The following is a 60948-nucleotide window of genomic DNA, read 5'->3' as shown; positions in this document are numbered from 1 at the left end:
AGGTACCCACAGGGTAATAATATGAACCCGAACAAGTTCACACAAGAGTCATTCATGCTCACCGGACTTGCTTTGGGACTTCACACAAACATTTTTTTTACCCAAAACACGTCTACTTATTTGACACAAATAATGCTTATAAACTAGTCTGATGAACTTGGCATCCTCATGAGGATTTACTTTGTTAAAGCAAACAAAGACTCATATACTAGCCTAATAGACATCGCATAATCGAAGGGTCCATTACACTCGAGCACACTGTAAAAACATTTGTAACAATATGAATTTCCTTAAGCAAGATATTAATCATTTTAGATACACAACCCTTACGGTTTTGTTCTTAGGCTTTTCAAACCAAAAGACCTACTACAGTTTTACTAATGGGAAGTGAGTCTTTACAACGATGTTGGATTTTGAAACCCCATCCTTACCTTATTCATCATAACCACTCTATACTGTGCCTCAGAAAGATTAGTTAGTAACCAGCATGTCGACATCAATAGATCATACTAGCATTAGAAATAAAGTATGCACGGGAAAGAAACATCAGCATAAGTTAAGGTCATTTTGGTTTTAGTTTCCAAAGCTCAGCCAATCAACATTGTTAAAAAATGGTTGACTTTAATGTTCTTTGACCTTCTCTGGTTTTCTGAACATTACAAAAGATCAAATTTTTAACTGCCTCACCTAAATCTTTAAAAAACCCAAAAAGAGAAAAATATTTCATGCACAACTAATACCAGTTTTCGCGTTCACAAATCTAGTTCACAACTGTCTATAAAACGAATATGATGTTATCTATCAAACATATATTCAATCCAAAATAGAATGGAAACTAAATGAATATATAAAATAAGTCAAAAATTCTTTACCTTAATAAAAAATCCGAGCTTTAACAGGTTTGATATTTTGTTATTTTTGTTTCTCGGTTATCTCTGTAAAACAAGGTATTGCTGCTGGTGCTTGGCTGATGAGGAAGCAACCGGCGTCGAAGTAAGGAATAACAACAGGCAAGGAAAGAGAAGCGAAGAAAAACAAATGGCACAGACGAAGAATAGAAGAAAAACAAATGACGCAGATGAAGGAGAAGAGAAGAAAAAAATTCTAGCGCTTAAAAATGAAGCGTATTAAGTCCATGTAGTATGGACGGCCGTCCATATTGCATGGACTGCCATCCATATTTACATTATATTTTAAAAAAAAAAATTAAATAATTATAATTTCACAAACTGGGGACGGCAGTCCATCTAGTATGGACGACCGTCCCTACAAGATGGACGGCCGTCCATAACAGATGGACTGCCGTCCTGTTATATTTTAAAATTTTTTATAAAAAAATTCCAAAATTTTAGGGACGGGCGTCCAATTAAAATGGACGGCCGTCCCTATAGGATGGACGACCGTCCACAGATGATGGATTGACGTCCATCTTTATGGACGGGCGTCCAATTAAAATGGATGGCCGTCCCTATAGGGTGGACGACCGTCCACATATGATGGATTGGCGTCCATCTTTATGGATGGTCGTCCATCCTATAAGGACGGTTGTCCATTTTAGTTGACCCTTGTCCCTAAAATTTGGACGGGCGTCCATCATTTTTTTTTTTAATCTAAACAACTTTTTATGGACGGTCGTCCATTCCACTATGAACGATCGTCTGGGATGTATGGACGGTCGTCCATTCCACTATGAACGATCGTCTGGGATGTATGGACGGCCTTCCGAAAACGTTGGATGGCCATCCATTTATGTTAGTATTCGATCGTCCAACGTGGCGGCCTCCACGTGTTTCGGTGTAATTTTTCGGTGCAATTCTTCGGTGGATATAGCATTTTTGTTTAAATAATGGATGGACATTCATCTAATAGGAACGTTCGTCCATTGAGTAGGGACAACTATCCATAATATATGAATGGGCGTCTATGATTTTTGTTTTCAATTTTTTTAATTTAAAGTATGGACAGACGTCAATTCTAAGTGGATGCCCGTCCATATAATATGGATAAGAGTCTATTGTTATTTTCTTATGGATGTGAGTCCATTTAAAATGAACGGCCTTCCAAGCGGATGCCCATCCATATTGATGGACGGTTATTCATTCGCGGAATATTTAATAATATACTATGTGACTGCATCTACTTAGTTGACATGTCATTCAGTGCAAATCTTCGTGTCCATAACATTATGGGTTGTTTTTAACATATTTCTGATTGAGCCTAACCTCAGGAGGTGTATGGTAATTGACTATTATTTCAAATAAGCAATTTTTTTTTTTTTCAAAATTAAGTTTTCAATCAATTTATATGGGGCAGTTTATTAAAAGACCATCTGAAGTTTACATTTAATTAAAAGGCTATCAAGTTTTAAAGTGTTAACTAAATAGCCATATTATTGATTAAGGGTAATTAGTGCTTAATTATGATTAATGAAGTATTATGTAATCTTTTCAAAATTATACTATATTCCCACAAACCTGAAATTCTTGCAAACAAACCCAAACACCTTCTTCTTCGTCCTGCCATTAACGCATCTCTACCTCTGCATCTTCTTCTCTTCTTCTTAGCTTCATCTACATCTTCTTCTCTTCTTCTTAGCTTCGTCTACATCTTTTTCTTCCTCTTNTTACATAATACTGCTTTAATCCTAATTAAGCACTAATCAAGTTTAATTACCCTTAATCAATAATATGGCTATTTAGTTAAAACTTTAAAACTTGATAGCCTTTTAATTAAATTCAAACTTGAGAGGTTGTTTTAATAAACTGCCCCGAAGAAGAGTAGTAGATGAGGTCCTTTTGTTTTTTAAAACTTTTTTGGGACCAAAATGTTTAGACCTAATTTTTTTTTTTTTTTAAATCCTCGAAAGGCAATGGACGAACGTCTATCTAATAGGGATGCCCGTTCATTAAATATGGTGCTATTATGGACAGATGTCTATGATTATTGTGCAAATTTTTTTTATTTAAATAACAATAATGCTACGGACATCGGTGTTTTTACACCGAAATTTCATACCGGCTTACGTGTGTGCTGACTTAGACCATTCAACGCATTTTAGCATTATTAAATTTTTTCTAATGAACGGCCGTTCACTAATATGGACTCCCATCCATATTATATGGACGACAGTCCATTTACTACGGACGGGCATCCTCATTTAGAGGACGCCCGTCCATTGCTAAATGAAATAAAAAATTATAAAAAAAATTAGGGACGGCCGTTCATAGGTTATGAACGGCCATCTATACATATAGGATGGGCGTTCATATGTTAATGGACGCTCGTCCCTTAATTTTGGATGGGTGCCCGCAAATAAGGGACGCCCGTCCTTTTTTTAAAATATAAAAATTTTAAAAAAATCTGGGACGCCCGTCCATACTTTGGTTTAAAAATATTTTAAAAAATATTTGGACGCCCATCCATAAATTATGGACGGGCGTCCCTTAAGTATGGACGGACATCCATAAGGAATGGATGCCCGTCCATTACGTATGGATGGCCGTCCATATAGAATGGACGGGCATTCTTTCCATATGGACGGCCGTCCATAATTAAGGGACACCCATCCATTCCTTATGGACGACCATCCTTTATTTTTGGACGGGCGTCCCTACTCAAATTAAAAACAAAAATTTCAATTACAAAGCTTTTAGGTTAAAAACTTTTGGGGAAAGTGTTTAAAACAAAAATCGACAGCGGTCTTCCTCTTCTTCTTCCATCTGCGCTCTGGTTCATCATGTTCTTCATGTCATCTGCACTCTGGTTCATCGTCTTCTTCATCTCAAAAAACAAATCAGCCGCGGTAATTAGACAGTTTCGTTTTTCAATTTTATTTTATTTTATTTTTTATGTTGGATGAATGTGTTGGATTTACATTTGTGTTGAATGGAGTTGATTTGATAAAGAGAAATCCAGTCAATTTGGTAGGACTAGTTTGTGTGATTGACAAATAGAAGTGTTCTGTTTTGGGTGTTTTTGGCTTGGAAAAAGATAGCATTTTTGTTGGTTGTGTTGTTCTCTGTTGATTATGTCTAAAATTTGTAGTCAACCATTGCATTGCTAGGCAAAAATTAGTGTGTCCAGTGGACAAGGTTAGATGATCGGGGTTGTGTAGTTCCTGCCTTATATAATGTCCCTTTATCTTGAGACCAAACTCATTCCATCCAAACATCAATGTTCTTCCTAGTGGTAAACAAAAAGTTAAATGTACAATAATGTGAAATGAAATGTGACAAAAATAAAAGAATACAATGTTCTTTAAGTTGATTTATAATTTTGTAGAACTGTAGAATAAAGAATATTTGTGGGTTTTGGCTATTATACTGCATTGTTTAAGTGTATTTATAAGTTTTATGTATTTTGTTTGTAACTTTCAGGTTATGAATTTATTCTAATAAAACCTAGATTTGGGGGTTAGGGACAATTATTATGTGATTTTGTGGCTACAAGAATTTAGCCAAACTATATTTTGTGGAATTTATTGGTAAGTAAACATGATTACAATTTCATTAAGGCTGAGTTTGCAATTGTTGCACCTTCTCCCATAATTACTTATTTCACAATTTATAATCCAAAAAGTGTTCAGTAAACTAATATATTAAATTCATGGTTGAGTTGATAATAATATTGACTGAAGTAACAATTCCAGAAAACTGAATTTTATTGACTGAAGGACTTAATCACTTACAAAAACAAAGTTACAGAGTAAAATGAGCAGGCACCACTTGCCGTCCACAGATGATGGACTGGAGTCCATCTTCCTAGTGGTAAACAAAAAGTTAAATGGGCAGTGTACTCATAAAGCAGAGAGTCCAAGTAACTGTCTGCAACTTAGGTGTTAAAGTCTTGGGCAGTGGTTCATGGTGTGTTTTGTTTGTTTTTTTAAAGTAAAATGACCAGGTATGCTGTTAGGCTCTCCAGTTTTAGTTTATGTCTGTCATACTCCTATAGAACCATTCAATGTAGAAAAAACCAACTAAATCCAGGGAAACAGGGTAAAATGGGGGACTTGTTTTTGGTTGGCAGAAGGTGTTCCAAAAAAGGCTTATACTTGCATGAAGTTTCAATGTTAACTTATTGTACATTTGAATGCAAAATATTGCATTTTCTTGAATCAGTGTTTGCTTCTACTAGTGTTGGTTTTGGGCAGATATGTTGGTATTTGGTTTTGATGAAATACTTTGTTGTTTTATCTTATGTTGCAATTGTTATAATGGGATATATATCATTCCTATTCAATATATTTAGAATTGTTTTAATAAGATTTCATTTTTTTGGAGCATTATATCAATACCTTTTTAATTAGATATGTACCTAGTTTTCCAATAGGGTTTACAGAAATTTAAAGAATGTAACTCCATATGAACGTGTGACATTCTATGGCAAAGCTTTGATTATCCTACCGACACACTTCTTCCAAACCAACTTTTCACAAAGAGCACACAGTTGATTTCCAGATTAGGTAAAGGAAATTATGCTTTTGGGTATTTTATGTGTTATTTTGATAATGATAATGATAATGTGTTGAGATTAATGCATGATGGACTCACTTTTCTTGTCGATTGTTTTAAAATCTACATTTTGCTTGACATATTGAGCTTAGTTATCAACACAAATTCTAGGAAGTTTAATGAACTGATAGTGTTCTAAACCAAATTGAGCTGGTTCTAAACTTGTATGGATATTGTCATCAAAGAGACTTTGTTTTTATTGGGAGGAAAGGTTCAACAACAAAAAATGACTATATTCTTTAACATTTTGATTAATTTCTCTTTCGATTGTCTGCAANTTTTTTATGTTGGATGAATGTGTTGGATTTACATTTGTGTTGAATGGAGTTGAGTTGATAAAGAGAAATCCAGTCAATTTTGTGGGATTGGTTTGTGTGATTGACAAATAGAAGTATTCTGTTTTGGGTGTTTTTGGCTTGAAAAAAGATAACATTTTTGTTGGTTGCGTTGTTCTCTGTTGATTATGTCTAAAATTTGTAGTCAACCATTGCATTGCTAGGCAAAAATTAGTGTGTCCAGTGGACAAGGTTAGATGATAGGGGTTGTGCAGTTCCTGCCTTATATAATTCAGTCTTCTTTGTTTGCCAAGATGTTGGCTATCAGATTTACCATTTTGTTGGTTGTGTTGTTCTCATAAATGTATGTTAAAGCTTACTTTCAGGTTGGAACTCTTGCTCCATCTTCGTAAAGATTCTTGTTCTAGTATCAGTGTTAGCTTTCTTTGACTCAAAATGTGTAATAATTCAGTGTAACAAATTGTCTAAAAGGATTTAAAAGACAATTTTCAATGTTTGTGTAAAACTGTGCAGTGCTTCTGCAGATTCATTGCCCGAAACCATGAGTAAAAAATGAGGTCCCATAGTAAAATCACAAAATCTTGAAAATGAGAAGTTTACTTGAAGCATATCCCCATTCTGGAATACCAAGAAAAAAAAAAAAAAAAAATGATGAAGACTTTATGCAACCTTCTATAACCAGCCAACCAACCTCCCAAATTCACTCTTAACTTTGGCATCCTCATGCAATTCCTTCGCTTCAATAAATATGTACACTTACAATCTGTCTTTTCTTTCCTTTTTTCAAGAAAATACAATAAAACATACTAAAGGAAGGTATCAAGAGAAACAAATAAAAAGAAAAATCTGAGTGCTGTGGAAATTGATAAATATGGCCATTTTTTAGGGGTTAATTCACCAAATTAACTGCTTCTTAAATGTGCTCTCTATATTTGACCACCAAATTAGATTGATGGTCAAAATAGCCTCACCTCCTCTCTTATTTTTCATTTGCAATTATCCTGTAACTTTAACAGAAATGTGGTGGGATAGATCTCATCTCTTAAAGATTAGTACTGATTATTCATTTCTTTTTTATTGTATTTAATGGATTGTAGGTAGCAAATATACATTTCATAGTTTAGGAAACCTAAAGTTCTTAGATTTGGTGCAATGTTGTTGGGATTTTAGATTGTGAAATACATGAAAAATAACATATTTGGTTGTCGATGTGGTTTTGTACCTAGCATGATGACATATAGTGCATATTTAGTTAAAAATGTAGGTTCTAAATCATAACAGAAACAATTCTATACCTAGTCGAAAGAAAAGATTTTCACCACCTTTTATCAATCTTTATTTTATTTTATTTTTTCATTTTTGTGTTTCCCTTGATTTTTTTTGAATTATTTGTTCTGTCTTTTTTTAATTATTGTAATAAATTGTTAGTATAGAAATTTCCTGGTTAGGCAATAGTAGAACTTTGGAGAATCACACAAGAAAAGAACTCTGTTAAGTGAAAAAAGATTCAACAAGATGTGTGGATTTCACAACCTCCATTGTTTTATGGGACAGAATATGGTTATCGGAATGGTTGTATGAGAGAGCCTTTATATAGTGTTTAGGATGGTAATAAATCAGTTGATAATCCAAGAAACGAAACAAATAAATTGTGATAATATTTGTTGGATAGATATTTTATTACCAGGATATGCCGCTCATCAGTTTCCTTTGCATGTCCTGGTTTTACATGATCCTACTCATTGTTGGTATATATATTCTATGCAAACCATTCATATGAATATTAATAATTGGGCACATTGGACGCTTATTTTGCACTTGAGCCTTATACTTTGGAGGATTACAGTATTTTCATCCACTGTTTCCAAATGTTAATTAACACTTATGGTTTGACAAAGAGTTCAAACGATACAATTACTTAATGTTATGTTTTAGTTCTATCTCACTATGGATATGTTTTTTTCAGGGTGAAAGCAGAAAATGGTAAGAGCAAAAAACACAATCACTCTGGGTGGAGGCTCATCGTCATCTGGAGTCCAATTTCGAGACGTGCAACATAAAAAGCAATACAAAAAGATGGCGAAAAGAGAGATTTGTCTTGGAAGAAGTTTGGATTTAGGATTTATAACTAGTTTGGGTTTAGGATTTATAACTAGTTTGGGTTTAAGTGAAGAGATTAATGGTTGGATTCGTAATTTGAAATGGGAGCAGTTGGCGAGTATTAGATATGATGGATATAAGCATTTGATTTATGAGTTTTTTAATAGTTTGGAAGTTGTGGAGACAAGTACTGATGATTTACCGTCGTATACAATGTTTTTTAGATTAAAGAATCAGAATTGTGTAGTGAGGCCACAGGACTTAGCAAACTTGATAGGGATTGATTTTGAAGTTTGGATAGTGTACCCAGAACCAAGCTTGGACAGATGTTTCTGGAATAGGGGTTTATCATCCACATAGCTGTAAATCTACGAAGTTAAGAAATCCTGCTATAAGAGTTTTTCACAGATTTTTGACATTCACATTTAATGGTAGGAAAGAGACAAATGGAAATGTGACAGTGAAGGATTTATTGTTGATGGAAGCAGCAGTAACAGGGAAGCAAGTAAATTCAGCTAGGTTATTGATTAAAAAGTTGAGAGAGATTAAAGTAGAAAAAGGTGACATTTATTGGGGGATGGTTGTTACGCTAATATGTCAGAAGTTGGGTTTTGAGATCACCCCTTCAGATGAAGCCAATAAGATAACATTTTCTGCAAATAATTTGTTGGGGGATGTCACATTATCTAAAATGGGTTTGATTAAAAAGAATGTGTCAGGAGAATGGTTGCTGATTAGGGATGAAATAGAGGAAGAGGCAAGGTGCAGGAAGGTGTCCCTGTTACAGAAGGGGAAAATGAAGGACGAGTCTATGTGCGGAAAAGAAGAAGAACGAGTATGGAACCTGGATCTTCTTAGAATGTAGAAGAAATGTCTTCTGATACCTTAGACGAAATAGTAAGCAGAATTGATCGGATCGAAAGGTTTCAAGAAGAGAGTTTTCCACGTATTGAGAGAGGAAAATGCAAGAACAACAAGATTAGTTGCAAAGTGATTTCAACTCGTTCGCATCAAGAATAGAAGAAACGGTTGACATCCTTGGGAAACGCATGACAGAAATATCCAACATGATGAAGAAATTGTCACCAGCCTTGTCCTCCTCCAGTCAGCCTCCACCCCCTACACTAGGATGAAGAACTACTGAACAACCTCCACCTTGTCAACATCTGTGTAGTTAATTGGGGAACAGACTATGAATGTTAATTGTAATTATGTGTAGTTCAAATACTGAACTGTATGTAAGGAAATATGTTAATTAATAAAGTTTGATTTCACAATATGTTCTCAATTAGCTGAACTTCTCCAATATCATATGACTGTTAATTCTTAGTGTAAATGTTATGTACAAAGATTATATTTGCCACAGTAGAATCTGAAATGAAATGTGACGATAATATCTACTGAAAACATCCAGAATAAGGATAATATATACATTTACGTTAGGGATCGATGAATTCAACACCCTACAACCAATAGTGTACTCTTACCCAACCAGCAACAAAAATAATAAAAACAAAACAACTGATTCAGCATATAGTTCAACTGCATTCGTTAGAAATTAACCACAACGCAAATAATTTCTACCGAATACAAATGCAACAATGCTCCAACTGGTTAACGATATCAACTCTCTACGAAACATGTTCATCATTTACATCCTCCTGTCCAGTACATAAATTACTATTTGCTGTAAAATTTTGAATCGGACCAGTGGACAACTGTCAATGTTTAATAACCACAATTTAGCACATGTTATAGAAAACTTAAGGTTTTTACAATTTTACAACATACATAACACATACCTAAGTAGCAACAATATCATTTGACAACACTTGAGTTCTCGATACACTTTCAGCAATGTTATCTCGCTCTGCTGATGATTCTTTCCCTATAAAGTAGCATAACACATTAATAATCAAGTAAATATTATTATAAACTTCAAATAAGTAAATAATGTTTAAAAAACAAATATCATGTCAAAATGGGTGTATAACTCATACCAAGTCTTTGTTTTTGCAATTTTTTATTTTTAGCCCTACGTACAATTTCGTCAACCTTCGATTGTTTTCTTTTGCATGGAGGACGACCTTTGCTGCGAGCTACCCGTGGACTAGTAATCAGACTATTCCCCTCTTTCGGAGGATTGTCCCCCTCTTTACTACCAAACCCTTCCTCACTTTCCTTCTGCTCCAACTTATTTTTCACTTCAGCCATCAATTCCATCAACATGTTACAGTCTTCATCATTGTTTGATGCCATATCAGCTACTGTCAGCATTAGATTAGACAACTTCTCAAAACGCTGTCCTTTAACGTTTGTGCTCCACCTATTATAACTTACCTTGATTTTCGTATGATATCTTTTTATGTTTTTCCTCCAACGTCGTAGAATGTACTTATCTGGAATGTGTTAAACCCTTTTATGAATCAACACAATAATGACATGTCTGCATAAAATCCCTTTGAACGCAAACAAATGACAATTGCAGCGAAATATCACATGAAATTTCTTCAAAGTATACCAGAAAGGGAACACGCCGATTACTATCTCCAAACCAAACATCTTCTAAAACTTGATACTCTTCATACGAATTGGACTTTTTCAGAAAAGATAATTCACAATAAATCTTCCCCGCAATCTCTTCTTGAAACTCTTTAAATTTTGCAGTTGTGTATGCATTTTGAAATTGTTTCTCAATTGGGTAATTAGTTATGCACGGTATCCAAGACTTGAAAGATCTTAAATCAGCCTCCCTTTCCTTTTCCACTTTATCTCGCAATGCATTATCATATTGTTCCACAAATTGTTTCAATGTTGTTTTAGAATTTACATATCTATCGAAAAATGCATGCATACTTTCACTACGTTGGGTAGTAGACATACCTGCCCAAAAAGTATCTTTAAGAAATGCAAGCACCCAACGTACTCTTTCTTTATACAATCCAGATAACCATTCATTCTCATGAAGGTTATACACATCAATAAATTTGTTCCACCGTTCTTCGAACTCTTCACGTGTCAACGAATCATACACAATATTTTATAACATAAACTTTATAGTTTCATATTCGTTATACCCTCTTAACTTCTCAGGCAGTTTCTTCATTATATGCCACAAACACCACCTATGTCTTGTACCGGGGAAAACAATCTCAATTGCATTTTGCATGGCCTTATCTTGATCAGTGATAATTCCATTAGGAGAAACATCCATGCATTCAAGCCAAGAATGAAATAGCCATACAAATGTCTCTGTGTCCTCATGTGAAATTAACCCACAACCTAACAATGTTGAATTTCCATGATGATCAACCCCCACAAAAGCCGCAAATGGCATATTATACTTGTTCGTCAGATACGTTGTGTCGAAGGTCACAACATCATCGAAATCTTTATATGCGGCCCTACATCTAGCATCAACCCATAGCACATTCTTCAATCGACTCTCTTCATCTACATCAATCATGTACCAGAAATTTGAATTCTCCTTTTGCATTTTCATAAAACATTCTAGCACTGCCGAAACATCTCCAACTCCAAGTCGTAGCCTTCTAACTTTTTCAATGTAATTCCTACAATCTTTTTGTAGAAATGACAAATTCTCTACACCTCCTGCCTCAACTGAACATGACTGAAAATTTTTACACGATCTAATCCCAGCCTGATCATTAACTTCAAGCCTCCTTTTCACAAAAGGCTGTATCGTTCGGTTTACCTTGAAATATCTCATTTTTGTCGGACTTGTAAGATCATGGTTATGTTCAAGCACAACTGACTTAATTTCCCATTTGTATTCACCATTCAAAGTTGCACTAATCCGACTCTTACAATCTGTTTTTGCAACAGGTTGTTTTTTCAAGGTATTTCTACATTTACTTCTCTCTTTCCCAGCACAAGAACACGCCACTGTCACGTATCTCATAACTCCATCATCTCCTTTCTTTGACGTACGTATCATTGCTTCAAAACCCATTTTATTCCCATACCTTCTGTAATACTTCACCAAACTATCAACTGAATTAAACACCATTCCAATATGAGGATCCACTTCTTCCTTTGCACATCCTGTATCTTCTAATTCATCACATTCATTTTCCTGATTCAATGGTTTTATAATAAAGAAAATTAGAATGTGAACACATCATAATAAACAATACAATACACCATATTTAAAAACGTTTCAAACACAATTTACCTCAATATCATTGAAACAAGGCAAACTGGACTCTTCCATATTCAGTTATTTCATGCACAGTTAATACCAGTTTTCGCGTTCACAAATCTAGTTCACAACTGTCTATAAAACGAATATGAATGTTATCTATCAAACATATATTCAATCCAAAATAGAATGGAAACTAAATGAATATATAAAATAAGAAAAAAATTCTTTACCTTAACAAAAATCCGAGCTTTAACAGGTTTGATATTTTGTTATTTTTGTTTCTCGGTTATCTCTGTAAAACAAGGTATTGCTGCTCGTGCTTCGCTGATGAGAAAGCAATCGGAGTCGAAGCAAGGAATGACAACACGCAACGAAGGAGAAGCGAAGAAAAACAAATGGTGTAGACAAAGAACATAAGAAAAAGAAATGACGAAGACGAAGGAGAAGAGGAGAAACCAATTCTGGCGCTTAAAAATGAAGCGTATTAGACAAGCCATTCAATAATATTAATTAACAAAAAAAAAAAAATTTATAATGTAAATATGGACGGCAGTCCATGTAGTATGGACAACCGTCCTTACTACATGGACTGCCATTCATCTAGTATGGACGACCGTCCAAACTACATGGATGGCAGTCCATATTTTCACAAAGTGGGGACGGCAGTCCATCTATTATGGACGGTCATCCCAACAAGATGGACGGCCGTCCACAACAGATGGACTAGTGTCCATGTAGTATGGACGGCCGTCCAAACTACATGGATGATTGTCCATACTACATGGACTGCCGTCCATATTTACATTAAATTTTTAAAAAAATTTTAAATAATTATAATTTCACAAACTGGGGATGGCAGTCCATCTAGTATGGACGGCTGTCCCAACAAGATGGACGGTCATCCACAACAGATGGACTGGCGTTCCGTTATATTTTAAAACTTTTTTTATAAAAAAATTTCCAAAATTTTAGGGACGGGCGTCCAGTTAAAATGGATGGTCATCCCTATACGATGTACGACCGTCCATAGATGATGGACTGGCGTCTATCTTTATGGATGGACGTCCATAATTTAGGGACAGTCATCCATCCTATAGGGCCGGCCGGCCATTTTAACTGGACGCCCATCCCTAAAATTTGGACGGCCGTCCATTGTTTTTTTTTTTTTTTTTTTTAAATCTATATAACTTTTTATGGACGGTCGTCCATTCCATTATGAACGACCGTCCGGGATGTATGGACGGCCGTCCGAAAATGTTAGACGCCCGTCCATTTATGTCAGTTTTCAATCGTTCAATGTGGCGGCCTCCACGTGTTTCGGTGCAACTCTTCGGTGGATATAACATTTTTGTACTTTCTTTGGCTGCTTTTTTGGAATTACATTACTAAAAGAGTAATGCTACAGCCACCGACAGTAGTGCACCGAATGATGTGGCAAAATCCTGACCGTTGATTAATATTAAGTTAAAATTAATCAACGGTCAGGATTTTATCACGTCATTCGGTGCACAAATTCGGTGCACTACCGTCGGTGGCTGTATTATTTTCCTTACTAAAATGCTCCTAGTAATGTATGATTATAGTAAGTTATCTTATATACATGCATTGCTCATGTATGATTGCAGTCAAATATTGAATACTTTTCTGCTTATACTTTTTATATGTTCTCCATTACACATTGTTCAATAGGTCTATATCACGAGTTTGACTAATCGATCTTATAATAGGTCCATAATGATGTCATTGTTTTTGCACCATTGTTGTTCTTGTGTCTATGTTTCATCTCCATTTGGTTTTCTTGACTTGTTCTTTTCAAAGCCTAAGAATATGGTTAGATTGCTGTTGTTGAAGATTCAAGATTATGAGAAATTTGAATTTGACACAGTTCAAATTTCTTTATTCAAAATTAAACCAAACAAACCACTTTTGAATTTTTCTATCTAAAGTCGAGTAATAAATGATTAAAAACAATTTCAAGACTAAGAAAACCTTAAATTAGAAAGTTTCTTACCAATGAATCGCGAGACATCAATATCAAAATAAAGAAAGCCAAATCCATTCCCTCTTTCAATCAATTAAAAATAATGAACGAGAAAGTCATGATTGGGTCGATTGCATAGACATTATCGGTACCCTGCGTGTATTCATAAACATACGAAGAGTCAAAGACAAAGCAATCATTTTCCATCAAGTAACAAGCAAGAGTCTTTAAGTTCCTTGATATCTAGTCTATTCTGTGCTTATTCTATTGTAAGATTAACTCCTTCAAGTATACCCAAACAAACGATACTCTTGAATAAGTCTAATATGGAAGTATAATTTTCCATTCCTTCTTTCAATCAATAAAAAATAACGAACGAGAAAGTCATGATTGGGCCAATTACATAGACATTATCGGTACCCTACGAGTATTCATAATCACTGTATAAAGTGATAAACATCATGGCTCTAAAACCTGGCCTGGCCCGACCAGTTGAACCGGTTCGACCGGAAACATGTGGCTAGATCGAGTTGGTTCATGTTAAAAACCGGAAATAGCAATTGACTCGCTTCCACCCGCAGTTATACCTAGGGCTATTAACTTGCCGAGCTGAGTCGAGTTTTTGGCTTAACGAGCTCGGCTTGTGAAAAGGAAGAAGAATTTGAGCCGAATACGAGTGGAGCCGAGGCTTTAATTTCCTGACTCGACTCGACTTGTAAAGAGAGAAAAAGATTTAGAGCCTGGCTAGCGAGCCAGCTTAACGAGCCGAGTTAGAGCTGGCTCGCGAGCCAGTAAAAAACATGCAATTTTTTTTTTTCAAAATTTGGTGCTGATTTTCTCTCTCTCATTTATTACTCTTTCTCTTTCACTTCTTTTCCTCTCTAATTTATTATTGATTTTCTTTCTCTTCTTTTCTCTCTCTCCCAACTCCAATGGCTCCCCTTTTTTTTTTCCCCTTTCTTTCTCCTTGTTTCCCGTGCTCTCTCCAGTCTCCATCAACTCTAAAGTTATTCTCTTCCTCTTCTCTTTTGTTACTTATCACTGTTTGCTTTCTCTTCTTTTCTCTCTCTCTAATGACGCATGTTTCTCCTATTTTCTCTTTCTTTCATTATTTCTTCTTTTTTCCTATTTTCTCTTTCTCTTTCCTTGTTTCCCCTGCACTCTCCACCAATTCTGATTTCTTTCCTTCTTTCTCCTTGTTTCCCTGCACTTTCCACCAAATCTGATGCTGACAACTTGCCTAAAATGGTTTGGTTTGGTTTGGTTTTAGGGGAAAGGATTTTCAGTCGCATTTTTAGGGATTTTAACATCAGGGTGTTCTTTGTCATTTTTACAAACTTTTTTTTTTTCAATTTTAGTTTAATCCTCTATACTTAATAAAACCCCTAAAACGCCCTTAATAATTCGAGCCTGGCTCGGCTTACGAGCCTAACGAGCTAAGCCGAGGCAGGCTCGAACTTGGCTCGTACTCTCTCACAAATCGAGTGAGCTGAGCCGAGTCGGCTTGTGAGCGGCTCGTCTCGTTGAACAACCCTAGTTATATCGGTTGGATCGATTTTTTTCCAGCGAACCACCGATCCAACCAGTATGTCCTGGGATTGTTACAATAAAATATTAAAAATAATAAAATTAAAAGTAACCCTTTTCAGCTTTTCACTTCTTCCTTCCCCATTTTTATTCGACAAAACCAACACTAGTAGAGAAGAAAAAAAAAAAAAAAAACCATTAAAAATTAAAATCTGTATTTTTTTTAATATTTCTATTTTTTGCATGATATCTGATGATGTCACGGTCCGACCCGTCAGTTGGACCTTTCTATCCATAAAACCCATGACCTTGTGGCTTGTCCGGGTTGCCCCCAGGTTGGGTTTTAAAACCTTGATAAACATATGAAGAGTCAAAGACAAAGCAATCCACAGCACCAGTCATCGGTGTACCTTCAGTAATTTCCCAAATTTAGAGGTTGAAAAGGTTATTTCACAATTCGATGCAAGCATTAACAGTCAATAATAATGGCCACCATGTGATAGTCACAATTATCTTGAGATCTTCATATTCCACCATCACTCTTTCCATCTTCGTCATTCACTTTATTTCTCTTTCACCCCTTCAAATGGTTGAACCAGAGGAGCTGATTGACGATTATTGGCCTTTCGAATCAAGAAAATCCACTGTGAAAAACATGGGGGATGCGTCGAAAGATGTCAATACCTCCATGATGGGAGTTTCGGGCATGGGTGGAGTGGGGAAGAATACATTTGTGAAGGAAGTTGGTAGGAAAGCCATGAAGATCTCTTCTTTGAGAGGTGGTTGTCGCAGAGGTAACAGAAACTCCAGACATATTTTTTGAATTGAAAAATCGTTTTCGACTGTGAAGGTTTAGGGTTTGACTTTGTGAGTTGATATTAGAAACAAACCCCAAATGTGTTATGAGATTATTCTCTCTTGCTCCCAATTTCAATCCGATAGTTTTGTTTTTAGAATTGTTTTTTTACCAAAGAACTTTTTGTTTCATCTCTCTGTTTGATGCTTCGTATGTTTGGCTGTGCAGGGATGATGATTATCTCTCAAATCTTCTTCTGTTAGATAACACCATGCGTGTGTTAGCATCTCGACTCACCACTGTAATTTCTTTCCCTCACTGTGCTTCACTTATTATTATCTTCCAATTCTTCATTTTAATTTCTTATTTTGTCTAATTTTGTGCAGTATCTGTGTAGAAGAAGACCCGGGCATGTTCAACCCCGTAACTTCTCATCGCACAATGTCAAAGGTGGATTTTTTTATTTTTCTGTTTTTCTGGGTAATAATTTGATTCGCTAATGCTCTCTTTGGTTGCAAAGAAATTAAAAGAAAATTTTTAACTTGATTGACTTGTAGACGAACTCCCTCTTATTGAGCAAGAAAGGATATATTCTGAAATAATGTGCGGGGGTTTTTGATTGCTAGGATTGCAACTTATTTTGGTTATCTACATTTTGGTTTACCTTTCATGGGTATGAGAATTGTTTTTCTACTAGCTTATGTTATTGAAAGTTGCTGCCTATGAAGGGTTCTTAACTTAATCTTATGATTTGCTAAAATTAGGAGATGATTAGAATATGTGACACGCTGTGTCACTTTTGAAATCCAATTATATTGAAATCCAATTATAAACAAACCGGAGCTCATATATTAGCCCGTTATGCAATAGATGGTAAAGATTTGTTCTTTCTTCTTTAATGACATTATTGTTAAGATTGGAGATTGTTTATGGACTGCATCTGATATTTTAATTTTGGCTTGGAGTGGCAGATTTCTCCTTATGAAGCATTAGTATCCAAGAATTCATGACAAGCCAAGTATCTGGCTATCCGACCTTGGTCCAGTATGGCATTCCTTGTTTGAGCTCGAACTCAAGTACAGGAAGGCATACTCGGACTGGAGCTCGAGCTTGTGTTATCAAACTTGAGCTAATTGAATTCGAGTATTGCTGGATTAGCTTCAAAATTCCGGTTCTAAATTATACTCAACTCTCATTCTCTGCATCCATTTCTCACTCACAAAATCCAAACCTGCATTACAAAAAGCCGTTAAAACCGCCAAAAAACTATATTCATCCAGGACAAAACTTCTCGCATCAAATAAACGAAAAAGCTCAAGTACTGAATTTTTATCTTCTTGTCGTGCATAACTAGCTATCATAGCATTCCACACAACGATATTTAATTCGCTCAAATTCTCATAAAAAGCCCTTCTTGCATCAAACACAAGCCCAGCTTTTCCATATCCATCAATCAAGGCGGTTCCCACAATCACATTTTTGTCCAAACCCGCAACAACAGAATGCCCATGAACCACCCTGCACTGCTTCATCACCGCTAGCTCAGCCGCTGTGCAAAGCTCTAGACACGCTGTGCATTGTGGACCGCAGATCACAGCTCCTCATATCAGCAAACACTGATAAAGAATCCAACAACGAGAGTTCTGCGTGAAACACACGATCATTGCCGTGTAAAGACCTTGTCTCTGTTTTGAATTTCATCGAACCCCTGTTGGCATTGTCAGGGGAGCAAAAGTGAGAGTAGAAGTTTACAAGAGCGGTGCCGCAGAAGGGTTTGTTTTGGAGGGAGAGTTTGAGAGAGAGAGTGGAGGGAAAGGCCAAAGGAGAAAGCGTGAGAGAGAGGTGCAGGTTTTGAACAGGGAGGCTAAGGTGCGCTGATTGTTGATTAGGAGGTCAGGTTCAATGGTTTGGTGAAGCTACTCAAAATCAAAAGTCAAAAAAGTGTAAGTGTGCATACTGTTTGCTTCTTGCTTTATGAAAAGGTGGAGAAAGATTAGACATTGGAATAGTGGTGTTAACAGTCCTAATTTGTATTATTAGTATGATGTTATAGGTAGCCTTGGATATCCAGATTGCACTGTCTGGATTTGGATTTGTTGTATTTGTGATAGTGTTATTTGGATTTCAGATTTTATTTTGTTATTGGGTTTATAATTTTCAATTTTTTTCAGGTCTGATCAGCATGATGTCATCATGCTGAGGTCAACATGATGACGTCACTGGTTCGATGCACCGGTCGGACGGCTCAATCGCTCGACCTGGGACTCAGCCCCTTGGCTGGGTTACACCTAGGGTCGGGTTTCAGAACATTGATAAAGTGTTACAATTGTATCAATTATAAAGAATATTAAAAACGAATATAAATATTTTAGTGCATGGTATAACCAGTATACTGTTGTGATAATTATATTGTCATGAACCCCTGTATTAAATTCCTGGATTTGTTCCTAAATTTAGGCCTTGACAGAATGAAAAAAATTGAATGAATCATGGCTATGTCCCTAAATTTACTCCACATACTTTGTAAAAACTTTATATTTTTGGTAGCTTTTAAGTTATGATTTTGCATTCCTGTGCAGGTAATGTTATTGAATCACTTGGTTTGAAATTACTACATGATGTATGCTGGGAATGTGGAGGTTTGCCCATTGCCATTGCTACTGTAGCGAGAGCATTGAGGAACAAGACAAATCAGTTTGAATGAGAAGATGCTTTGCGAGAACTGAGAATGCCTTCCCAAACCAGGTTCATACGTGGTTAGAAAATGGATATTCAAATGTTTTGTTGAGTTACAATTACTTAACAGGTGATGGAACTCAAGAAAAATTTTTAAATTTCTACTCTAATGGAAAATGATACTTCTATGTCGGACTTCTTCAAACATATCATTGGTTTCGATATACTTGAAGGAGGTTAACCTTACGATGGAATATGCACAAAATAGACTAGATAAAGTGGTTGGTGAACTCATAGATTCTTGTTTGTTACCTGACGAAATAGACTAGATAAAGTGGTCGGTGAACTCAAAAGACTCCTTTTTGTTACTTGACAAAATAAATTGGATAAAGTGGTTGGTGAACTCAAAGACTTTTGTTTGTTATTTGACGAAATAGACTAGATAAAGTGGTTGGTGAACTCTAAGACTCTTTTTCTGTTATTTGATGAAATAAACTAGACAAAATGGTTTGTAAGCTCAAAGACTCTTGTTTGTTACTTAGTGGTTCTTTCAGTAAACGATTGTGATGTTGCCTTAACGATTAGCTTTTGGCCTAATGTTTTAGACTGTTCAGACCTTGAGTTTTTGTGAGTATGGAGGTTCTTTAAAAATCCTGGATAGTTTTTTCCAAGGTGTGGCTACCGTTATTGCAGTCCTTGATTGGTCTCTTGATAAACCTTCAAACATTGTGTTCATGTTTGGATTATAGCAGGATTTAAAATGTTGCTATCATCTGAGAACTGAAGATACTCAAAGTCCTTGTCCTTAGCCTGTGAGATTCTTGTTATATAAGAGTTGAGTAATAGGCCAATTGACGCCACTAATCTTGTTAGATTCAAGCAATTGGGAGCAACTAGAAGTTGTTGCCGAAAATGTAATATCAAGCTTATTTCGATTAAGTGTATAAGGGAGTGCTCTGTTGAATGGAAATGTAATATCAAATGTTGAATGCTCTGCTAGATTTAGATTTTTGTTTATGCACATTCTCAATTTTTAACATGTAGAAGTGTTATTGATTTTGTTCCTCTCTTTGCATCTATTGTTTTCTTGTGATAAATTTTTTTTTATCGGAATTTCATTTTGTAATGGTTTGTGTTTCCATCTCTGTTCAATATTATTTTGTTATACAAGGTGTGATTAAGAAGAAAAACAATGAACAAAAAACTGAAAGGATAATATGAAATCCAGAATCATCAGGGAAATATAAAGGTTTTAACCGTTGTGTAAAACTGCAGAAAGTAAAAAATACTATGAAAGAATGCAGTAAACAGAGTATTGATTGCTAATTTTCATTCACTACATCTACAAGATGCATGACTTTAAGAAGCTTCCCATGAAGACAACGGCGGAGTTTCAGAGTTTTTGTAAGTAGCATGGCTATACATATCTCTATCGCCCTTTACGGAATCCGCCGAAGCAATGGATTCAAGTTCAGCCATATCTTCAGGAGTTAGTTTCACAGACAACGCTTTAATATTTTGATTGAAGTTCTCAACCTTGGTGGTTCCAGGAATTGGACAAACATCATCTCCTTGGTGATGAACCCAGGCTAGCGCAAGCTGTGCTGTGGTGCATCCTTTCCTTTCAGCTATTTCATTAACACGCTCAAACAACTTTTTGTTATGCTCCAGATTTTCAGGTTGCAACCTGGGTAAGTTCTGCAAAAAGATGAAATTAAAAAAAAGTTAGGACGCCATTTTGTGCATCGGAATAGAGTGATTCCGGTGCATTTTTGGCTTTTCTAATGCCAGATTGGAGTTTGAAATACCTAATATTCATGTTTTGCTTCCGAATGCATATGTAATACATTCGAAATACTAAGAACTGAATTGTTATTAACAAACCTGTCTATAATCATCCTTTGAAATGTTTTGAAGCAACTTAGGCCCTGAAGAGAAGAATCCTCGTCCTAGAGGACTGTATGCAACAATCCCAATGCCAAGTTCCCTGAGAAATTAATCAACAAGGTTTGCATTAGAATTAATTCATATGGTTATTTTCTATTTGACTGTAAGCAATTCAATTAGCTCCATTAATGTATCGATTGCATTACCTGCAAGTAGGAACTATGTCTTCCTCTACATCTCGTGACCATAAGGACCATTCTAGTTGCACGGCTGTTATCGGATGAACAGCATGAGCTCTTCTAATTGTTGAAACACACGCTTCAGATAAACCTATATACTTTATTTTGCCCTCTTCAACTAGTTTTTTGAGTTCACCCATCTTTCAAAACACACAAGAAAAGAACAAAGAATTAGATGTGATCCGTATAAGGAACAAATGGACAGTTGCAATGCAAGACTACTATTTTCATGCATTGAGAAAGGGTAGTTTTTGCTCTGTACATGTTTGCTAAATATTTCCTTTAACTAAAGACAATTACCCAAGTCCGAGTACATGTTTAACATAGACAAAAACATATAAACAGGGGACTTTAAAATTAAGAAATCTGCACGCTAACAACAAACACGAATTAACAAGCAGAGTGAAAGTTTAGCAAGGGGCAAACCGTGACTTCAATGGGGACTCGAGTGTCAATCCGATGTATGTAATAAAGATCAATACAATCAACATCTAGCCTCTTCAAGCTCCCCTCACAGGCAGCCCTCACATAAGCCGGATCGCCACATATTTCCATCTTGCCAATGCCATCCACAAAGCGGGCACCAAATTTAGTGGCCAATTCAACTCTTTCTCTCACCCCTCCCTTCAAAGCCTGCCAAAATTCACATCAAAGAGCAAACCAATCAAGTTTAAAAACCCTAAACAAAGCCACAGAAAAACAAAATTTAAACTAAAACAACGTAACAAATTGTGACGATCCTAGTTGAGTCCCACATCGGTAAAGCTTGGCATGTTTAATAATTGCTTGGACACTTTCCTTACAAGCCTGNAGCTCTATGCGCCAATCAAGCCCAAATTAATACTCGAACTCGCCCCTGACTCATTAGTTACAAGTCTAGTCTGGGCTCATGACTAGTCAAGCGTGAGCTACTCGACTCGACTACAACCCTATATAAATCTAGAGGGTAAAAAGTCAACTCAAGTTTTATAATCTCAAGGTGTACATTTAGATTAATTTCCCAAACTCAGAGGGTAAAACAGTTATTTCATTTTTTGTAATCTCAAGTAGACCTCGCAAAACAGGTGGGTACAGCCTGGTCAAACTGGTACAGGTCAAAACGTACTAAATTTATACGGGTCTAAAATATTGGATCCATACCCTACCATATGCGGTTACAGGACGACCTGTGGATACCTGTTTTTTCTCACTCCAGTTTTCAAATTTTGTAGTGATACCCTCACAATTTCTACAATTTTCATTTTTTGCAGTTACACCCTCACGATCTAATACATTATACTTCATATTCAATTCAATTCACCAAAAAAATTCACAACCAACTCAATTTCTCATCAATTTAAAACCAACAAGCATATAGAAAACAAATACATAAAATCATAAAGACAAATACAATATTCTAATTACAAAAACACCCTAGACTAACAAATATGAAATAACAATTTCTAAATTATTTTTTTTGGTTTCAAAATACAGGTACCCACGGGTATACCCAGCCCGACCGTTTTAAAAAATAGATAGGGTCGGGTACAGGTCACATGAAAACGGGTCCTAAAATGTTCATGCCCCTTTTCAAAACAACATTTTGCTGGGTCTAACCGATTCTCAAGGTGGTTGCTGACCCGCCCCGCCCCCCCAAAAAAAGCTGGTTCTTGTCTCCTTATAAATCAGTTTAACAAATAACATAATACAGAACACAAACTGGAAATTGAAACTAATGAACATAAAGAAAATAATACAAGAAACCCCTACTCCAAATTTGAGCAAAATCGAAGTCCTTCGACCATGTGATTCACATAAACAAGATCAAGTTTTTGTTATCTTTATCTTCCACTTTGTCGACACACTCACCAACTTGCACTTGGTTTAGTTCTCACTAATTCTGACCAGCAGATTATTTCCAGTGAAAAAATCTGAAGAAAGAAACGCATGCAAAAGATTTACTTTTTAAAATATGCGATGTTTGTCCAGGAGAGAAAACGTTTTTGGGCACAAAAGTGAGAAAGGGATCAGATCATTGTTATTTTATTGTTTCAAACTTTATTTATTATTATGAAAGAGAACTAATATAAATATTTTCTATTTAAAGTGTAAACGTTATGCACGATTTGCATTTGTTACTGTATATTAATAGACTCTATTTAAACCTTTGATTACGGCAAACAAATTGGTCATCTCCAAGCCATTTCTGTTCAATGGCACTTCAAATACTTGTTGCAGAAAACTCCAAGCCATGCATTAATCCACTTCCATCAGTCAAATTTCCCCCAAAAATTCGTAGCCATTCCTTAGTTTCCTTTAATAGCTTAGTAAATAAATCAGAATCTATGAGTGCATGTTTAGCAGCTAAAGACAACCAAGAAGTTTATCGTCCTCTCGCAAACTTCACCCCTACGATATGGAAAGACTCCAACGTCTTCACTTCTTCTCTACCTATTTCAGTAATCAACTGGGTCCCTAGCTAGCATCATATTTATAGTATAGTGTATTATTACCTTGAGTATCATAGAATTTTTCTATATATTATTTACTTAGCCGACTGAGAAGCTAAGAGTAAACTCAAATATGAGAGCTATTGCATTCCTATAGTAATCACTCAAATATATATCAATACACAGTTTTCATTTTCTATGTTATATTCAAATTTCAATATTAATTATTGTTATTTGGTTTCAGGAAATTGAATCAAATGATAGACGTGCAGAAGAGCTGAAACAAAAAGTGAAAGAAATGCTAATTACTCCTCTAAATGATCCGGTAGAGAAAGTTAGCTTCATTGAATCAATATGTCGCCTTGGTGTGTCATATCACTTTGAGAATGAAATTGAAGAACAACTAGATCAAATTTTTGAAGCACAACCTGATGTCGCCAAACATGATGATTATGATCTCTACATTGTAGCTCTTCTATTTCGAGTTTTTAGACAACATGGTTACAAAAACTCATCTCAAGTCCTTGGCTAAATCAAGTCCAGATCATCTAGCAAAACATATAACAAGTGCTCTAGAAGCGCTCTTGCACAAAAATGTACCAAGATTGGTAACACACAAATACATCTCTTTCTACCAAGAAGATCCAGGCGAATACAGAAGCGAAACTCTACTCATATTTGCAAAACTAGATTTTAATCGGGTACAATTATTGCACCAACAAGAGCTCAACCAGGTCACCAGGTAGGTTTGTTGAAAAGTTTTTGTCATGCTCTCATCCAATTAGTGCTCACCCTGTCAACCCCAAAGACCAGCATCTTTCATATGATTGGATACCGAGCTAGGTGTTTTTGAAGATCAAGTAGCTATTTTATATAATAATAAATCTAGATTTTGTTGTCATTCTTATTGCAGTTTGTAGAATTTTCTTACTCGAGGTAGAATTGTGGAGATCTACTTCTGGACGACTGCAAATTATTTTGAGCCTTGCTATTCACGTGCCCGTATAGTACAGACCAAACTTGTGATGATATTAATGATTATAGATGATTCATATGATGCATATGGTACACTTGAAGAGCTTCAAAGTTTTACAGACGCCTTAGAAAGGTATATATATGAATATGTGGGTGTGTGTGTATGGTCAAGGTACCCAGTGTAATTAATTCAAATCTTAAAAATCTTAATGTTACTTTCAGGTGGGACACTCCCCTTACAAGCCTGTTTCAAAGGTGAGTTCTACCCTTTTGTGGTTGTTATAATTGGTATGAGAAGAAGACCATCCTCTGGGCAAACCTCGTGGGATTGGCACTCACTTGGAAAGACCCTCGTCGGACATGAGGTGACTGGAGATATAAAGTAAATCCTGCCAGCTGCGTATATCAAGCCGAGGTCATCTTAACTGAGTCCTTAGAATTTGTGGTTGTTACACAAATTTCTCTAACCCCCTAAGATTTGTTTAATACATATAGAACCAGAGTTTTCTGTGCATTATTTTAAACCCAGATGTTGTACGATCAAGTTAAGCCTGATGAAACTCAATAAACTACAGAAGAAAATATAAAGAGAGAAAAAGTATTAACCTTGCCAAGAAGGATTTCATTGGTGTGAGGTCCATACACATCAGAAGTATCAAGAAAAGTGATGCCACTGTTGATGGCATGGTGGACCAGAGCGATCATTTCAGGTTCAGGTTTTGGAGGGCCAAAGACGAACGACATGCCCATGCATCCCAACCCTTGAGCTGACACTTCTAGGCCTTGTGAGCCAAGCTTGATTCTCTTCACTGTTGCCATTAATTTCTGGGTTTTTGGGTTGAATTTTGATGGTGAAGTCAATGAGTTTCAGACTTGTGCGAATTAGTGGGGTTGTGGATTGCTTATTTGCTTTGTGTTCGACTCTTCCTATGTTTTTCACTTTATATAGTGGTTGAGTCATGCAGGGTGATGACATGCTTAGTTAGGCTCTTATGGATGAAAATGAGAAAAATTAAAGAAAACTTTGGGGTTTTTAAGAATTTAACACAAAGTTTTTTTTTTTTTTCTTCATGACCAGGGGTGTCCAGGCCAACTTCTGTACACCTTAACTAATCTCCCAGGACCTTGGGACTACCGATCGGAGTAAGAGTTTCAGTGATTACCTCTATTAACAATCGAGAAAAGACTCAAACTTATAACCTCTTGAGTAATATACCCAAGAGTGTCTATCAAATCACTCGGTCACCCAGATATAGTTTGCTCTCTATAGATTCTAAGTCTTAAGTCTTATTCATTTAAAAAAAAATTATTAAATACCTCATTTTAGAGTCTGACTAATTGATCTTATAATAGGTCTAGAGGTATGTCTTTGTTTCATTTTCATTTTATTTGCTTCTTTACATGTAATTTTCAATCTGTAATATTGTATAGATTTTGCACCCTTATTGTCCTTGTGTCTATGTTTCATTTCCATTTGGTTTCCTTGACTTGTGTTTTGCAAAACCTAAGACTATGGTTAGCTTGCTTTTGTTGAAGATTCAAGGTTATGAGAAGTTTGAATTTGACTCAGTTTTTAGGAAATTGAAAGAGGGATTAGATTTGACTAGGTCTGTTGTGTTGAATCAATTTGACCAGATGTATTTAAAAAAGGTGCAACTAAGAAGAGTTTCTTCAAAGTTTCATTCAATTGATTAGTAAAATAGAGTAGTAAAATTGATTGTGACATCTCCCATGAACTTTCTAATTTCAGGTTTTCTTGGCCTTGAAATTGTTTTTTAATTGTTTTTTAATGGACTTTAGATAAAAAAATCAATTCATGTACACTCTCAACCACTATTAAGAACCCCAATGTCTTTGTTGTTTTCACGTTGGTCCCTCTACTATCCGTAAGAGCTTACTTAAACATAACATCAGTACATCACCCTGCATAACTCACCACCAAAAAACCCCAATGTCTTTCTTGTTTTTACTTTGGTCCCTCTACCATCCGTAAGAGCTTACTTAAGCATAACATCATCCTGCATGTACACTCAACCACTATATAAAGTGAAGAGTCGAAGACAAAGCCATCCACAAAACCACTAATCAGCACAACTCTCAAGCTCACAATCACTTTAATTACCATCAAAATTCAATAGAGAAACACAAAAAAATTAATGGCAACAGTGAAGAGAATCAAGCTTGGCTCACAAGGGCTGGAGGTTCCAGCTCAAGGCTTAGGCTGCATGGGCATGTCGGCCTTCTATGGCCCTCCAAAACCTGAACCTGAAATGATCGCTTTGATCCACCATGCCATCAACAGTGGCATCACTTTTCTTGACACTTCTGATTTTTATGGACCTCACACCAATGAAATTCTTCTCGGCAAGGTTCACTCTTTCTCTCTCTTTCTTTACTTTCTTGTGTATTTTGTTGAGTTCCACCATGATTAACTTGATCATACAATAAATGCGTTTAATTGCACATGTATCCATAAATCCATTTCGTTAATTAGCCAACATATATTTTATAAGTATTGGACAAATCTCGGGGAGTTAGTGAAATTTTGTTATGTTGTTTTAGGCTACGTGTTGATGCTTGATTTTGATACCAACAACTCGTACGTGCAAAGTGTTAAAAAAGTCTTAGAAATTACACGTGATAGATTCATGAGATTTGAATATGGTGCTGAGATTATATATGTTGCAGAAACATAAATAAAAAAATTGGCAAGAGAGGTCTTTAAAGTGGTTCGGATGCTTAAAGCAAATCTTATATCCAGTGTTATTTTGCTATTCTCTGATTATTTCTATGATATTGCCCATAAAACATACAAAGATGAAGAAAAACTTTATTTACAGAAGAAAATAATAAAGCTCAAATCTATGTCTAGCTCTTATATACTCAGTCTTCCCTTTTTACGAAGAGATGTGTTTATTTATACACATTTGAGGTCAATGTAATGAGTGTTTTTACAAGTTACCTTAACACATAGAGAGCTCTCATTCATCCTTATCTCAAGATGAGATAGGATTGGTATAAAATATCTTTGAGGCGGTATGGGCTTGACAGTTAATACACTTTGTTTTTTATTTACTTGTTGAGCTGACATCAAAATAACCTTTTAGGCATAATACTATGTTTTTGGTTTAATTTTTGTTTTCTGTGGCTTCGTAAATGGTTTTAAACTTGATTAGTTTGCTCTTTGGTGTGAAAATTTTCCAGGCTTTGAAGGGCAGGGTGAGAGAAAGAGTTGAATTGGCCACTAAATTCGGTGCCCGCTTTGAGGATGGCAAGTTGGAAATTCATGGCGATCCGGCTTATGTGAGGGCTTCCTGTGAGGGGAGCTTGAAGCGGCTTGATGTTGATTGTATTGATCTTTACTATATACATCGCATTGACACTCAAGTTCCTATTGAAGTCACGGTATGCCCTTTGTTATCTATAAACTTTTAATTACTCTGCTTGTTGATTAGTATTGAATGTCTCAAATCATGTTTACAATAACAATCTGATGTAGTAATGCATTATGAGGCACCTTTAGAATACTGGCTTACTCCGACGATTCAGATCAGCGCTAGAAAAGATTAATTCTATGTCCTGACCAGCCTTCTCCCTCTGATTTGCACTTTGGCGTCGGTGTCCACATCTGAGCAGGCCAATATTCTGGTGATAAGGGGAGGATTAATAAACTACTCATTAATCCCATAATAAATGTTGGATCCTAAAAGGCTTGCATTCCAATTGTTTATTCGTTCTTTGTATGGATCTCTTGTTCTAAAAAAGTTTGTTGTCAAGCATACATCTAATTTTTGTTTCTTTTTTGTGTGTTTTGAAAGATGGGGGAGCTGAAAAAACTAGTTGAAGAAGGCAAAATAAAGTATATAGGTTTATCTGAGGCATGTGCTTCAACAATTAGACGAGCTCATGCTATTCATCCGATAACAGTTGTGCAGTTAGAATGGTCCTTATGGGCAAGAGATGTGGAGGAAGAGATTGTTCCTACTTGCAGGTAAGACATATGCATATATATATTTTAATGGGGCTAATTGAATTTATATATAAGAGTCAAATAGAAAAGAGAGATTATAGAAAATAACCATATGAATTCTAATGCAATTTGGCTGATTAATTCCCAGGGAACTTGGCATTGGTATTGTTGCATACAGTCCTCTAGGACGAGGATTCCTTTCATCAGGGCCTAAGTTGCTTGAAAACATTTCAAAGGATGATTTTAGACAGGTTTGTAAACAACAATTCAATTCTTAGTCTCTTTGTAATGTATCACATATTGCTACAGGAAATACAGTCTTCCTCGACATGGAAAACTTGTCAGAATAGACCTAATTGTGTTGGAATAATTCTTGTATTCCAACACAAATGGCATTAGGAAAACGTCCCAAGTGCACATTGGGTTACATGTTTCCCAGTGCTGCGTCATAACTTGATTTTTTATTTCAACATGGTACTAACGTCCAAACAAGCGTTTTATATTGACAGTTATAATCAGAAACATACCAACATTGGACGCAGTGGGAGCCAATGTCCTCACTAAGCCCAATGTAGCCTTAAATTTTTTATTTATTATAAAATATTTTTACATGTGTAATCTATGTTTGACCCCGTAAATTATTTAAGTTAAATCTAATTAATCAACTTTTATATTCCAAATTTTGCAGAATACACCCAGGTTGCAACCTGAAAATCTTGATCATAACAAGAAGTTATTCGAGTGTGTTCATGAGATAGCAGCAAAGAAAGGATGCACCACATCACAGCTTGCACTAGCATGGGTTCATCACCAAGGAGATGATGTTTGTCCAATTCCTGGAACCACCAAAATCGAAAACTTCAATCAAAATATTAAAGCGTTGTCTGTGAAACTAACTCCAGAAGAAGTGGCTGAACTGGAATCCATTGCTGCAGCAGATGCTGTAAAGGGTGAAAGATATAAGAGTGGCTTTGCTACGTACAAGAACTCCGAAACTCCGCCACTGTCTTCATGGAAACACTATCCTAAGAGCTTACCTAATCGTGTCATCACCCAGCCAACCCACTCAAAACACTATAGAAGGCGATGCAAAGGCAAAGCAATCCACACTACACAACCCCACTTCATAGTCTCACTCTCACTCTCAAACTCATTTACTCTACCTCAAAATTCAACCAGAACCACAGAGAAATTAATGGCGACAGTGAAGAGAATCAAGCTTGGCTCACAAGGCCTGGAAGTTTCAGCTCAAGGCTTAGGCTGCATAGGCATGTCTGCCTTCTATGGCCCTCCAAAACCTGAGCCTGAAATGGTCGCCTTGATCCACCATGCCAACAACAGTGGTGTCACTTTACTCGACACTTCTGATGTATATGGACCTCACACCAATGAAACTCTTCTCGGCAAGGTTCACTCTTTTTCTCTCTTTCTTTACTCTCCTGTGTGTTTTGTTGAGTTTCTTCAGGCTTGACTTGGTCATACACCAACTGGGTTTGGATAATGAACAGAGAATTTTTTAAAGTTTGTGTTTTTTGTTTTAGTCTAATTGCTTAGAGTCCATGAAACCATATGGTTGGGAAACGAAGGGGAAAAGATGGATGAGATGATGATTTCATAATTTAGACGAGGTATTTGATGAATTTTTTAAGCCAATATGTTACATTTTTTGGGAAGTTAGTGAAATTTTGTCATGTTGTTTTAGGTTTATTTTTTAGTTGTGGATTTGTACAGGGTTTTAAACTTGATTGTTGTTTGTTATTTGATGTGAATTTGAGCAGGCTTTGAAGGGAGGGATGAGAGAAAGAGTTGAATTGGCCACTAAATTTGGTGTCAGCTTTGCGGACGGCCAGATGGAAATACATGGTGATCCAGCCTATGTGAGGGCTGCCTGTGAGGCGAGCTTGAAGCGGCTAGGTGTTGATTGTATTGATCTTTACTACCAACATCGGATTGACACTCGAGTTCCCATTGAAGTCACGGTTTGCCCCTTGTTAAACTTTTACTCTGCTTGTTAATTAGTATTAGTAATTGAAATCACATTTAGATTGTTATTTGTGCACATTATGACGCTGTTAAATCAGTTTGACCAATTGAACTGCCTGCAGCTAACAAGGTTCCTTTTAAGTTTCTTTCAAATTGAATGAATGAGTGTAGTTACACTGATCAGAGGTTCTTCCTCTTTCTCTTGTTCTTTATTGGAAATGTGTGGCATGTATCCAGGCCTTATTGATGTGTACTGGAGACTACAAGTACTCTGTTTAGGTGATTGTCGATACGGTAGAGATCTGGCCTGTAGTGGAGAATGCCTTTATGTCTGTTTGTTGGTAAGACGAGGGAGATGTTTATAAATCATTTAGTTTTGTTCGAGGAATATTACAGACACTATAATTAAAAGGCGGTCTCGCATGAGGGTTATAGTTCATCGAAGGGAGATAAAATATAGTTATAAATGAGACAGTCATTAGGAGTTTCTCCCTTAACTCAGACCCTCTCCTAATCTAAGCTTACTGAAACATGTCCATTCTTGTGATATTTTAATTTGCAGTCGAGATGCTTTTAATTGTCATTCCTTTCTATTGATTACCATTCACAAGTGTTGTTTATAAAAAAAAAGCTGATATCAAGAAATTATCCTCTAGTGAAATATTCGTGGGGAAACTCAAATCATCATTGGATCATTATTGATAGCATCTGAACTCACAGTGTAATGTTTTTTGGGTTGTGAGCATCAATCCTTGTTGACTTTCAGCTATATTTTTTACACTAACAATCTGAACTCACAGAGTTCAACACTCTGTCTTTTTTTAACAATTGGCTCTGTTCCTTATATCGATCACATCTTCTGTACAAGCTTCCTGTGAGGCATACACTAATTTTTGTTTCTTTTCTTTTGTGTTTTGAAAGATTGGGGAACTCAAAAAACTAGTTGAAGAGGGAAAAATAAAGTATATTGGTCTATCCGAAGCATCTGCTTCAACAATTAGACGAGCTCATGCTGTTCATCCAATAACAGCTGTGCAATTGGAATGGTCCTTATGGTCACGAGATGTGGAGGAAGATGTTGTTCCTACTTGTAGGTAAGGCATTAATGAGACTAACTAATTGCTTTGGATCGAATAAAAAGGAGATTATAAAAAATAAATAACTATTTGAACACTAACACAATCTTGCTGATTTCTCAGGGAACTTGGCATCGGGATTGTTGTATACAGTCCTCTAGGACGAGGATTCTTTTCATCAGGGCCTAAGTTGCTTGAAAACATTTCAAAAGATGATTTTAGACAGGTCTGTGAACCACAATTTAATTGTTAGTAATGTAATGTGTTAAATTTACATTCAACACATGTTTTCTAGCACAACACTTTGTGCAGTGCGGGGCAAGCAGGCTAAGTCTTGTGGGTAATAGTATTGTTGTTCTCATGTGATCTCTTCTCTAACATAGCAAACTTTATATTCCGAATTTTGCAGTATTTTCCCAGGTTGCAACCTGAAAATCTGGAGCATAACAAGAAGTTATTTGAGCGTGTTAATGAGATAGCAGCAAAGAAAGGATGCACCACATCCCAGCTTGCACTAGCCTGGGTTCATCACCAAGGAGATGATGTTTAGTTGAGAATACGAATTTGAGAGAAAAAGAAAAGTTTGTTACTGTTGAATCTTTCAATTGATTAAAAAATACAGAGTTTACAAACTCATTTATATGTACAAACAATACACGTGAGTAGTAGTGAGTAGCACTTGCCATTTACAGTAGTACACGTGTAAGTAACAGAAATTACAAATTTGGCAGTTTATACACTAATCCTAACATCTCCCCTTAAACCAAACTTCCATAAGCATGAAGTATGAACCATTTAATACACTCATCTTAACATCTTCCCTTAAACTAGACTTCCATAATCTTCTCATTACTAATCTCCACTACTGCACCATATGATCAACATCAAGCTTAGTACTGAATCATCAGACTTTGCATTACAAGCTGATAGCTTCACCAGAGTTTAAGACAAACACTGCAAACAGCATACGTAGTAGCCTTCAAAACTCATCTTTAAACTTCACAAAGCATCAAAACACCTTTCAAAATTTTTAGCAAAATCATCTTCAACTCATCATTCAAAAGTTTCAGCAACTCCTTTCAATACTTTTAGCTGACAATTCTGCTCCAATCCAATTCTGCACTACTTTTAAAATTTCACAAATCATTAAAACAACTTTCAAAACCTTCAGCAAAATCATCTTCAACTCATCATTCAGAAGGTTCAGCAACTTCTTTCAAAATTCTGACAAGTCTGCTCCAATCCAATTCTGTACTACTTTTAAAATTTCACAAATTATCACAACAACTTTCAAAACCTTCAGCAAAATCATCTTCAACTCAACATGCAGAAGTTTCAGCAAAATGCACATTAAATCAGAATTCTGACAAGTCTGCTCCAATTCAATTCTGCACTACTTTTAAAATTTCACAAATCATCAAAACAACTTTCAGAACCTTCAGCAAAATCATCTTCAACTCAACATGCAGAAGTTTCAGCAAGAAGCACATTAAATCAACATGCAGCTCTTCTGAAACACCAACCAACCAGAATTGTTAATTCAACAAAATTCACAAATTAAACACAAGTAACACAGAGCATCTGCAGCAGACTGATTAAACTGATGGAGTAGTTTTGACATTAAGCTTTTCTAGCACATTAAATCAACATGCAGCTCTTCTGAAACAACAACCAACTAGAATTGTTAATTCAAGAAAATTCACAAATTAAACACAAGTAACACATAGCATCTACAGCAGACTGATTAAACTGATGGAGTAGCTTTGACATTAAGCTTTTCTCGAAATGATACAAACTTGGAAGCTGGCAATGCCTTAGTAAGAACATCTGCTTTCTGAAATTCAGTAGGAACATGCTAAACTTTCAGTNTTCAGTTCACCATATTTCAGTTCATACTCACAGGCTGTGGAGTGTCAACAACACAAAGTTTCTGCTACTTCAGTTCACCATATTTCAGTTCACACTGACAGGCAGCATTAAGCACTATTTTTATCACAACAAGTCACCATATTTCAGTTCATACGTACAGGTTGTGGAGTGTCAACAACACAAAGTTTCTGTTTCAACTCTTGAAACTGAGTAATGGAGAGGGCTTTGGTTAACACATCAGCAATCTGCAGTTTTGAAGGAACATATTGCACAGTAATCTTTTTTGCTAAAACTTGATCCCGGATATAATGATATATGCTTTGTCCGAGCATGAAAGACGGGATTAGAAGCTAAGGCACCAGCGCTGACATTATCACACCAAATTACTGGACAAGAATTGAGAGATATTCCCAACTCAGAAAACAGACTTTCCAGCCACACCAATTCAGTTGTTGTATGTGCCAATGCTCTATATTCAGCTTCAGTAGATGATAAGGCAACCACTCTTTGCTTTCGGGAGCTCCATTGAATCAAATTTGGCACAAGATATACACAGTAGCCACTGGTGGACCTCCTGTCATCCAAGTTACTGCCCCAGTCAGCATCTGCATAGCATTCAAGGTGAAGAGCAACTGCTGGTTTGAACTGAAGACCATGAGACTGTGTTCCTTTAAGATATCTCAAAACCCTATTACAAGCTTGCCATTGTAGCTCAGTAGGTGCTTGAAGGTACTGACTTAGTTTGTTGACTGTAAAACTAATATCAGGCCTTGTTAAGGTTAAGTACTGAAGAGCACCAATGGTACTTCTATACAAACTGGGGTCTTTAAATAACTCACTATCTGTGGCTGAAAGTTTTGTACCAGCAGCCATGGGAGTAGGGTAGGAATGGGCATCTTGCATCTTAATTTTTACAAGCAAATTAGTAACGTATTTAGTTTGTTTCAAGTGAATTCCCTCATGTGTTCTAATTGCCTCCAAACCAAGAAAATAGGTCACTGAACCAAGTGTTTTCAAGGCAAACTGAGTATTTAAGATTTCAATTAGTTGTAAAATGGAAGAAGTGTTGGATCCAGTAATTAGGATGTCGTCCACATAAATGAGGACATAAAGAACTTGAGCATTATCCTTAAGAATGAATAAACTGGAATCTGAAACTAAATTCTTAAAGCCTTTGTCCAATAAGGCCGGTGGAGTTTATCAAACCATGCCCTTGGAGCTTGTTTTGGCCATAAAGAGCCTTGTTAGTTTGCCCACATATGAAGAAGGTGAGAACTTCAAAACCTTCAGGCTACCTCATATAAACAGTTTAAGCCAATTGACCATTAAGAAAAGCATTATTCACGTCTATCTGTTGAATGTCCCATCCAGAAACAACAAGGGTAGAATGATTCTAATGGTACTAGGCTTAATAGTCGGCTAAAGGTTTCAAAGTATCCAACCCAGGTGTTTGTTGGAAGCCTTCAGCAACTAGCCTAGGCTTATATTTGAAAGTGACCCATCAGCATTGAATTTTGTCCTGAAAACCCATTTTTTACCAACTACATTCATATCGGCAGTCTTAGGAAATGGACTCTAGGTTTCATTTTGCATTAAAGCATTAAACTCAGCTTGCTAACCTCTTTCCACTCATTACTAGCAAGAGCTTCACTTACTGTCAAGGGTTTAGGTTAACAGTGGTTGTAGATGATGTAAGGGTAGTATAAGGTTGTATAGGGACTGGTTTTGTTGTGAGGATTCAGGTTGTGCAGAAATTGTTTTGTTATGAAGATTCGGGTTGTGTAGTGGTGATGATAGACCAAGTTTGGCATAGAAGGTTGTAAAGAGGATTTAGACCTAGTGATCATTGGTGTGAATGATGGTCATGGGTAAGAAGATGAACTAGGAGCAGAAAATTGTGATGGAGTTAAATCTACTACAAGAAGCAACTAGAAGATTGAGAAGAGTGCTGTAAATTAGACTGATTAGTAAGCAAGGATATGACTCACTGGTTGTACAATTGGTGTTGAAATGGGTGAAATCAACCTCAAGAGGGCAGGTGGATGAAGGTGTGTGAATTGTAGGGGAAGCTGACCCTGTACATTTGTATCAGAGAAGTTGGACCTAAAATAGTGGAAATATCTATAGGGATAGCATGTGATGTGATGAAGACAAAGGATAGCAGATTAAAGTTAGTGCTGCAAGGAATATTAGAACCTGTAAAATTTGTATCAAAGAGGTTGGACCTAAAATAGTGGAACATCTATGGGACTCAGTATGATGTGATGAAGACAAAGGAACATGAGAATTAAAGTTACTGCTGCAAGGAATATTAGAAGAAAATTGAGGTGCTGAGATTGAAGTTGAACTGACTTACAATTGTTGGATTGGGACGGATCAGGACTAGCCACTGCAGGAGAACTTTGCCACTTATATCATGTAGTTGCTAACAGAAACATAAGAAAAACTAGGAATAGAAGGGGTGGTTTCTGGTAAATCAAGTGGTGTACAGTAGAATGAGAGTGAGACTGATTAGATTTAGTGGCAAAAGGAAATTCTTGTTCATTAAATTGGACTTAGGAGTGATATAAATTTTCCCTTCAGAATTCAAACATTTATAGCCTTTATGCACTAAACTATATCCAACAAAAGTACATTTAGATGAAAGGAAACTAAGTTTAGTTGTTAAAATCTCTTAGAAAAGGAAAACAAGTGTAGCCAAAAATTTTAAGTTCAGATAAACTGGTGATCTGTTAAAAAGCACTTGATAAGGTGAAATGTGGTTTAAAATGGCAGTAGGCATTCTATTAATCAAGAAAACTGCAGTATCAAATGCAAACCACCATAAATGCAGTGGCAAGAGCATGAGCAAGTAATGAGGCCAGTTTCTGCTATATGTCTATGTTTGCGTTCACTTCTTCCATTTTGCTGGTGAACATGAGCACAAGAGTGCCTAAACTCAATACCAGCAGTAGAAGATATGACATAGACCCTTATATTCTCCACCTTGGTCGGATTGAAGACTTTAAGCTTACAATTAAATTGTCTTTCAACCAGGTGGTGAAACTTAATAAAAACGAATTACTTCAACTTTTTCTTAAGGAAACAGCCAATTAAAACGGCTGTAATCATCAATAAGTGGACATAGCATTTGAACCCTTCTAGCGAGGTTAGTGGGGCTGGTCCCTAAACATCACTATGCACTAACTCAAGTGGTGTGTAGCTCTAGATTGGACAAAGGAAAGATTTCTATGCACTTACCTATCTACAGCATCACAAAAAGGCAGGGCAGAAATTGATCCTAAGGCAGAAACTGATCCTGAAGTTGTTTATCCATAGATGACAGAATATGTGTAACAATCTGGTGAGGATGTCCTAGCCTATCATGCCAACGATAGTTAGTGTTTTGGTATTATTCACATGAAAATAGTAGGTGTACTATGTGATAGGTTAGTGTTGTTTTAGAGAGTGCTTTGATGCCTAATTGTGATGAGATAGGAAAAGTATCAGTACTATAATTATGCATGCAATAGCAGAGAAGTCATCACTAGGATTATGCAAAACATGGAAGCAATAAAAGAAGCAAAATCATTCAAGTTTTGTGTTTTGTTAACAGGAAAAGAATTACAAGCATGCAGGAAGTATTACAATCATAATGAACTTCAGAACCTGCTATCTTATTTCTAGTATAACAGAGTAATTCATATCTTTTTCATATATTATTATCACTAGACTGATTAACTGATGTAACAAATACTAAAGAAACAAGGACCATAATTGTCAAAAATACAGGTGATGAGAGGAAAGAAATCTAGATGGAATATAATTGATATAGCCACCTTAATTTTCCTTAGTAGTGTTCCCTGGTAGCCTTGTCCTTAACAACACAGCAATCAGAGTCAAATTCAACAATAACATGGTTATCTTGAGTGAACTTAGATATCTAAGAAGATTTTTAGTGATCCTAGGAACACACAGTACATTTTTTAGTGTAAACATTTAGAATGTAAGGTATTTGGCAGGAAAGAGAACCAATATGGTAATGTGTAAGGACTCACCGTTGCCAACTTGTAGTTGCTCAATCCATCATAATTTCTGCTGATAGTTAACTAATTGAGATCAGAGGTTACATGGTCAGTGGCTCCAGAATCCATGTACTAGGCTAGATCAACAGGAGCACTGAAATGGGTTTGACTTGTGCATTACAGACTGACTAGGAGATGGAACATGATTAGACACAAGTAAGCTTGGTTTGGTGTATGAGGTAGATTTTGAACTGTTGGCTGGGAACATGTAACCCTTGCTGAGTATGATGAAAGAAGCCTTTTTGGGAGTCATTATAATGCTGTTGAACCTGAAAATCAGTAGCATTGGCTGGTTGAGTCTGTGATTCATAAGGAATATATCCAGGTTGTAGCTGTGTACCATAGAAATTATTATTAGGAATAGGAAGTGCTGCGTGTGAATAAATGGGACGACTGTGAAGTTGGACGACTGTTGTATCCAGAATTAACAGGATTAGATATGCCAAATTGAGGAGAATTCCAAATTGTGGGTGAGTTCCATTGTAAAGAGTTGTAGCGATGATAGCATTGTATGGCCGTATGACCAATCTTATTACAAACTTGACAGATTGGCCTCCCTCCCATTAGATCTTCCTCGCCTTTACCACTAGAGTTGTATCCTGAACCTGAACTGATAGGAAATAGGCTGTTCTATATAAGAACAGTGTCTGATGAATGGATCTGACGGCCTTGATAACTGAACCAGCATGCATAGGGTAAAACTACAGAAAACTGAGTTCCCGGTAGTGACTTATAGTTACACCATAAGATGTTTAGACATATTAGACAACCAAGGTGTTGTAGGCATCTTGTTGTGGGTGGTCAAGAAGACTAACTTTGTGCATTGTTGAGGGAAGCTATGTTGACTGAGCTGCTGAGGGAAGCTATGTTACTGAGTCTCCATGAAATCTACAGGTTAAACTTTTCAAGCCTCATTCATATTTCTAAAGTAGAAACTGGCTCCTGTAAGTGATAGAATCAAATTTGGATTCGATTCTGGAAGTTAGTTGGGACCGATCGTCACAATCACAAAATTAAACTAAATACCGTAGTTAGCGGTAAGCAGGGTCGAATCCACAGGGAGCAAGACTAACAACCTAATGTTTTTAAGTAGCGGAAATGAATTGGCAATTGATTAATGAACTAAATAGACTAAATGCAAATGAAATAGTGAAATTAAAACTAATAAAGACTTTATAATAAAAATGTTGCCGTTACGGTTTTGGTTCGACACGAGACCGACTCACACATTTTTCTCCCCCCTCTACGATCCCCTAACCTACAGCAAGGTAAATCAATGAAATGGCTTCCCGACACTCTAGGTATATCTATCGTCTCACCATCACTCAATTTCGATTGGTTAAAGACTATCATTGAACGTCGATAAACGCTACAAGGCAATACCACTAGTTGGTACGCGATTAACAAATACAATTTGTCAACACGTAATATCCAATCAACCAACTTCACAATAAACGCAACAATGTAGAAATTATTAAATCGACAACTCATACAACGATGCGAAGTAATGAAAAGCAATATTCATCATTTAATTATTCCAAACCAATGTTTATCATTCAGCAAGTTCTATGAAAACATTAAATCATAATGGACAACAATATTCATCACAAGTTATCTCAAATCATATTAAAGTATCAAAATCAAACATGAAACGAAAACAAATATAATACGCAACGACACTACTATCCACCCAAAGTCCTATAATCGGGCTCATCCAACTAGTCGAGAGCTGATGAGGAGAGTCGTGGAGTCAATCCCGATCTCGCCTATGCTGTAAGAGACAACCGGGAAATTAGCCGCTCATGGTGGTGATGATGGAGGCCGAAACGGTGGAAACAAAGCTGACCATGGCGCAAAGGAGGTAATCGATAGTGATATGATGTGAAGAAGGGGCGAAAACGACCAACGGACAGCCCAGAATACAAACAGCCGCACTCGCCAGAAAACGTTAATTTTTCGGTGAGTCTTTTGGAAAACGATGGCGAAAATGGGATCCGAAGGTACTGATGGAAAGCTCTGGTGATGGGGAGTTCAGATCAGGTCCTGGGGAGGTGAGAAGTCGCCGAAAATGAGCAAGATCTGGGCTGGAAGATGAAGAGGTGCGGCGGCAAAGTAACGGATTCCGACGATTTTCGAGGCGGCTGAAGCTTGGGAAGTGTAGATCCAGTCCTGGGGAGTGAAGATCGACTTTTGGGGAGCTGAAACGTCGTCAAAAAATGGTGAAATCTCGCCTGGAAGATGAAAAGTCGCGGTGGTGGAAGATGAAACGTCGCCGCGGTGTGATGGTTCCCACGGTGGTGATCCGGGATGATGGGGATGACGACGATCTATGCACGAGGAAGCCGAAGATTTGCCAGAGGTAATCAGAATGGAAGATGAAGCGTCGTCGGAAAAGATGGATGAATAGCGCCTCACTTTTCACGCGAACTTTTGTTTTCTTTTATAGAACAAATTGTAAAATATCACTTTGGTCCCTACATAATTGAAAAGTGACAAAATCAACCCCTTAAAACATGACATTTTACCCCCTAAACAGCATAAATGAGACAAAATCACCCATAATCCATAAACCACAACCTAATATCAACTCATATACTTTCCAAAATCATTCCAAACACGTTAAATTCATAAGAAAAATATTAGGAAGCGATTTTCGTGAACAAATTCATAAATTCTTTAATTGTCTCAATATACTTCAATTTAATCACACATGGGGTATTTTTATCACCAAAATAGAGTCACTTTCATGACTCTAATAGTTAGGTTAACAACCACAGCATCAAACTCTGGACCTAACCCATCTAACACATACTAAAGGAGCTCTTCATCGATAATCACTTGACCACTTGTAGACAGGTTTTCAGTTATACTTTTCATCTTTTTAACAAACTCACTAACACTGAGATTTCCTTTTTGAGTTGATTGAAGTAGACTCTTTAAGTGTAAGGCTTTGGCTTTGGAGTCAATTAAAAACTCATTCTTAAGCGTAAACCAAACTTCAGTAGCGAATTGACACTTCGACACAGTGGAAAACATATTTTTAGAAATTGAAGCCAAAAACCAAGTGACAAGTAGTTTATTAGTTCTTTTCCAAGCTACATAAGCTGGATTTATTGTTTCTTTAGCTAGGTTTTAAGCTGATGTTCTATCATTTAGCTCAATTGAACATTTAGGATCAGTAAGAATAAATGGTGGAGGACATGGAATTGAACCTGTCAAATGTTGTTCAAGCTCATGTGCTCCTGCCGCGAACAGAATCTGAGAACGCCAGAACCTATAATTGTTTGTATAGCTATTGCTTGTCAATTTGGGGCTGACGATTTGCAGATTTGACGAAAAAATTGAGACCTGAGGATGAGCTGAGCAATGAAGACTTTTCTCCACGTTTTTAGTTTTATTATCAGGAGGAATTGTAGCCATTTGACGCTTGTCGTCGGCTCTGATACCAAGTGAAACAGATGAAAAAGAAAGTAAAACAGACGAAAACAGAAACTAGAAACAGATCTGAAAATCGTGAACTGATATCTTTGTTACTAAATAGTAGAACATATAGTGGGTGCTTTATACAAAGAAGAAACTGAGCAAAACCAAAATGACACAGTTTTAGAGCTGTGAGTTTATACAGTATCAGGAAATTACAATAAGGACCTTCATAGTTTGTCCTTTTTTCATATTTTGGTTAACAATATTTTACCTTGATGTATTGATACTTCATTGTACTATAGCAAAACCCTGATGGAAGCTATAATAATTATTTTGGATTTATTTCAATTGCCCCATGAAAGATTGCTTAATATAAATGCATCGATTGTTATTGAAAAGTATTATATATTTTGGTTGTGTCACGTCCCCTCACAAGGTGTCCCTGCCCCATCGGATTCATGCTCGTAGGGACTTAGGATCTCGAAAAGAGGGTGATAAGTTTTGAAAACAAAATTGGAAATTTAAATTTGAATAAATTCAAGTACAAAAATTGTATCAGAGTGCTCTAGAGTTCTACAAATCATGCAGATGTACATGCGCCAGTGGGCCAACCTAGAAAGTAGTGTAAGCTCCACATAAACCTGTACTGAAAAAGAAAAAAAGTTTGAAAAATAAATAGGCATTTGATGGGAAAGCAAACTAATCACTCTGTTTCTGCGTAATCAAAGGTAGAACTGAGACTATGGTCAATAGCAATTGACGACAAGGTTCATGTTTTTTGGCTGGCGGATAAGCTTACTTTCTTTGGCTACTTTTTTGGAAAGCTTAGTAATCTCTTAGGGGTAGAATTACATTACTAAAATGCTCCTAGGAATGTATGATTATAGTCAGTTATCATATATACATGCATTGTTCATGTATGATTACAGTTAGTTGTTGAATACTTTCTGCTTATACTTTTAATATGTTCTCCATTACACATTGTTCAAAGTGTGGTGAAACATTCGGTAAACTTCCAATGAAACTGTGGAATATTCATATTTGTCAAACTTATGAGTTATGTGTGCACACTGGTTGCCAATCTTATGATTTGGCTTGTTTCATCTATTATGTGTGTGCACATCAGTTCTGCGTGCACACTGATTACCAAACTTGTGTCTTGGCTTGTTTCGTTTCGAGTGTGTGTACATAATAGGTTGTGCTTACACTTTCGCCTCAGACATTTGCAACCCAACACGAGTTGTATGTCTGATAAAGTGAAAGAGATATTGTTTTCTTTGTCTCTTACTTTTTAGGACCTTTTGTTACATATGTCATTGTACCCTTAAGTGCTCCTAGGGAATAAAACTCCTTTCCCAATTTGTTTTGTGGTCCAAACCAAAAGAAGGAATACTTTCCTTATTTGGACAAACATTAGTCAGTCCCTTGTTGGCTAACTTGGCATTGCATTGTTGAGCAAAAAACCCTTCATTATATAATATTCTTTCTTGCGTGTATGAATCTAACCTTTTGACATTTTGCTTCATTGTACTCTGAATTTCTTAAAGTATTCTTTCTTTTAAGGTTCAAGGTTCATTTCCATTGTGTGCCAAAACCTCACCATATCAAACATAGACTTGATGGCTCTTGGATTGTGGTTCCTTTGCTGATGTTGGTGTATGGCATCAGTGCTTGAAGCTTGGTGTTTTACAAGCTATTCCTGGGTGTGTTCTTGGCATGAAGAAGACCCAAGGAGATGTTACACGTTAAGGATTCAGAGTGTGATGCTAATTTTAAAGTTGAACAGGGAGTTCTTTTTACTGTGACTTAGATCAACTTTAAACATTATCTTGTAATGTGTTTTTGACTTAGTGGATTGCTTCCATCTGGACAAGGTCCTATGGAGGTCGGCTAAAAGTGGCTTTTGTCGAACCACGTATATGGCTGTGTTCTTTATTTTTTGCACTTATGTTTTATGTGTTCAAATTGGATTTGTATAATCTACTCGGTAAATATTCCGCTACACTTTAAAATTGGTACTTAAACACCAAAGTGAGTTGACCAACTCCAACAAAAACCAAATCACGAGTTGGACTAATTGATCTTATAATAGGTCTATAATGATGTCATTGTTTCATTTTCATTTGATTTGCTTCTTCACATGTAATTTTCAATCTGTACTATGGTATAGTTTTTGCACCATTGTTGTCCTTGTGCCTATGTTTCATCTCCATTTGGTTTTCTTGACTTGTATTTTTCAAAACCTAAGAATATGGTTAGATTGTTGTTGTTGAAGATTCAAGGTTATGAGAAATTTGAATTTGACTTAGTTCCAGGAAATTGAAAGAGGGATTGGATTTGGCTTTCTTTTTTTTGTGTGTTAGAACTTCTAGGGTTAACTGACTAATACTAATTGAACATATCAATAATCAATTTAGAATCAGTAAATAGAGCTATGAACAAATGAAGAGAAAATCAACTAAGAACACAAGACACAACAATTATAGTGGTTCGGCTTTGTAGCCTACATCCACTCTCCAAGGCTCATAGTAGGGTATTCTTATTAATAACCAAAACAGGACAGAGTAATGATCAAAGCAGAGAAGAAAAGTTTACAAAAGGAAAGAACACACCAATCCGAAAACCCTAGGTTTTCGGAAATATGAGATCTGCCTATCTCCTTCATCAATCAGTGTTAAATACACGTGCATCCTTCCTTGATCAGCCTCCACCTGTCTTCGATTTCTCCATAACCGTAAGATGAGTAACAATCTGGAAGGTTCTTTAGAGTCTGACATTCTGTTGAGGTAAAAGGCCGATAGGAGATGCAAATGTGAGAAGTGTGATTTGCGAAATGCATAAGTGTTAAACCAGTAACCCAAAACGATGTCGCATCTCTATTTGACCATTTAAAGGAGAGTTGACTTCCACCGTGCAATTAAGAAGCTACATCATCACAATTTGACATCGATCTCTCACGATTCATTGGTAAGAAACTTTCTAATTTCAGGTTTTCTTGGTCTTGAAATTGCTTTTAATCATTTATTACTCGACTTTAGATAGACAAATTCAAAAGTGGTTTGTTTGGTTTAATTTTAAAATTAAGATATTGAAAATTGGTTGGGGGTGGCCCTTTAGAGTTTCAACTATTCAACTGAATTGAATGAAACTTTAAAGAGACTCTTCTCAGTTGCACTTGTTTCATTTGGTCAAATCCATTCCCTCTTTCAATCAATAAAAAAAGGAACAAGAAAGTCATGATTGGGCTGATTGCATAGACATTATCGGTACCCTGCGTGTATTCATAACCACAATATAAGGTGAAAAACATACGAAGAGTCGAAGACAAAGCAATCCACAGCACCACTCATTAGCACAACTCTCAAGCTCAGTCACTTTAATTACCATCAAAATTCAATCCAGAAACACAAAGAAATTAATGGCAACAGTGAAGATAATCAAGCTTGGCTCACAAGGGCTGGAGGTTTCAGCTCAAGGCTTAGGCTGTATGGGCATGTCGGCCTTATATGGTACTCCAAAACCTGAAACCTGAAATGATCGTTTTGATCCACCATGCCGTCAACAGTGGCATCACTTTTTGTATGGACCTCACACCAATGAAATTCTTCTCGGCAAGGTTCACTCTTTTTCTCTCTTTCTTGTATATTTTGTTGAGTTCCATCATGCTTAACTTGATCATACACCAAATGGGTTAATTAGCCAACATATATTCTGTAAGTTTTGGACAAATCTTGGGAAGCTAATGAAATTTTGTTATGTTGTTTTAGGCTATGTTTTTGGTTTAATTTTTTTTTTTTACTGTGGCTTCGTAAAGGGTTTTAAACTTGATTGGTTTGGTCTTTGGTGTGAATGTTTTCCAGGCTTTAAAGGGAGGGATGAGAGAAAGAGTTGAATTGGCCACTAAATTTGGTGCCCACTTTGAGGATGGCAAGTTGGAAATTCATGGCGATCATGCTTATGTGAGGGCTTCCTGTGAGGGGAGCTTGAAGCGGCTAGATGTTGATTGTCCCTTTGCCCATCGAGTATTTCGAGAATGTGTCTTCAAGATAAGTCATGTTAATATCCATTTCTTGACTATGGTTGTCATATTATGTTTTACCTCATATGTATACCCTGTTTGTTGAGCAATGGATGTTTCATTCTGACCAAAAGACAAAAAAAAGACGAATTTTTTTATTTTTGTTCTTTCATACTTTTGTTTCAAAAATTAGACTCAACATTTCTTCTATTATTTATGATATATATAGATACAAGACAAAATACTCTGAAACCGACAACACGAATGGTTTCTAGGGCATACACTAATATACACTAACAGGGATCGATCAACTCGTGGCCTCAGATGAGCACGATGTTCCTGAGGCACTTCCAAGAGAACAGAAAGTTCTCAATGCCTTTGAGCTACTCAGCAATATAAGGCAAGAGAGGGACGAACCTCTCCAATCATTTATAGATCGATTCCACAGAGAACTTAACAAGGTAGCTCACACTCCCGAAGAGTCTTTTCGGACTCTCATCATAACAGGAGTTCGTCCGCAGACCGACCTATGGAAAGAGCTACAGGCTGAGGACGATGTTTCCCTCACCCGCTTTTACAACCTTGCGGAGAAATATCTCCGTATTGAAAGTTCTATAGTGGCACTCCACCGCCGCAACCGCGGCGCCTCAGGTAGTGCTCCTGGTCGGGAGGAAAGAATGAGAGTTGATCGCAGATGGGCTCCTGACGATCATCGAAAAGGAAATAAGTTGTGCTATAAGCCCAAAAAGTCTTATGCCCTAATTCCTCGTCGCGATCGCGATAGAAACCAATATACCCCCTTGAATGCATTTGTATCAGCTATTCTTGACAAATCAGAAGAAGCCAGCCTGCTTAGAGAACCTGAGCCTATGAAAAATCCCCCATCGGCCAGGAACAGTAAAAAATATTGCCGCTATCATTAGGATAATTGGCACCATACCGATGAGTGTCGAGCTCTCAAGTAGGCGATTGGGGACCTTATTAAGCAGGGACACTTCAAGGAATATATTGATAACTCCGCTCCCTCGCAAGAGAAAAATCAGGGGGAACCGAGTAAGAAGAGTCATGATCGCAAAGGGGTGTGCACCCTCAATTTAATCTTCAAGGGACCGCACTTCGCGGGGAACTCACGAGGTGCCCAAGAAAGGTATGCTCGTGAAGCTCATCACGACCCTATCAGAGTGATGAGTACAACATAGCGACCACAAAAAGTTCGCATGGAAGAGGAAATTTCCTTATCCGAAAAGGACGCAGCCCGACTGCATCATCCCCACGATGACGCCCTTGTGATCACGCCTCTAATAGGGCGCCATAATATCCACAGAATGTTAGTAGATAACAGAAGTGTTGTGAACATCCTGTTCGCTTCAACTTTCAAAAGAATGAATTTGGACGAGGCCGACCTGAAGCCTGCCTGGTTCCCTTTATATGGTTTTACAGGGGACTACCTGCTCCCCAAACGAACGATCTCACTCCCAATCACGCTGGGTGACTTCGACGAAGTGACCAAGGTAATCGAGTTCTTGGTAGTGGATTGCCTATCCGCCTTTAATGGAATCTTGGGCGACCTCTGCTGAGACACTTCAAGGCAGTCACTTCAATATACCATCTGAAGATGAAGGTCCCCGCCCCGATAGGGATCGGGGAAGTTAACGGGTCTCAGCGCACATCTCGCGACTGTTATGTGAAAGCAGTCTAGATGGCGTGCAAGGGAAAGGCACCTCGCGCAGCATGCACCAACAGGCAATGGCGATTAGCTGAATCAAGCCACAGCTTGGCCCAGCCGAGGATAATATGGATCCTAGCATTCAGGAATGCCCTTTCAGTGGGCTAGTTGAGGACCTATCTGAAGTACTAGTAGACCAAAACGAACCAAGCAGGGTGTTAAAGATTGGGAACAATCTCAACCCTCGGCTCACCCGCGAACTGACCAGCTTCCTTAGGAAAAATATCGATGTGTTCGGATGGTCACACGCGGATATGGTCGGGATCAGCCTGGACATTATTTGCCATGCGTTGAACATTGACAGAGAAGCCAAGCCGGTTCGTCAAAAGAGGAGAGCGATGGATCCGGAGCGGTACACTGCCTTGAAACTCGAGGTAGATAACCTCCTTCGGAATGGATCCATCCAAGAAGGGCTCTACCCGACCTGGGTTGCCAGCTCGATCCTAGTGAAGAAGCCTAACGAAAAATGGCAAACCTGCGTCGACTTCACCGACCTCAACAAAGCATGCCCGAAAGACAGCTTTTCCTTGCCAAGGATCGACCAGCTCGTGGATGCCACCTCAGGGCACAAGCTGATGAGTTTTATGGACGCGTACTCGGGATACAATCAAATCCTGATGTATGCACCGGACGAAGAGCATACATCTTTGGTTACAGATCGAGGATTGTAATGCTATAGAGTTATGCCCTTCGGCCTCAAGAACGTTGGCGCTACTTACCAGCGGCTAGTTAACCGAATGTTCTCCGAACAGATCAGTAGAACGATGGAGGTCTATGTGGATGACATGCTTGTCAAGTCGTATGTCGCTTCAGATCACGTAGCACATCTCGTTGAGATGTTCGACATCCTTTGACAGTATCGAATGAAGCTGAACCCCATCAAATGTTCATTCGGGGTACCCTCGGGAAAGTTCCTAGGGCACATGGTTAACCAATGGGGAATTGAGATCAACCCCGAAAAAATCCAAGCTCTTCTCGATATGAAAAGCCCGACCACAAAAAACAAGTCATGAGCCTGAAAGGGCGAATAGCGGCGCTAAGTCACTTCATATCGAGGCTAACAGATTGTTGCTTGCCATTCTTCAATGTACTCAGGGCCAATAAGAAGTTCGAATGGACTCCCGAGTGTGAACAAGCATTCTAGAGAATAAAGGAACACCTCGGGAAGTCACCACTCATGTCCAAGCCTCTCCTACAAGAGATCCTCCTTTTGTACATGTCCGTCTCACAGTTCGCGGTCAGTACAGCCTTAGTTCGAGAAGAGAACAGAATGCAATGGCTAGTATATTACGCGAGTAAGCATCTATTGGATGCCGAGATGCGGTATTTGGAAATGGAGCGATTAGCCTATGCCCTGTTGATTGCTTCCCGAAAGTTGCGACCTTACTTCCATGCCCATACAGTTCATGTAATGACCAACTACCCGCTCAGGCAAGTCCTCCAAAAACCAGAGGCGTCGGGTAAATTACTCAAATGGGCTATGAAACTCAGTCAGTTCGATCTCCATTACAGACCGAGAGCAACTATCAAAGGGCAGGCTATTGCCGACTTCATATCAGAGTTCTCGCATCACCCGACGAGCTAGTTGGAGCAACAGTCTAGCGAAGTCATCCAAGAAACTGTTTGAAATCTTTCGACCTGAAGCATCTACGTTGATGGATCATCGAACACAGAAAGGGTCGGGGCGGGTTTTCTCCTATTGAGTCCCGAAAGGGCTCGCATTCATGGCATTCTCAGATTCATTTTAAGGCAACCAATAATGAGGCCGAGTACGAAGTTCTGCTCACCGGACAACATTTGGCCAGGGAAATGGGCGCAACCACGGTCAGTATCCACAGCGACTCCATGCTAGTCGTTAACCAAATTTTGGGGGAGTATCAAGCCAAGGAAGAAAATATGATACCCTATCTGGAGAAAGCTAAGGCCGTACTTGAGCCGTTCAAGCACTTCACGATCACGCAAATCCCCAAAGATAGCAACTCTATGGCAAATGCCTTGGCAAGGATAGCAACATCGTTGGACTCGGATGCACTAGAGAGCATTCCTGTTCGGTTCATCGAGATCCGCAGTATCAGGCCAATCGAATAGGCCGTGAATGTAATAGAGTCAAACTCATGGATGACCCCTATCATTCGGTATCTCAAAAATGGGGACTTACCCGATGACAAGGTCGAGGCAAGGACCATCCGAACAAGATCTGCTCGTTATACCTTCATCGGAGATCAGCTATACAGGTGAGGGTTTAGCGCCCCTCTCCTCCGATGTGTAAACAGCGAAGAGGCAGATTACATCCTGAGAGAGATACACGAAAGGATTAGCGGTAATCACACCGCTGCATGATCTCTTGCCAACAAAGTTGTTCGTCAAAGGTATTACTGACCCCTAATCCAAGAAGACACATACAATTTTGTCAAGAAGTGTGACAAATGCCAACGGTTCTCGAACATACTGCGGGCCCCCTCTCACCAACTGATAACTATGACCAACCCCTGGCTGTTCTCTATGTAGGGGATCGATCTAATTGGCCCCATGCCAGTTGGTAAAGGGGGAGTAAAATACGTTGTGGTCGCGGTGGATTACTTCACCAAATGGGTCGAAGCAGAACCATTAGCTGCGATCACGACCAGAAAGCTCAAGGACTTCGTCTTCAAGAACATCGTGTGCCGCTACGGAATTCCTCATACCCTTATATCCGACAATGGAAAATAGTTCGATAACGAGGAGTTCAAGCAGTTCTACGACGAGCTGGGTATTCACAAAAAGTTTATCTCCGTCGCAAGACAGCAAGCAAATGGTCAAGTTGAAGCCGTCAACAAAACTATTAAGCACACTTTGAAGGCCAAGCTTGGTGCAGCTAAGGGAAATTGGGCTGACGACCTCCCTGAAGTCCTGTGGGCCTATAGAACAACTCCAAGAACCTCTACCTCAGAAACTCCCTTTTCGCTAGTATATGGCTGCGAAGCAATGATCCTTGTGGAGGTAGGAACCGGTTCATTTCGGAGGGACCTCTACAATGAGGCAGTCAATGAAGCACTAATGCGCGCAAGTCTGGACCTAGTCGAAGAACATCGCAGCAAGGCCCAACTAAGAATAGCGGCCTATCAGCAACGCGCGAAAAGGTTCTTCGACTCTAAGGTTAGGAGAAGAGACTTCCAGGTCGGTGACCTCATTCTGAAGGAAGTTCTTCTTGGCACAATAGAACCAAGTGCGAGAGTTCTAGGACCGAACTGGGAAGGTCCATACCGCGTCGCCGAAGTGATAAGACCATCTGAAACTATTGAATGGTTCCAAAGTGCCCCGAGCTTGGAATGCTGAGCACCTCCGACCATATTATCAGTAATTTCGAACTCATTTTCCTTGTAAATGTCTTGTAATCTATGTAAATAACAAATGTCATTTGTTCGTTTGCAATAATTTTCGCATGTAATTCTATTCGCATAAGCATGTTCTGACTGTTCGCAGACTTGTGCTAATGATAAACAATTAGGAGAGTTATAAAGTGAACTCATGAGATTGTAAAGGCAATATATTTTCATTTAGCAAATGTACAGCGAGCAACGAACAAAAAAGAAAGAAAATCCTTTACTTCAAGGGAGTCCGACCTCACATCAAGGCTGGTCGGCTGTAGGCTAGGGGTGTCCCAAAGTCCCTTGATGCGTGTTTCCTATAACATGCAATATGTAGCAAGTATACTAATCGCTCAAATAATAAAGTGATGAGTGAGTATCGTTCCCATGAGGATTGCTAGCTAAGCACTTAGTTTCCTACTGTTCTCAAGTTGGAGCAATCCATGTCTTTTGGATTAATGGGAGCAAATTAAATTAAAGAAAACTAAATCTGAAATTACTAACTAAAATTTAACTATGAATGCGAGATGAAAAAAAACACGGATAAAAATCAGTTCAATCAAAAAGGGTAGGGTTTTGACTTCATTCGAACTTTATGGGTTAAACCTAAGAATTAAACTAAATTCATATTCATATGCATTGGTTGTAAATCGAACTCTCTAAGGTGTTAAACATACCTTCTCAGGCTATGTTTTCATACTCTTCCTTATTAACCTTCTGCACCCAACAATTTGAAGGTTAACAAATCCAAGCTCATTAAGCATAAGAATCCTACAATGATTTCATTGGTTCTTGAATCTATCTTTAGCATCCAATACTACAATGGTGATTACCCAAGAAGCCTAACGTGATTCAATTCTCAATCTCATCATGTTCATCACATATAAGCAGTAAAAATCAGAGTAAACACACAATCAAAGCATAATCATATGAAAATAAAACAATCAATCACTTAACCCATGAAAATCCGAATTACAATCAAAACCCTAACCCAAAATGGGTTAGTTCATGGCTAAATCAATTCTACAAAAAGAAAAACGAAAATACTAAAGTTCAACATAATAAAAATAAAAGAAAAGATAAGAAATCTCCCCAAATGATGAATCCCCTGGTTCAAAATCGAATCTTCACCCTTGTTAATCCCTAAATCGCTCCAAAATCAATCTAAGAAAATGTAAAAGCTGCTAACTCTACTCCTCGGATGACCCCTTGCCAAAAAGGCTAAGCGTTTCTTTTATACCTCACCCAAATTCCTAAGAAAAACACGCAAAAGTAAAACTGTGAGTTTTACAAAACTGGAAATTATGACCGTCGCCGCGATGAAGAAGAAATCTCGTCGCAGCGAAGAAAGAAGCAGATATGATGCGTGACTGGTGCACTTCGCCACGGCGAAGAACAACCTTTGCCGCGACGAAGCTTCCTGAAGAATCTGAAATTACAAAATTGCCACTCTACTTGCATCTTCGCTTGATTCTTCGATCCTCGGTGCTCTCCCTTGGGAACAAGCCTTATAGTGCTTTATCCTGCTTCAGAATTCTCCCAACTTCTGAGACTCGCTAACTTCTAAGTCCAAAATTTCCAATTCTGTCTTTATTCGCTCAAAATGTCTATTTTAACCTGAAACACGAAATGTAAAGAATTAAGCAACAATTCAGGTCAAAATGAACTAGAAAGTACCTGAAATCCGACTAAAAAGTCTAATAAAAATGGTATAATCCACGGATTATCATCCCTCACGGATCAGCTCCTCGGGCGGCCTCCTCCTGATCTTGGTCGTCAAGCTGCGCCATGGAAAGGAGCATCTCTCACCAGTCCTTTGGCAAGTCGGACATGTCAAGTCGTGAATTTTTTGGCCGGAAGGCATAGATGGACTGGATCGCCCATTCAACAGCCTTTTCCTCGACCTCCGCTTCCTAGGTCTGCATCTGTTCGGTAAAGGAAGTAATTCTTCCCTGACTGAATTGGAGCTCGTCCTCGAGAGCATGCCTTAGCTTCTCAAAGGCCTCCTTATCCTGTTCAGCTCGAACAGCCCACTCGTAGGTCGCCCGCTCGTAGGTCGTTGTCAACTCCTGGTCTTTCGATTCAACCTCCCTGGAGAGTCTAGCTATGGTCCTCTGCAGCTCCTTCACTTGCTCCCTATGCCTCTTGAGTTCGTCTTTTTAGAAGTGCACGGTGCGAAGAGCCACGTCTCTTTCACCTCGGAGCCGATTCGCCTCCATCGAGGATCGTTCTCTCTCTGCCGCAGCAACTTTGGGGTCCCGCTTGAGCTTCACATTCTCTTCCTTTAGTGCGACCTCCCCCGCAGCAGCTCCCAGCTGAACCTTCTGCATGGATAACTGCATGGAGAGCAGGGCCTGCGAACACAGAATAAAGTTAGCCTCAAAATTGGTCATAAAACAAGAGAACTCGCTAAGGACAGCTTGTCTACCTTGCTTAAATGTTGGATTGATGTGGACATCAGATCCACATCGTTGGAGTTCACGAACTCCTCAAACACCTCGATGAGTCCGCAATCCAACAAGGTGAAGACCACCGGCTGTAGGTGCTCCAGCAGGTTTCCCATTGAATCTAGCACCAGAGTGTCCTCGTCGGTGCCAGCAGCAGAGGTTGTGTCAACCGCCGGTTTCTTACCCGAACTCTACCCAGCTTGTGGTTGTGACCTTCCAGTCTGATTGCCCTCAGACTCGGATTCTGACTCTTCGACCTGGATTTGCTTTCTCTTCTTAGGTCGTTGAGCCATTGTCTTCGTCTTCGGGCGGGCAGCTATTGGGCGAGGAGCACCCTCAGGTCAGACTGGAGCGGCCGCTGGAGGCTGAGAAGTCCTAGCAGGCTCAGTCGGAGCTCCCGACGTACCAGCTTCGACCGGGGGACCACAAGGAGCAGCTTTTGTCTTGGTCGTCCTTATTCGAGGAAAGACAAACTGTTTTGGTCTTGACGTTCCGGGCGTCTTTGGAGGCATGGTCGCTGCACATAAACATCGTTAGTAAATAGTTCACTTAAACGAAACAAATCTAGTCAGAGATACTTACGAGCTGGGGACTCTATGGCCGCGTCGACATTAAAGAAACCGTACTTCCTAAGATTTGCAGTTCTCATGAGCTTCTTCGCATCACGACTCGCCTCGGGCAGAACACTGAACGAAACAATTATATCCGGCTTAGAGAGCATCACCAAATCGGTCGTCTTATTAACTGCCAGAAACAAACAGGTTGTTAGTAATAAAAATTACAGCAAAACCCATGAACTCGAGGAAGGAAAACCTACTTGGATCCAAAAAAGGGCAGTGGCCATCATAACGAAAGAAGAAAAACTTCGTTTCGTAGGCCCCTGCGTTGCTGGGATAACTGTGTATCCCTGCCGCTATTGTCGGTTGTCTGGACAAGTAATATGAATCCTTGTCCTTGCTTTTCTTCAGCATATACGAGCAGGGGAGCTCTAACGTAGTTAGCTCGCCTAACCCGTTCTCGCGACACACGATGTATATGACGACAGCGATCATGTATGCGTTTGGCGTAAGTTGCATCGGCGCGACCCTGAAGTGATTGAGGAACGATCTGACAAAAGGGTGGAAAGGGATCAGTCCCCTACCCTTGATTATCTCCTTAGAGATCGCGGCCATCCCACTTGGTGGATGCCGAGCTGTGTATGTCGCATCACGAAAAACCTCCACGTTTATACCATACTGTTTTACCACTTGCTCGAGCTCACCCCCGGTAAGCACCGAGTAGATCTTTTAAGTGGGGCTCGCAGGAGCATCCTACATAGGCGAGCCGACCCCTTCCTCAGTTCTGGTCATTGGGTCCATTCTACTGCAGTCTGCAAAAGTGACAAGCAGGAGGTCACTTAGCCATCGTGCGCTATTTCGCATGATGACGTGGAAAAAGAAACTTCCTAAATCTCAGAAACCCTAGTAGAGTGTTTCGAGCCGCCATTCATGGCTCGAACCCAACAAGAGCATCTCGTCCCCAATAGCTATCGAAAGGCCAACGCTGTCCAACTACAGAATAAAAAATAAAGCAGAAGCTATTCTCACCTCTTGAAGTGCGTAAATGGCCTCTTCCGCTTCGAATGACAGGAGCACGCTAGTTTGGAAGGTTGAGCATATGAGCTTACGAAAGACTATTGTTCTCTCTGAAACATACGTGTAATGACAATGTCTGAGAAAAATTTGAGTTTTTATAGGGGAATGACGCTTGGTCTTTTTTTAATCAAAACGACGTCAAGCCAGAAAGGCACCCCACCATTGGTCATGGCCATGTGTCGCAAATCAGGCAGGGGAGACTAACCGCCACGATTTGAAAAAACCTAACCATCATATGTTTCCCGCTGAAAAGCTCAAACAACGGTACTCTCCCACTCCGCATTTAATGTGCCTCACCTTGCATTCAATATTCAGATAGGGAATGTCGTTTCAGCGCGTCACGCATTTAATGTGCCTAAGTCTGCATTCAATGCTCTGATAAAGAGTGCCATTTTAGCCTGTCACGCATTTAATGCGCCTGGCTGGCACTTACTGCACGCAGAGCACGCCTGACAGAGTAGAAACTGTTTCATTAAGTGTACCAATATTGAAAGTACAACAGATAACATCTGACGAGATCGTTATATAGAACACTCTTCGTCAAGCCAGTCGCGAAGCGACGTGACTCTTCGATCATGTTCTTCTGGTGGCAAAAGCGACGTGACCCTCAATAGTCATTCAGTCCCGAAATAACACAACTCCAGCAAAGGATTCCGTATAATCGGGTCATATACTCTAGAAGGTCAGGTCGCCCATTCTTAAAAGCAATAACCACGCAAGGTCGCACCATTAAAAAAGTGCGACCTCGATCTCTCTTTAATTAGGTTGGGATCACCGGAACTTCGAAGACGTCCAACCACGGCATGAACTATAGTTTTCAAGGTCCAATCCTCAAACCTTAAAAACTAGGGGACTTCTTTTATGCCTAAGGAAAAAAGGGCTTACGTGGATTAGGTCATAATGCAAAAGTCAGAACCTGGGAACCCACAGCCAAGTCATGTGACAAAGGAGCAACCTGCTTCTATTAGTGTAGTGGTGATAAGCATATTTTACACTATGATTTTGCATTGAATTTTGATAGGATTTAGGATACTTTTCATACAATTTGGGCCATAATTGCTACCTAATTCTATTAATTTGTCTTTGTAGGCCTAAACGATGATTTTTAGCATAAATGACAGTTTTGAGCGTAAATTGTGTAACTTGAGCTTGAAAACTCGGAATGACCTGAATTTAGAAGCTTTGGAAAGATAAGAAGAAGAGCTACCATGTTCATGTTTTGGGTTTTTCCTAATTCTGACTGGACAAAGGTGAAAACTTGGCTTGAAGTTGTGAAAAGTACGCTGGGAACTGAAGAAAAACGTCTTTGGACGTGCTTCAGTATTTCTGCCATAACTTGAGCTGTAGATCTCAGATTGTGCTGATTCTTGAACGACTAGAAATATAATTGAAAGGGATACAATTCATATGTTTAACAATTTTCCATATTTGAACTCTATAATGCTCAAATTGGGCCTGGACATTCTCGCCGTGGCAAGGAAAAAGCTTCGCCGCGGCGACAACTGCAGCAGCTGTAAAAAATAAAACGACGCGTTTTGGCTTGCTAGGGCTTGGTCCTTAAGTGAGAGAGGTATAAATTAGAATGAAAAGGAAAGAAAAAGAGGCTTGGTTCGTCATTTGGGAGGCAGCTCATAGAAGGAGAAGATTATTGAATATTTGGGCTTCAGATTTGGGCTTGGTACTTTAACCTGTGTCATTTCTTGATAATTATCTTTTCTAAAGCATCTCGAGAATTATGTATTCTTAGTAATTTAAATACATGTTGGGATTTTGGTAAGACAACTTTAGAAACAACATAAATATATTTTTAAGTTTAAAGTCAAGTTTATATCTTCTTGTCAACATTAAAAACTAAAATGCACACAAAAATTTGAAATTTAGAAAAGCAAGTTAGAACTTTTGCACTTCTAAAATCGCATATTTTCTTTATTTTTTTATTAATTTTAACCAACTAAACATGAAAATTTTGGAGAGTTTATTTTCATTCATCTTCCTTGTAGTGTAATGTATGAAGTTTTAATTTAAAGTAACAACGGTGAAGTGAGATTTCTTGGCCTCCTATATTTGACATCATAGGGTGCGTTTGGTTCATTATTTTGGATATGATTTTGGGAATAATATTAGGTAGTTGAATAAGGGAGTATTACGAGGTAAAATTTAAAAATTTATAAAAAAAAACCCCAGGTATACTAATTTAATTAAATACCTCAACATATAAAATGACAAAAACACCCCCACCACCCGCAGTGCCAGATTCCAGCCACCACAGCCGGAATCTGGCCGAAAAATTGTGTTACGACACAGACTGGTTAGATCTGTGTCGTAACGCATTGATATGGCATTTCCCGGCCAGATCTACGACTAGATGTGGCCATCGACGGCTGAAAAAGGCCAAAGAAGTCCATCTTTGGCTATCAGCAATGGCCAAAGATATGGCCGTCGTTTTCGGTCAATGATGGCCAAGATTTGGCCATCGTTGACCCATTTCTTTGGCCGTCAAATCGGTGAACTACCGGCCATTGGCCATCGTGGTGTAGGCCGTTATACAGATTCTGGCTACCACCGACAGTGGTTGCCGGAATCTGGCAAGTATGGGTTGATGGGGGTGTTTTTGTTAATTTTTAAACTTTTTTGGGGGGTATTAATGAATTAATAAACTTAAGGGGTCTAAAAGTAATTAAAAAATATAGTAATATTTCTGGAATAATGTGCCAAACAATATTTGGAGAATAGGATTGAGAATATGGGTAGAAATATTGAACCAAACGCACCCATAAATACTTTGCAGCTTGGAGTTTGATTGCTTTCGTATCATTTAGAAATTAGTTTTTTCACTTTTATATCTTTTTTTTTTAAGAGTAATTTTTTTTATTTTTTTTAACAGGAAGCATGTGGACTATTTGAATCTTGAAATACATCCTTTTGTCACGATCTGAGACTCGAGTATTTCATGTAATTATACTTGAAAATGAAATTTCCAAGATATGATGGAAAAAGAAACTTGAGGAATGAGTCAAATTTTCATATTTCCTAATATTAGATACATGTAATTTCCATAGAAAGTGAAGTTTTGTTATAGTATGGTGGCCAAATTTGGATTTCCTTTTGGATGATTAATTCATATTAACTTTAATGTGAGGATTCTTTGGAGACACCATAAGCAGTTTAGTATATCTTTTGGGAGTTCATCTAGCATAGGCTCTAGATTTATCCTTATTGCACAAAACTCTTTAGTGCTTTGGTGGATATCAACATTGGATCTTTGATGCAATGAGCTAAGGAGGCACAAAACACAGTATCCGTAGATTGGATCTTTGATGCAATGGCAGGTGAGAAAGTGTAGTGTCCTGTGGTACTCTAGTATTGGTATATTTGCATGAGGTTTAAATTGTATGCAGGATGTTCCTCCAGGTAGACGAATATTTTTCTGAGCTGTTCATGCCTATCCATGGTGAGAGCTTCTTCCCTTGATAAGGTTCTGAGCATGCATTGTTTACTCATCTTGAATGATTTGTATTTTAATGATAGGAAGAACCAAGTAGAGATGCAACTAACCCATTAATATACCAAATTAAAAATAATTTTAAAGATGAATGCTTTGGAAAAGCTTCAGGTTCATGAAGTCTCCCAGCATTATTGTAGAAATGCAAGGACTTCTTCATGCACTGACATGAAGCAAGTTATTCTAATAATTCAAACCCAGAGCAATCAAATAAAACAGAACTAAGATCTCCCAATTAGTATGGAAAAGTGATACAAAAATTTGAATTATGATTCCTAATTTGTTACTTATCAAGCAATTTCATGGATTAGGTATTAGTGTATATCGTGGAAAACAAGAGGTGGACACTCGTTTTGGGTTGGGCTTGGGACGATTCAACTTTCATTTATATGGGTGTTGTTAGGCTTGGGCCATTCTAGATGGGCTTGAAGGGTCATTGCTCTGGGTTGATATAGGTGTTGGGCTCGATGGGTCAATAATCTGGCTCGATGAGTAAAAGCTTTTATATTATTTCAAATCATGAACAGGCTAGACTATGAAAAAGCAGCTAAAGCCTAAAGCTTGTGGCTCTTTGCATTTCATCTGGGTGGGAATTATTCCAATGGCGGAGCCAATACTTTTATAAAAGTTGCAAAGTCTGTCTTCTCTCACTCTCACTCTCATTATCTTCTATCAGTATTCTAATAAACCAAAACCTTTTGTTTTTAATACAATCTCACTATTTGATTGAGAAAAGTATTAATTTTAACTAGTTATTGTACTAGTGTATCCAAGTACTTTAACAAAAGTTGCAGATAGTCTGCCTTCTCAGTTTCTCATGTCTGACAGTAGGATTTAAGCATTTTCTGAGCTCCTGTCATTGATTTGTTGTGATGTGGCACTTGATATTCACACATGGAAGTCAACTTCTTACTTTGGGTGGTCAATGTAAATTGTTATTGACTTAAGGAGCATTTCAGTCTTTCTGATATCTTTAACAAACCTAATTTGATTTAGGTTTTGCGTAGCTTATTCTTAACCATTCTCTCTTGGTTAACAAAGAGAGAAAACGGTTAGAATCTGCTGTGTTGGAAATCCGAAGAACATTGATCGAATCAAACAGTGATGGTAGGCCTTAGCTGTCCTATTTGTTTTGCCTTTGTTTGCTGTATAAATGTGTCTCTAATTTCTGCCTATTTTGTATGTATGAGTGGTGAGAGCATCTGGGTGTACAGGTATAAATCAGAGGGGTATTTCTCGGGTTGTACCTTGTGTAAAGAGGGTGAGCCAAATCTCTGTAAGGTTTCTCAATATTCTCATAGTGGATCTTTTTCTTTTGCCCTGAAGAGTGGATGTAGGTAATCTTTCAAATTACCAAACCACTATATATCTACTGTTATCTTTCTTTCTCTTGTCTTTATTTTTGCTTGAAAGATTATTGCTGTAAACTTGTGGATTTTGCTTGGATTCGAATAATGCATATTTCTATTGTTCTGTCTTTGGGTTTCATGTTATAACAATTGGTATCAGAGCTTTGTTTTTCGAGCACCTAGGTTATTACTCTAGGTTGTGAAATCCAATTTACGAATCTGCAGTAGTCTAGGGTTTGACTGGTTTTTACAATTTTTCTTGTAACTTAGGGTTTCGGTTTGTCTCTAGAAATTGGGGCTTTAATACTCTGAGCAACTAGGAAGGTTAGAAACCTAGAAATGTCTAAGCACGAAGTTGATAAGTTTACAGGAGATAATGATTATGGGTTATGGAAGATAAAGATGAGGGTTGTCTTAGTTAAGGATGGTTTGTCTGCTACCTTAGAGGGTAAGGATAGTTTACCAGAGACTTTGTCTGATAAGGAGAAGAAAGAACTGCTAGATAAGGCTTATAGTTCACTAATTCTAGGGTTAGGAGATAAAGTCCTAAGAGAGGTTAAGAAGATGACTACACCAGCAGAAATTTGAGAAAAGTTAGACTCTTTGTATCTGTCAAAGTCTTCACCTAATAGGTTAGTTTTAAAACAGAATTTTTTTAGTTTTAAAATGGATGAAAACAAAGCATTAGGTGACAATATGAATGACTTCATGAAACTTGTACAGGATTTAGAAGGTCCTAGTATTAAAGTTGAGGATGAAGATCAAGCTGTGATCCTTATTAATTCTCTTCCTAAAATTTTCTCAAATTTTGTGGATAATCTCAAGTATGGTAGACAAACCCTCAAACTAGATGAAGTAGTAGTAGCCATTACTGCTAAGGATGCTGAGTTTAAAAAGGAGGGTAAGGTAGATGAAGAAGGATTGAATATCAGGGGTAGATTTGAGAAAAAAGTGTCAAAGAAAGGTCACTTTAGGAGTAAATCTAAGTCTAAATCAAAGTTTGTCAGGAAGTGTTTCCATTGTCATAAAGAAGGGCACTTTAAAAGAGATTGTCCAGATAGCAAAAAAAGATCAAGGGAGAAAGATGCTAGTGGCAGTGTTGATATAGTTTCAGATGGGTATGAAAGCTCTGATGTCCTAGTAGCTTCTAATAGAGAATCTGAACCTGAGTGGATTTTGGATTCTGGTTGCACTTTCCACATGACTCGAAATAGGAGTTCACTAATGAATTTTAAGAAAATAGAATCTGGCAAGGTTCTAATGGGGAATAATGTTGTATGTAGTGTTTTAGGCATTGGGGATGTCAGGTTAAGTCTTCATGATGGCAGTTCAAAAATTCTTTCAGAAGTTAGGTACATACCTGAGTTGAAAAGGAATCTTATCTCCTTAGGTAGCTTAGACTCAAATGGGTTTAGTTGCAAGGCTCAAGGTGGAGTGCTTAAAGTTATTAAAGGGTCCTTAGTGGTTATGAAAGGAGAGAAAAAGAATGGTTTATATGTCCTAAATGGATCCACTGTTGCTGGAACAGCAGCAGTGACATCTCAAAAACCTAACAAGACTTTTATTTGGTACAAAAGGTTGGGACACATTAGTGAGAGAGGTCTAATAGAGTTAAGTAAGCATAATACCTTAGGAGGGGATAAAATAGAGAAGCTAGAGTTCTATGATCACTGTGTTTATGGGAAGATGAGCAGAATCAGGTTTAGTGTGGGAAACCACTGTTCTAAGGGCATTTTAGACTTCATTCATTCTGATGTGTGGAAGCCAACCAAACATCCATCTTTGGGAGGATGTAGGTATTTCATTAGCATCAGAGATGATTTTTCTAGGAGGGTATGGATTTATTTTTTGAAAACTAAGGGAGAAGCCTTTAGGAAGTTTAAGGATTGGAAGATTATGATAGAAAACCAATATGGGAAAAAAAAAAAAGGAAACTTAGGACAGACAATGGGTTAGAAT

At 37.9% G+C, this 60948-nt stretch overlaps 2 protein-coding genes and 1 long non-coding RNA gene across 8 annotated transcripts; 2 read left to right on the top strand and 1 right to left on the bottom strand.

Annotated features, from left to right (window-relative positions):
• The first annotated feature begins 16004 nt into the window (after window positions 1-16004).
• On the top strand, window positions 16005-20355 carry LOC116138723. Of its 6 annotated transcripts, XR_004129332.1 has the most exons (6): window positions 16005-16373; window positions 16604-16676; window positions 16762-16825; window positions 16933-17048; window positions 17140-17248; window positions 17347-20355. It is a non-coding gene; the product is annotated as an uncharacterized LOC116138723 (long non-coding RNA). The 6 variants fall into 6 exon arrangements; XR_004129333.1 differs by lacking the exon at window positions 16933-17048; XR_004129336.1 differs by lacking the exons at window positions 16933-17048; window positions 17140-17248 and having other exon boundaries at window positions 16019-16373; window positions 17347-18668; window positions 18955-20355.
• On the bottom strand, window positions 20351-25502 carry LOC116138722 (probable aldo-keto reductase 5). Its single transcript, XM_031424404.1, has 5 exons — window positions 25188-25502; window positions 21604-21810; window positions 21145-21317; window positions 20936-21038; window positions 20351-20749 (listed from the first exon to the last, which is right to left on the bottom strand). The coding sequence occupies exons 1-5, from the start codon at window positions 25398-25400 to the stop codon at window positions 20411-20413; spliced, it is 1035 nt and encodes a 344-aa protein (XP_031280264.1). The 5' UTR covers window positions 25401-25502; the 3' UTR covers window positions 20351-20410.
• A 1225-nt stretch (window positions 25503-26727) lies between these two features.
• Window positions 26728-32174, top strand: LOC116138721 (probable aldo-keto reductase 2). The gene is made up of 9 exons (XM_031424403.1): window positions 26728-26950; window positions 27786-27986; window positions 28400-28572; window positions 28700-28802; window positions 29240-29959; window positions 30330-30530; window positions 31456-31628; window positions 31734-31836; window positions 32020-32174. The coding sequence occupies exons 1-9, from the start codon at window positions 26738-26740 to the stop codon at window positions 32158-32160; spliced, it is 2028 nt and encodes a 675-aa protein (XP_031280263.1). The 5' UTR covers window positions 26728-26737; the 3' UTR covers window positions 32161-32174.
• Window positions 32175-60948: the final 28774 nt, after the last annotated feature.

The sequence above is a fragment of the Pistacia vera genome, unplaced genomic scaffold (assembly GCF_008641045.1).
Source record: "Pistacia vera cultivar Batoury unplaced genomic scaffold, PisVer_v2 Contig343, whole genome shotgun sequence".
Taxonomy (NCBI): Eukaryota; Viridiplantae; Streptophyta; class Magnoliopsida; order Sapindales; family Anacardiaceae; genus Pistacia; species Pistacia vera.
Note: the sequence above shows the minus strand (reverse complement) of the source record. Positions and strands in the feature narration are given on the sequence as shown.

What these genes read in the sequence shown, in the direction of transcription:
- LOC116138722 (XM_031424404.1), bottom strand. Translation starts at nt 25,400, where the DNA reads ATGGCAACAGTGAAGAGAATCAAGCTTGGCTCACAAGGCCTAGAAGTG. An exon ending in GAGTCCCCATTGAAGTCACG is followed by an intron (nt 21,318 to 21,603) that starts GTTTGCCCCTTG and finishes GTGTTTTGAAAG; the next exon opens with ATGGGTGAACTCAAAAAACT. An exon ending in CAAAGGATGATTATAGACAG is followed by an intron (nt 20,750 to 20,935) that starts GTTTGTTAATAA and finishes ATCTTTTTGCAG; the next exon opens with AACTTACCCAGGTTGCAACC.
- LOC116138721 (XM_031424403.1), top strand. Translation starts at nt 26,738, where the DNA reads ATGGCAACAGTGAAGAGAATCAAGCTTGGCTCACAAGGGCTGGAGGTT. An exon ending in ATGAAATTCTTCTCGGCAAG is followed by an intron (nt 26,951 to 27,785) that starts GTTCACTCTTTC and finishes AAAATTTTCCAG; the next exon opens with GCTTTGAAGGGCAGGGTGAG. An exon ending in ATGAAACTCTTCTCGGCAAG is followed by an intron (nt 29,960 to 30,329) that starts GTTCACTCTTTT and finishes GAATTTGAGCAG; the next exon opens with GCTTTGAAGGGAGGGATGAG.